The sequence below is a fragment of the Hippopotamus amphibius genome, chromosome 3, assembly GCF_030028045.1.
Source record: "Hippopotamus amphibius kiboko isolate mHipAmp2 chromosome 3, mHipAmp2.hap2, whole genome shotgun sequence".
Classification (NCBI taxonomy): domain Eukaryota; kingdom Metazoa; phylum Chordata; class Mammalia; order Artiodactyla; family Hippopotamidae; genus Hippopotamus; species Hippopotamus amphibius.
In genome coordinates, this window is record NC_080188.1 from 160269200 (window position 1) to 160341288 (window position 72089).

General features: G+C 37.5%; 1 long non-coding RNA gene across 1 annotated transcript; it reads left to right on the forward strand.

The window, feature by feature from the left end:
- The first annotated feature begins 2557 nt into the window (after positions 1–2557).
- On the forward strand, positions 2558–21443 carry LOC130849595 (uncharacterized). The gene is made up of 3 exons (XR_009052768.1): positions 2558–2683; positions 21196–21277; positions 21406–21443. It is a non-coding gene; the product is annotated as an uncharacterized LOC130849595 (long non-coding RNA).
- Positions 21444–72089: the final 50646 nt, after the last annotated feature.

Consider the following 72089-nt stretch of genomic DNA (forward strand, 5'->3'; position numbering starts at 1 on the left):
TAAATGAGTTAGAATAAGAGTAACCACTGGAATAAAGATTGAATGCATAACTTCCAAACCACTAGAGAAAAAAAATTGGGAAAAGAAATTTTATCAAACCAAAGATAGTAAAGAGAAGAAAACCACAGGAAGCATGATATATACAAAAAACAAATTAGAATCAAACCCAAACACATAAATAAGAATGAGTGAAATTTCACTATTAAAAGAGGAAATATCTCAAATACGGGGGACACGTATATGCTTTTAAATATTCATCTAAAACAAAGCAGAGCTAACAACTCCTTTACTAGGTATATATTCAGAGGCATTCTTGCGCAAGTGTACCAGAAAACACATACAACAGAGTTTACTGCCAGCATTGTCTATAATAGCAAAAAACTTGGGGGGGAACCCCAAACAAATGAGGCATGACATGGATGTGGAGCAATGGAAACTCTGCCACGTTGCTGGTGGAAGGGTAAGTTGATACCAGCACTGGAGAACAATTTGGCAATATCAAAGTTGAATTGTGCAAATCCTTCCACCTTGCAATTCCATTTCTAGACATATATCCGAAAATTCTTGCCATGTGCCTAATAAGATGTGTACAAGATTTAACTCACCCCATAACTGCAAAAATCAGGAATCATTAAATTACTAGCAAAAGGAGAATGGATAAATTGCTTTATAATCAGACAGTGGAATACTATTAAGCACTTAAGATGAAAAAACTAGAATTACATGAATCAGCACAGATAACTTTCACAAATATAATTTTGGTGGCAAAACAAAGTTACACAATGGCATCATTTATGTTAGGTTTAAAAAACATGAAACAATACTATACGTTACTTAAATAGTTATATATATATGTATGTATATATATGTATGTGTATATGTATATATATGTATGTATATATATGTGTATGTGTATATATATATATTTTTTTGAGGGTGAGTCAAAAATTATCAGCACTCTGGCTGTAGAATTTATAGAAGTTTTAATATAACTGGAGTGTGGATAATTTTTGACTCACCCTCGTAGCATGTGTTAAAGCTCTCATGGGAATGACAGATACCACATCCAGGGGAAGAGTTACCTTTGGGGAAGAAGAAAGGGAGAATGAGATTGCAGAAGGGTTCACAGGGGGCTCTAACTGAATAGGTAATACTAAAATCTGAAGCAAATATGGAAAAAATGCTAAAAAGCAGTAGTTAGGTGGCTGGCATGTAAGTGTTTATTATATTATTCCCTGTAACTTTATAAATGTTTGTAGTATTTCATATTACACATTTTAAAGAAAATAAGCTTTCAACTCAAGATTCTGCAGAAAAAAACAAACCAAAGAAATAAGAAGAACCTAATGAAAGCATACATCAATGAAAGAGAAAAAACTTCTAAGATAGAGGTTATCAACAAAGTAAAAAATAATTATTATTTATATAAATAAAAAAATAAGTCTGATATAAATAAAATATATATAAATAAGGATGAATTAAGAATATGAGATCAAAAAATGTTAATAATACCATGGAAAATTTCATACTAAATTTGAAAATGTAGATTAAATGGATACTTTTCTAGGAAAAAGAAATTTATCTCTTAAAAAGCACAACATCCAGATGGCTTTAAAGATGAGTTCTTCAAAACCTAACAGATAATTCATATGCTATGTATATTCCAGGTCATGTAAAAAGTTAACTTGCCTGATTCATTTTGAGACCTAACAGAAACTGATATCAAAACTAGACAACTAAAGAAAACCATAAGCCAGTCTCACTTATGAAAATAAACACGAAAATCCTAAATTACATACGCAGCAAATTGCATCCAGCAATGTAACAGAAGAACACATACTAGGATTGCAAGGATGGCTCAACATTAGAAAATCTGTTATTGTCGTTCTATTATTGTAGAGTAATGGATTTGGTAAGCCTCAATACCCATTTCTGATTTTAAGAAACAATAAAACAATTCGACAATCTAGGAAAAGAACCAAGGGGCTTTAACTTTTTAAAGAGGTATCTACCACAAACCTTCAGAAAACATTATGAACGAAACGTAGGATACAATCCAAATAATATCTGGAAAAAATTAAGCATCCTTGAGGCTACTATACAGCGCTATACTGGATTCCTGGAAAAAGCCAAAATTGTTATTTACACGTGAATGCTCACCGACAAAACCCAAGAGAATTATTAAGAATACAAAGGTTCGGCGAGGTGACCGGATGGATCAATATACCAAAAAACCAAATTATCCTAGGGTACGATAATAGTTTACCATTTGGCGACAACCTATGAACAGAATATCAAATGGAATCTCAAATAAGTTCCAGGAAAACGCTGCTATTTGGTGACAACCTGTCACAGAATCTGACCCTGGTATGAGGTTCGTGATGTGCGTGGAAAAGCTCTGCAATGAGTCAAACCGTGACTGGAGGCCACCCGGGTAACCACATCCCCCGCGGAAAGCCGCGCGGCCGGAAGAGCCACATCGGCTCCGCCCCGCTTTGTGTCGTGGGCGGGGCGTTTCCGGCCGGCTGACGCGTACGCGCCCGGAGACCCCGCGGGTCGTACCCAGCGCAAGAACGCGCGGTCGGGCGCCGGGCTCCGCGGCCTTGGCCACCGTGGTTCCTCAGCACCGTCGGGCCGGGGCTGCTGAGCCCACCCAGAAAGGTCGTTTCCCCCGCAGTTTCCAGTAAGTGACGGTCCCAGTCGGAGTTGCGGCTAGAAAGAGGCCGCGCCGGCATTTTCTTCCCCCGTCCCGTAATGCCCCTATTAATTCCCTCCCCGGCGTTCGGGTTACGCCACGTCTGTCCGTCGCCGCTCCCAGCGCTCGAAGTTTCCCCAGAAGATGTGCCCTTTCTCGTGAGCCCTTCGTTAATCTTAAACGGATGCCGACCTGTCACTTATGCTCTGGAGGATGTTTTTGGTCAGCCCCTCGTCTCGGCCCTTCCTTGTCCTGCCACAGTGACGGCCCCGCAGTTACACACCGCGGGAATGCTCCATCACTTCTTCCTCACCTGCCTCGGGGATATACCCTTACTTTCTGCTTGAGAATCTTCCCTCTTCCAGGGAAAATCGGTTACCAAGGACCAGCCCTCTCAGCGCAGCGCCCCTCCTCCCCACTAAAAAGCCCCTTCTCATTAAATAAGCGCCACAGTGAACGAAAGAATGCCTTAAGAGTAGGACACTGACCTAAGCGTTTGACACGCATTATTTTATTTAATCATCGCGACAGTCCTTAAGTAGATAACAAATGAGGAAACTGAGGCACAGAAAAGTTAATTTGCTCGAGGTAACAGTTTGCGTGGGATGGAGTTAAAATTTGAATCCATTGTGTAGCTCGCTCCAAAGCTGGCGCAATCACCCCTTCCTCTTTCCGAAATCCTGGGCACCCCCCCCCCCCCTTTTAATTGCTTCTCCTGAGGAATTTTTTCTGAATGCTGCCTAGAAGATCCCTATTTATGGAAATCTGACTTCTAGGAACTTTTTCATTGCTTTGTTTCATGCAGACCCTTGGGTGTTCATTTTATCAGATATCTAAGCTCTGAGCTTAGTAATATTTTGCATCCCCAGGGTGTGCTTCTGCCTCCTTAAAAATGTACCCAATCCAGTATGTACTCTGATCAGCCCTCTTCCCTGCCTCAGTATGACTGTCATTATCGTTATGACTGTTCTCAGCAAACACTTGAGCAGCTAATTTTTGTGAGACAATAAAGATAATTGCAGTTTCAAAGAGGTTTAGTTCCTGACCTCAAGGAGACATGTGACATTTATTCCTAAAAACACCAAGAAAATAGCAGATAAACACTCACTTGCACAGAAAACAGATTCTACAGAAATAACTTTGGACAAAAGAGTTTAAGTGCTAGACTTGTTTCCTCATCTGTAAAATATTAAAGTTAGGGGAGCTTATTAAAATTGTGTGACTCTAAATTCAGAGATATGATTGTTCACTGTGTACTGAAGTGGGAACTGTTGGAGCGGCTATATAGTGTGTTCTTGTTACATTATAGTAGAGATGGGAATTAGGTTGAAGATTTTTCTTAGCAGTCTGAACATCTGATAATGACTGTAGCCTTTGCTCTGGAAATAAAATTCACATTCATACATCGTTTTGTGCTCAGTTTTTAGGAGATTCGTGACCCACCTCTTCCCTCCAAAGCCTACATGTTAAAAACAAAGAAACAAACAAAAAAACAACCTTGACTTTGGGATATAAAATGAACTGAAGTTCAAAAGGCAAGGCTAAGCCAGCTGTGGAGGGCCTTTATCTTGTCAGCAGTGTGGAACCATTGGGGGTTTAAGAAGTCTGGCAGCAGTATGAAGGATGAATTAAAGTGGAGAAAGGCAGTGCGAATAGTTAGGTGGCAGGTAGAATAATTTAGGTAGTTCAGGAGATACTAAAGGACAATGCCAACCAGTAATGGGAATGGGGGGAAATTGCAAGAAACATTGGCAAAGACAAGTCAAGAGGACTTGGTATCTATGGAAGTGGATAAAGACAGAAAGGAGTCAATGATAACAAGGTTTGAGGTTTGTACAGCTGCAGATACATCCATTCTCTACTTTGTCTTCAGTTTTTCTTTTTTTATTATGCTAGGTCATTCCTATAATATACACACTCTAAGAGAAGATATCACTACTGATGATGGACACCAAAAAGCATAATAAGAGAATTCTACAAACAGCTCTATACTCATAAATTCAACAACTCAGATGAAATGGACCACTATCAAAACTACCAAAACTCACTCAAGAAGAAATATATAGGCTAAATAGCTGTATAACTATTAAAGAAACTGAATTGGTATTTAAAAACCTTAAAAAAAAAAAAAAAAAAAAAGGAAGCTCCGATCCATATAGTTTCACTGGTGAGTTTTACCAAACATTTAAGGACAAAGTAATAGCCATTTTACACAAGCTCTTCCAGAAGATAGAAGAGGAAGGAAAACTTCCCCACTCATTTTGTGAAGCCACCATTAGCTGATACCAAAACCAGATAAAAACAGCACAAAAAGAAAACCAAGTCAATATCCCTCATGAGCAAAGGTGAAAAATTCCTCAAAAAAAAAAAAAAAAAAATTAGCGAATTGAATTCAACTGCGTGTAGAAAGAAAAATACCTTTGACCGAGTGTCATTTATCCCAGGAGTTCAAGGCTTGTTTGACATTTGAAATCAGTGTAATCTACCATGTTAACAGACTAAACAAGAAAAACTCCTTGATCCTATGAATAGGTGCAAAACAAACCAAAAAACCACCTGACAAAATTCAACATCTATGATTTTAAAAATTCAGCACCATGAACCTGACAAATTCATCTCTATTCCTTAAGGAAAAAACCATTTTTTTTTTCAGTTCAACCAAAATGAGAAAAAATCATACTTTGAGCCCCAGAGTCTTATCCACGTAGAGGTCATTGGTTCTTCAATAGCTGTAGAAATGACCTCCATCTGTGACCCAGAGGACTAGCTGGTGTGACTTGCTTCATAAGAGGACTCAGTGACTGGAGCTTCTGACTAGCCGTGTTTTGCCCAGCCTGATTTGGACTTTCTGAGCAAGCAGTCTTGCTTGCTCACCATCAAAGAAACTACATTGCTGAAATGGTAGAGAGATGGTGAAGAGTGAGGATGGATAGTACCACTTGACATGGTCTTGGTAGTCTCTCCAAGAGATGGCACTCACTATTTTTCTATGCTTTTCCATCTTAAAAAGTTTTGCACTTTTATAGACAGCAAACAAATGGAATGTGTACATTAAGTTTCAGAAAGGATGTAGCTGTCTTCATATCAATGTTCAATACAAAACAAAACAAAACAACTCAGTGAACTAGGAATAACAGGGAATCTGGTAAAAGGCATCTATAAAACCTAGAGCTAACATCATACTAAATGGTGAAAGACTGAATGTCTCCTACCCCCCAAATTAGGAACCAGACAAGTATGCATGTTTTCACTATTCCTATTTCATATTTTACTAGAAGTCCTAGCAATTGCAGTAAGGAAGAAAAGTAAAAGGCATTTTGGTTGAAAAGGAAGGAATAAAATTATCCCTATTTTCAGGTGGCATAATTCTCTGGTAAATCTCAAGAAATCTATAAAACTCTTAGTGCTAATAAGTGAATTTAGGAGGTTGCAGGATAAAAGGTTAATATAAAAAAATAAATCATATTTCTGCACTAACAATGAACAATTGGAAACTGACCAGATCCCTTCCCTGCCAAGTGTAATACCTAGGTACTGTCTAAACCTAACAAAATATGTGCAGGATCTATATGCTGAAAGCTATAAAACACTGTTGAAAAAAATCAACATCCATACTGTGTTCATGGATTTAAAGGAATCAGTATGATTAAGATGCCAATTCTCCTTAAATTGACCTATGCATTTAATGCAATTGCAGTAAAAAAAAAACCAAAACAAAACAGAATTTTTGTAGTTATAGTTGATTCTAAAGTTATAAGGAAAGGTAAAAGAAACAATAGCAAAAAACAATTTTGCAAATGAATAGCAAAGCTGAAGAATTCAAACAATCTGATTTTAAGACTACTATAAAGCTACAGTAATCAAGACAGTGTGATATTGGTGAAAGTATAGACACATAGACCAATGGAACAGAATAGAATACAAAAATAGACCCACACAAATATGACCAATTGATTTTTTTCATAAATAATGAACATTTATTTCTGACAGTTCTGGGGGCTAGAGGTCTGAGAGCAGGGTGCCATCATGGATGGGTTATGGTGAGACCTTCTTCCTGGTTGCATGTGGCTGACAGCTGACTTCTCACTGTGTTCCTTGCTGGTGGAAGGGGCTAGGGAGATCTATAGGGTCTGTCTTTTTTCTTCTTCCAGTTTTATTGAGATATAATTGATATACAGCACTGTGTAAGTTGAAGGTGTATAGCATAATGACTTGGCTCATATCATGAAATGGTTATTACAATAAATTTAGTGAACATACATCATTTCACATAGATACAAAATTCTAAAAAATAGAAAAAAAATTTTTTTCTTGTGATGAGAACTCAGGATTTACTCTCGTTAACAACTTTCATATATAACATAGAGTGGTATTAATTATACGAGGGTGAGTCAAAAATTATCTGCACTCTGGTTATATTAAAACTTCTATAAATTCTATAGCCAGAGTGCGAAAAATTTTTGACTCACCCTCATATTATCATGTTGTACAATACATCCCTAGTACTTATTTATCTTATAATTGGAAGTTTTTACCCTCTGACCACTTTTATCAAATTCCCCCTCCCCCCACTCCCACCTCTGGTAACCACAAATCAGGTCTCTTTTTCTAAGAGTTTGTTTATCTGGTTTTGAAGAATAATTGACCTATACCACTATATTAGCCCCTGTTACACAACATAGTGATTTGGTATTTTATACATTTTAAAATGATCATCACGATAAGTGTAGTTATAATGTCACCATACAGAGATGTTACAGTTATTGACTATATTCCCTACACTTAACATCACAATCTATCTCTGTCTGTTCTACCTACCTATCTATGATTATTTTAAATTGCTGATCTCATTTAAATGAATTTTAACAACCCTACATTTTTACTCCCCCCGCCCATATGTACTGTTTTTGACATCATATTTTACATCTTTTTGTTTTGTGTATCCTTTAACTACTTATTGCAAATGATTTTACTACTTTTGTCTTTTAACCTTCCTACTAGCTTTATACATGGCTGATTTACTACCTTTACTAATGAGATTTTTCCTTTTGCAATTTTCATGTTTCCAGGCCTTTTCTTTTTCACTTAAGAGAAGTCCCTTTAACATATCTTATAAAGCTGGTTTGGTGGTGCTGAACTCTTAGCTTTTGCATGTCTGTAAAACTTTTGATCTCTCCATCAAATGTGAATGAAAGCCTTATTGACTAGAGTATTCTTGGTTGTAAGCTTTTCCTTTTCATCTCTTTAAATGTATTGTGCCACTCCTTTTTGGCCTGTAAATGTTAGTACTCTTGATGTTGTCCCAGAGGTTTCTTAAACTGTCCTCACTTTTTTTGTTTTTTCTTTCTGTTTTCTATTCAGCTTCAGTGATTTCCACTACTCTGTCTTCCACTGGCTAATCCATTCCTCTGTATCATCTAATCTACTGTTGATTCTCTCTTAGTGTATTTTTCATTTCAATTATTGTATTCTTTACCTCCATTTGGTTATTCTTTATATTTTCTAACTCTTTGTTAAAAGCATCTAGCTTCTCACCCTGCTCATCCAATTTTCTCCCAAGTTCTTTGAACATCTTTACAGTCATTACCTTGAACTCTCTATTGGGTAGATTGCCTATCTTCACTTAGTTCTTCTGAGGTTTTTTCTTGTTACTTCATTTTGAACATATTCCTTTGTCACCTCATTTTGTTTTTATTTCTTTGTGTCTGGTGGGTTCATTAAGTTTCCTGACTTTGGAGAATTGGCCTTTCATAGGAGACTTCCTATGTACCCCAGCAGCACACTTCCCTCTGGTTACCAGAGCTGTATGCTCTAGGGATGCCCCCTATTTGGGCTGCATGGGTCCTTCTGCTATGGTGGGCTGACTACTGTCAGTGGTATGGTAGGGTGGCTGGCCCCTGGTTGCCAGGCCCTGCCTTGTGTGGAGGCTGCAGGCCACTGGTTGGTGGGGCTGGGTTCTGGATTGGGTGTTTGCGGAGCTGGGAGTCCTGGATCTAGTGTTGGCCTGCTGCTGGAGGAAGCAGTTGCTGATAGGTCTGGCTGTGGGGTCTGGGGTGTCCCAGAGCTCATATTGGTTTGCTGGTGGGCAGAGCTGGAGCCCAGGGGGTGCCTGGGCTAATGCCAGTTCACTGGTTAGTAGAACCAGGTTCCCAGGTCTCTGGCTACACAGCCCTATGGGTCCCAGAGCTGGTGTCAGCTGCTGATGGAAGGGGCTGGATCCCAGAGCAGCTAGCTAAGGGGCCCAAGTTGTCCCAGAGCTGGTATTGGCCTGCTGATGGGTAGATCTATGGCCTACGGGGTCCTGGAACTGGTGCTGGCCTGCGGGTGGGTGGACTGGGTCCTGGTACCACAGGCTGCAGGGCTGTAAGGGCTCAGGGCTGGCATCTGCCAACTGATCCCACAGGATCTTAGGGCTGGTGCCCATGCACTCGTGGATAAGCCTGGGTCTCATCCTGGCCCACATGTGGGTCGAGCTGGGTTCTGGGGTCTCCGGCTACAGGGCCCTGGGCATTCCAGAGTTGGTATTTCAGCCTGTTGATGGGCAGGACCAGGACTCAGGGTTCCTGTGGTTAGTTCCTAGTCACTGTGTCTTCACCCAGCTAGTTGCTTGGCCTGAGGTGTCCCCCTACTGGTGCAGAAAGGCTGGTGGGTAGGGCCAGGTCCTGGTACTAATAGGCTAGAGGGAGGATTCCAAAATGATGCTTGCCAGTATCAGTGTCCACATGGTAGGATGAACTCTCAAAAATAGCTGCTGCCAGTGTCTGTGTCCCCAGGATGAACTCCAGCTGCTTCCTGCCTCTCTGGGAGGCTCTCCAAGATGAGCAGGTAGGTCTGACCCAGGCTCCTTTCAAATTACTATTTCTGCCCTGGGTATCGGAGTGTGTGAGATTTTGTGTGCGCCCTTTAAGAGTGGAACCTCGGACTTCCTAGGTGGCGCAGTGGTAAAGAATCTGCCTGCCAATGCAGAGGATGCGGGTTCGAGCCCTGCCCTGGGAAGATTGCACATGCCATGGAGCAACTAAGCACGTGCACCACAACTATTGAGCCTGTGCTCTAGAGCCCGTGAGCCACAACTACTGAGCCCATGTGCCGCAACTATTGAAGCCCATGTGCCTAGGGCCCATGCTTCACAACAAGAGAAGCCACTACAATGAGGAGCCTGCGCACCACAATGAAGAGTAGCCCTGCTTGCAGCAACTAGAGAAAGCCCGTCTGCAGCAGTGAAGACCCAACACAGCCAATAAATAAATTAAAAAAAAAAGAGTGGAACCTCTATTTCCCACAGTCTCTAGCTGTCTTGAAAGGAAGCCCTACTGGCCTTCAGAGCCAAACGTTCTGGGGACTCATCTTCCTGGTGCAGGTCGCCTGGGCCGGGGGGCCTGATGTGGGGCTTAGACCACTCACTCCTTGGGGAGAACCTCTGTCTTGTAATTATCTTCCCATTTGTAAGTCACCCACCCAGGGGTATGAGTCTTAACTATACTGCGTCTCTGGCCCTCCTGCCCATCTCTCTGTGGTTCCTTCTTTATATCTTTAGTTGTAGAAGACTTTTTCTCCTAGTCTTCTTGTTTTTCTCATCAATAGTTGATCTATAAATAGTTGTAATTTTGGTGTGCCTGTGACCAATTGATTTCTGAGAGAGGCGCAAATACAGTTCAGTGGAGAAAGGACAGCCATTTCAATACATGGTGCTGGAAAAACAGATATCCATATGTGAAAAGTGAACCTTGATCTACGTCTCTCACCATATATAAAATTAATGCGAAATGGACCATAGACCTAAGAGAGTAAAGTAAGAGTAAAAGTAAAACTCTTGAGAAAAACACTAGGAGAAAATCTTTGTGACCTTGGATTAGGCAGAGTTCTTACATACAACACCAAAAGCACTATCTCTAAAGGAAAAAAATTGATAACTTGGACTGTATAAAAATTAAAATCTGGAACTTATTTGCAAAGCAGAAAGAGGGACATGGACATAGAAAACAAACATATGGATACCAAGGGGGAAGGGGAGGTGGGATGAACTGTGAGATTGGGACTGACATATACACACTATTGATACTATGTATAAAATAGATAACTAATGACAGCCTACTGTATAGCACAGGGAACTCTACTCAGTGTTCCGTGGTGATCTAAATGAGAAGGAAATAAAAAAAAGAAGAGGGGATATATGTATACATTATAGCTGATTCATTCTGCTATACAGAAGAAACTAACACACCATGAGAAAGCAACTATACCCCAATAAAAATAAAAAGATTAAAATCTACAGCTATATGATGGACACTACGAAGTGAATGAAAGACAAGGCATATTGGGAGAAAATATTTGCAAACCACGTACTTAACAAAGGATTTTTATCCAGAATATATAAAGAAATTTATGTATTCCTAACATGAAAACAAACAACAATAAAAAATGTGGAAAAGTTGAACAAACACTTCACTAAAAAAGATATAATACAGATGGCAAAAAAGCACATGAAAAGATGTTCAATATCATCAATCGTTTGGGAAATGCAAATTAAAATGACAGGCAACATTACAGACCTATTAGAATTGATTAAAAAAATAATACCAAGTTCTGGCAAAAATGTGGAGAAATGGAAACATTCATACATTACTGTACAGCCACTCTGGAGAAGAGTTGTGCAGTTTCTTATAAAATTAAGTATACATTTACCATGTAACCCAGCAATTCCACTTCTAAATGTTTATCCTAGAGAAATAGACACTTATGTTTACACAAAAATCTGTATCTAAGGGAGAAGAAAGATGGCGGCAAAGTAGAAGGACGTGGAATGCATCCCTCTCCACAGATGCATCAGGAATACACCAAAAGACACGATAATTCCCACAGAGAACCAGCTGAACACCAGCAAATGACCTCGGACACCAGAAAGGACTGCAAAGATCCCAACATAACTGGGACAAGCAACCTCTGAAGTCTGGACTACTCCATCAGAAGTCAAGTAGGAGGGTCTGGGGAGGGAGCACTGAATCCAGGATGCTAGACTACTAGGGAGTCCGCAGACACAGGGAAGATTAATTGCAGAGGACTCTCACAGAGTCCTGTATCAGAGTCTAAGACTCGGCTTCGTCCGACTATCTGCAACTGCCAGTGCTGGACACCTCACACCAAACTACAAACAAGACAGGAACACAAACCCACTCATCAGCACAAACACTACCTAGAGCCATATTAACCTCACAGATACCCTAAAACACATCACCTGACACAGCCCTACTCATCAGAGAGAAGAGACACAGAGCCACACACTGGAAAGCAGACACCAGACCCCCTCACCAGGACGCCTACTCAAGACACTGGACAAACCCCACCATAGGGGGCAGAGGGCAGAAACAAGAGGAATTACCACTAGGCAGCATAGGGAATGAGACAGCAAATCCTATAAATTAGACAAAATGAGAAAACAAAGAAACACCATGCAGGCAAAGGAGCAGGAAAAACAAACAAACACACACAAACAGACAAGACCAAATAAATGAAAAGGAAATAGGAAAATTGCCTGAAAAAGAATTCAGAGTAATGATAGTAAAGATGAACCAAAATCTCAATAACAAAATACAGAAAATACAAGAAACATAAGGACTCAGAAGAACTAAAGAGCAAACAAAGAGTAATGGACAACAAAATAACCAAAATTAAAAATACTCTATATAGTATAAACAGCAGAATAACAGTCAGGAGAATGAATAAGTGAGTTGGAAGATAGAATGGGGGAAATAACTGCCACAGAGCAGGAAAGAGGAAAAAGAATAAAAAGAATGGAAGACAGTCTCAGAGACCTTGGTGACAACATTAAGCACACCAACATTTGAATCATAGGCATCCCAGAAGAAGAAGAAAGACAGAAAGGGTCTGAGAAAATATTTGAAGAGGTTACAGTGGAAAACTTCCCCAACACAGGAAAGGAAATAATCAAGTCCGAGAAGCTCAGAGAGTCCCATACAGAATAAACCCAAGGAGAAATACACTGAGGCATATATTAATCAAACTAACGAAAATTAAACACAAAGAAAAAATATTGAAAGCAGCAGGAGAAAAGCAACAAATAACATATAAGGGAAAACCCATAAGGATAACAGCTGACCTTTCTACAGAAACTCTGCAGGCCAGAAGGGAATGGCAGGATATACTGAAAGTCCTGAAAGAGAAAAACCTACAGCCAAGAGTACTCTACCCAGCAAGAATCTCATTCAGATTTGATGGAGAAATCAAAAGCTTTCCAGACAAGCAAAAGTTAAGAGAATTCAACACCACCATACCAGCCTTTCAACAATTGCTAAAGGAATTTTTCTAGATAGAAAACACAAGAGAAGGAAAAGACCTACACAAACAAATCCAAAGCAATTAAGAAAATGGTAATCTGAACATACATGTCAATAATCACCTTAAATGTAAGTGGATTAAATGCTGCAACCAAAAGACAGAGACTGGCTGAATGGATACAAAAACAAGACCCTTCTATATGCTGCCTACAAGAAGCCCACTTCAGACCAAGGGACACACATAGACTGAAAGTAAAGGGATAGAAAAAGATATTCCATGCAAATGGAAGTCAAAAGAAAGCTGGAGTAGCAATACTCATATCAGACAAATTAGACTTGAAAGTAAAGACTATTACAAGAGACAAGGAAGGACACTACATAATGATCAAGGGATCCATCCAAGAAGAACATATAACAATTGTAAATATCTCTGCACTCAACATAGGAGCATGTCAATACATAAGGCAAATGCTAACAGCCATAAAAAGGGAAATCAACAGTAACACAATAATAGTAGGAGACTTGAACACCCCACTTACATCAATGCACAGATCATCCAAACAGAAAATAAATAAGGACACACAAGCTTTAAATGACACATGAGACCATCTCAACTTAATTGATATTTATAGGACATTCCAGCCCAAAACTACAGAATACATTTTCTTCTCAAGTGCACACGGAACATTTTCCAGGATAGATCACATCTTGGGTCACAAATCAAACCTTGGTAAATTCAAGAAAATTGAAATCATATCAAGCATCTTCTCTGACCACAACACCATGACACTAGATATCAATTACAGGAAAAACACTATAAAAAATACAAACACATGGAGGCTAAACAATATGCTATTAAACAACCAAGAAATCACTAAAGAAATCAAAGAGGAAATCAAAAAATACCTAGAAACAAATGACAATGAAAACACAACCACCCAAAACCTATGGGATGCAGCAAAAGCAGTTCTAAGAGGGAAGTTTATAGCAATACAGTCCTACCTCAAGACAGAAGAAAAATATCGAATAAACAACCTAACCTTACACCTAAAACAAAGAAAGAAGAACAAAGAAACCCCAAAGTGAGCAGAAGGAAAGAAATCATAAAGATCAGATCAGAAATAAATGAAAAAGAAAGGAAGGAAACAATAGCAAAGATCCATGGAACTAAAAGCTGGTTCTTTGAGAAGATAAACAAAATTGCTAAACCATTAGCCAGACTCATCAGGAAAAAAAGGGAGAAGATGCAAATCAACAGAATTAGAAATGAAAAAGAAGTAACAACTGACACCACAGAAATACAAAAGATCATGAGAGACTACTATAAGCAATTATATGCCAATAAATTCAATAACCTTGAAGAAATGGATAAATTCTTTAAAAAGTACAATCTTCCAAGATGAACCAGGAAGAAATAGAAAATATGAACAGTCCAATCATAAGCACTGAAATTGAGACTGTGATTAAAAATCTCCCAACAAACAAAAGCCCAGGGCCAGATGGATTCACAGCCAAATTCTATGAAACATTTAGAGAAGAGCTAACACCTATCCTTCTCAAACTCTTCCAAAATATAGCAGAAGGAGGAACACTCCCAAACTCATTCTACAAGGCCACCATCACCCCAATACCAAAACCAGACAAAGATGTCACAAAAAAAGAAAATTACAGACCAATATCACTGATGAATATAGATGCAAAAATACTAGCTAACAGAATCCAACAGCACATTAAAAAGATCACACACCATGATCAAGTGGAGTTTATCCATGGGATGCAAGGATTCTTCAATATATGCAAATCAACCAATGTGATACATCATATCAACAAATTGAAGGATAAAAACCATATGATAATCTCAATAGATGCGAGAAAAGCTTTTGACAAAATTCAACATCCATTTATGATAAAAGCTCTCCAGAAAATGGGCATAGAAGGAAATTACCTCAACATAATAAAAGCCATACATGAGAAACCAAAAGCCAGCATCATTCTCAATGGGGAAAAACTGAAAGAATTCCCTCTAAGAACAGTAACAAGACAAGGGTGTCCACTCTCACCATTATTATTCAACATAGTTTTGAAAGTTTTAGCCACAGCAATCAGAGAAGAAATAAAAGGAATCCAAATTGGAAAAGAAGTAAAATTGTCACTCTTTGCAGATGACATGATATTATACATAGAAAACCCTAAAGACTCTACCAGAAAACTGCTAGCACTACACTAATCACTGAATTCAGTAAAGTAGAAGGATACAAAATTAATGCACAGAAATCAGTTGCATTCCTATACACTAACAACGAAAAAGTAGAAAGAGAAATTAAGGAAACTCTGCCATTTACCATTGCAACAAAAAGAATAAAATACCTAGGAATAAACCTGCCTAAGGAGGCAAAAGACCTGTATGCAGAAAACTATAAGACACTGATGAAAGAAATCAAAGACGATACAAACAGATGGAGAGACATACCATGTTCCTGGATTGGGAGCATCAACATTGTGAAAATGACTATCTTACCCAAAGCAATTTACAGATTTAACGCAATCCCTATCAAATTACCAATGGCATTTTCCACAGAACTAGAACAAGAAATCTTACGATTTGTATGGAAATGAAAAAGACCCCGAATAGCCAAAGCAATCTTGAGAAGGAAAGATGGAGTTGGCAGAATTAGGCTTCCTGACTTCAAACTATACTACAAGGCCATAGTGATCAAGACAATATGGTACTGGCACAAAAATAGAAAGGAAGATCAATGGAACAGAATAGAGAACTCAGAGATAAACCCAAGTACATATAAGCACCTTATCTTTGACAAAGGAGGCAAGAATATACAATGGAAAAAAGCCTCTTCAATAAGTGGTGCTGGGAAAATTGGACAGCAGCATGTAAAAGGATGAAATTAGAACACTCCTAACACCATACATAAAAATAAACTCAAAATGGATTAAAGACCTAAATGTAAGGGCATATATACTATAAACCTCCTAGAGGAAAACATAGGTGGAACACTCTATGACATCCATCAAAGCAAGATCCTTTTTGACCCACCTCCTAGAATAAAGGAAATAAAATCAAGAATAAACAAATGAGACCTCATGAAACTTAAAAGCTTTTGCACAGCAAAAGAAACCATAAACAAGACTAGAAAGCAACCCTCAGAATGGGAGAAAATACTTGCCAATGAAGCAATGGACAAAGGATTAATCTCCAAAATATACAAGCAGCTCATGCAGCTTAATATCAAAAAAGCAAATAACCCAATCCACAAATGGGCGGAAGACCTAAATAGACATTTCTCCAAAGAAGACATACAGATGGCCAACAGACACATGAAAAGATGCTCAACATCACTCATCATCAGAGAAATGCAAGTCAAAGCCACAATGAGGTATCACCTCACACTAGTCAGAATGGCCATCATTGAAAAATCTGGAAACAATAAACGTTGGAGAGGGTGTGGAGGAAAGGGAACTCTCCTGCACTGTTGGTGGGACTGTAAGTTGGTACAGCCACTATGGAAAACAATTTGGAGGTTCCTTGAAAAACTACAAATAGAACTACCATATGATCAAGTAATCCCACTCCTGGGCATATACCCAAAGAAAACCATAATCGGAAAAGAAACATGTACCATAATGTTTATTGCAGCACTCTTTACAATAGCCAGGACATGGAAGTAACCTAAATGCCCATCAACAAATGAATGGATACAGAAGATGTGGCATATATATACAATGGAATATTACTCAGCCATAAAGAGGAATGAAATGGAGCTGTATATAATGAGGTGGATAGACATAGAGTCTGTCATACAGAGTGAAGTAAGCCAGAAAGAGAAAAACAAATACTGTGTGCTAACTTATATATATGGAATCTAAAAAAAAAAAAAAAAAATACTGATGAACCCAGTGACAGGGCAGGAATAAGGATGCAGATGCAGAGAATGGACTGGAGGACACGGTGTTGGGGGGACAGGCGGCAAAGGGGAAGCTGGGACGAATTGAGAGAGTAGCATAGAATAGATACACTACCAACTGTAAAATAGATAGCTAGTGGGAAGTTGCTGTATAACAAAGGGAGATCAACTTGATGATGGGTGATGCCTTAGAGGGTCAGGAGAAGGAGAGCGAGAGGGAGTCGTGGGAGGGAGGGGATATGGGGATATATGTATAAATATAGCTGATTCACTTTGGTGTACCTCAAAAGCTGGTACAAGAGTGTAAAGCAATTATCTTCCAACAAAGAGCTTAAAAAAAATCTGTACCCAAGTATTCATAGTATCATTATTTGTGATTGTCCAAACTGTTTCAAATCAAAGCTGGCTCAACATTTGAAAATCAGTGTAATCTGCCATATTAACAAATTTAACAAGAGAAACTACACGAACTAAATGTCCTTCAGTGGGCAAATGGAAGCACATTATGGTCCATTCATATGGTGGAATATTGTTCAGAAACAAAAAGGAACAAATGATTTGGATATGCAATAACTTGGATGAATCGCGAGTGTGGTATCTTAAGCAAAGGAAGCTAATCTCAAATGGTTACATATTATATGATTATATTAATATGAAAGGGAAATCTGGGAAGGGCAAAACTAAAGGGACAGAGAACACATCATGATTGCCAGGGGTTAAGGGTAAGAAGAGGGTCTGACTGCAAAGATATTTTGGGATATTCAAATTGCTCTGTATAATGGTTGTTAAAGAATCTATGCACGTACTAAAACTCATACACACATACACCCAAATTTTTTCTGTCTGTAAATTTAAAAGAAAATTTTGTTAAAAAACCCCACAAACCCTAGTTAGTTTAGAATCCCTTTTTAAAATCCTACACTTGACCTCAATAATTCCTCCAACCACTATACCATTTTTCTGCTTTCATGGTAAAGTATCATTGTTTATTGTCTCTATTTCCTTCCTTACCATTCACTCCTTACACACACACACACACACAAGGGTGAGTCAAAAATTATCCCCACAATGGCTGTAGAATTTATAGAGGTTTTAAGATAATCTAGTGCGGATAATTTTTGACTCACCCTCATATATATGTGTGTGTGTGTGTGTATTGTTTTTAATTTTGAAACATTCAGCAGTATAATGCTTGCACATGATTAAAAGACCAAGGAGTGTGGACGGGTTTGTAGTTTAAAACAAAAAAACCAGTCTCCATCCCACTTGCTTTCTTCTCATTCTAGATCCAGCTCCCCAGAAACAAATGCTTTAAATTTTTCTATGTTTAGTTTCTTTGGTGATTACAATTAGATCTCTAAATAATATGCTTATATTGTTCTTTCTCAGTTAATCAAATTGAGATGTTAACCTCTGACTTTCTGCTATGATAGATGAGGACTTATATCACCCTTCACTTCTGCTAGCTGCCTTCTCCCTGGATTTGATAGTTTTAAAATAGTTTTTATTTACTGTATTGTTTACCCTTATAATCTTAAGCAATATACTTAATCACATATTTCTTATTCCAGCAAGTTTTATCAGTATCTCTTGACTTTGTAGGATATTAGCACTCCTACCTTTCCCTCTACCTTTTCTCTCCCTTCACCTTGCATGTTCTGTCAGCTGTAACTTTATATTTATAGCATTATAAATGGATAAATTACTTTATATTGTATAACTATGATTAAAACATCCATATTTTCCTATACAAGTTGAATTTATAAGTTGAAACCAATTTTAAAAAAATTTATATTACTTTAACTTTGTAAATATTGTTCACTGAAAGTCTTAGTAATGTGCTTGGATTATATTTCTCTTAAGGTCCAAGAATCCGTTTCTAGAAAAATGTTGCTAGCATTAACTAATTCTTGACAATGTTTTTATTAGAACCCATTAACATTTTGTTCTAAATTGGGCCAATTGCTTTTCAGTCCTTTGAATTTAGTTTTTTCCTAAGATTTTACTTTTTCCTTTGAATTTCTGGGGCTTTCCATACTTTTGTTTTCCTCACCTTCTCCTTTCTTTGTTTTCACTCTTGTTTTGCTGAAGCACATACTCAAGTAACTTCTCAGAAAGTATACATGTGAGATAAACCTTCCAAATATTTGCATGATCTGATTTTACCTGCCTATTTCTTGATAACTTAACTGAATATAGAATTCTATGTTTAAAGTAATTTTCCCCAGAACTGTAAAGATCTTTTTTCAATATGTCTTAGCATTCAGCATTGGTGAAAAGGTTGATGCTAGCTTGAATCTTTCCTTGTGACCACTTTCCCTGTGTTTGGGAACATCTCTTGAAAATTTTACATGATGTGTCTAAGTATAGAATGTTTTTGGTTAGTTTTTTAAACATACAGTTATTTATTTATTATTTTGGCTGCACTGTGTCTTAGTTGGAGCAATCAGGATCTTCATTGTGGCATGCAGGATCTTTTAATTGCAGCATGCAGACTTATTAGTTGTGGCATGCAAATGCTTAGTTGTGGCATGTATGTGGGATCTAGTTCCCCCACCAGGGATCGAACCCGGGCCCCCTGCATTGGGAGTGCTGAATCTTGCCCACTGGACTAACAGGGAAGTCGCTGAGTTTTTTCCTTTGATCTTCTTTAACAGTGGGTCTTTCAATTTGAAGGGTTCTTTTTCTGTTTAGCTCTGAGAAATTTTTAAATTTTTCATTTCCTCTCCTCCATTTTCTCTTCTTTCTGAAATTATTATTGTTTATATATTTGGCCTCTTGGATTTTATTCTCTGTGATTCTTATCTTTTTTCTAACTTTTCTAAACTGATTTTATCTTTAATGCCCTCTTTTAAGTTTTTAACTTCTGAATAATATTTTTGACTAAGAAGAATGTTCTTATTTTCAGAGTGCTTCTTTCTCAGCATCCTGTTTTTGTCTTATGAGTGCAATATCTCCTAAACTTCTCTGAAAGAACAGATCATAATTTTTAAAAGCCCTCTTTTTTATCTTGATTGTTTCTCTGTTTATCTTGGATTTTATTATGCTGTATATTTTCTTCAAATATCTGGTGCTCTTTGGTTGTGCATTCACATTGAAGAATGAGGGAATAAGAAGGATGACAAAACTTTTTATATATGGATGAAGACTGTTAACTTCAGGCTTTACTTTTAAAACTTTGCCACTTACTAGCTATGTGATCTTGGGCAAGTATTTGAACACTCTCTCCTATGAAAAAAAATGGAATGATATATTCTTTATTTTTTTTGTTGTAAGTATTAAAATGTAATACACGTAAAGTGCTTAGAACAATGCCTAGGATATATCAAACTCTTATATAATGTTTAATATTATTAAGGAAGGTAGGGTGACAGGAAGCTGGCTATTTTGTTAGGAACACAACCAAAAACGAGATTCAAGAAAGCATTACTCTGAGGCATCAAAACTTGTATTTGCTGCTCTGGAGCTCCCCATGCTTCATTCATTTTCTTTAAACAGTCCTTTGAATTTTTGCTGGAGAGTAATCACTGGGTTGTATCATGGTACAAACAGATCTTCAATAACCCTCCTGTTTTCAGCACTGCTTCTTATTCCCATCCTCCGTAGTCTCTCTCACAGTGCCTGTTCCAGGTTCTGCTTGGCAGACCACTCCTACTGTAATGTCTTTCTCAAGGATCACAAACTACACCACTCTTAGTTTCTCATGTTGACACACTTGCATCTGCTTTCTGGTTTTCAGATGTTTATTGAATCATGTTTGCTTTTGGATACCCTTTTATTTTTCCTGTTACAAATTTATTAATTTTTATTAACTATCACTTTAATATGACTTCAGGACACTATCTCTAAATATAGTCACATTGGGGGTTAGAGCTTCAATAAATGAATTTTGGAGAGTACAATTCAGTTTATAGCCTTTATCAGTGAAAAAACCAGCTTGACACAATGTGATCCCAGAGTACCACCACATTAATACTAAATTCTTGTTCTTTCAGACTGTAAAGCGAAGTTCAACTAAAACAGGGTGCTTATTTTGAAAGAATCTTCATGAGATTTTTACCAAGGTTATGGAAATACATATTTGATTTTTGTTGTGTTGACAGATCCTCAAATTAGGTGTATAAGAGGTTACTGTTTAATAAAAATATAAAACCATGTGGTGGATAACTACTATCTTACCTTCTTTCGGTCAGAATATGAAACATTGTTTCTATTTCTTTTGTCCAAAAACCATCACTTTGCTTTTTAAATTCTCTAGTAATTTGTCAACATTTTTGTTTTACAGACATGGCAGGTAGGTTTTATAGACATGGATAAGAAGTCCACACACACAAGTTCTGAAGATGCTGGGACCAGCAGAAATGGAGGTGGGAATTTTACTTGCTTTAAGATCTTTTGTGTAATTTCAAGTACATTTTATAAGTTATTTTGTTTCTCTCTCATTTGTTGCTAATATTTGAGAGGATAACTGTGTTACATTTTATATCATTCTAAGGTAAACACAAACAAAAGAAAAAAAAGCAAAAGCAAAACCACCACCAATCCCAACATAGATCATCATCTCATTCTTCAGATGACTGTGTGTTTCCTTCTTCTACATCATCTTCAGGAAGTCAGACTGACTCAAGTGTTGAAGGTATGTTTTTCACCCTGTTAACAGGCTTTTCATTTATAAGTTAGATGATCTAGAAGAAAAGTCATTAAAACTCCTTCATAACTTCTGTGTATTCAACAAATGTTCATTGAAAATACCCACTATGTGCTAGGCATAATGGTAAACACGGCATGGTCCCTTCAGCCAAGGAACTTTTAGGATATTGGACAATAAGGACAAACAAAGAGTCCATTACAATGCAGATGAGTGCTATGACTTGGGATGCACATGTGAAAGGGACAAGGAAAGGCTTTGGAGAGGAAATGATATCTGAGACTTGGAGGATGAGTAGGCATTTTCTATACAAAGCAAGGGAAGTGGAATTCAGGAAGATTTATTACATGCAAGCTAAAGGAACTGCATGTGCTAACCATTGTTGACGCTGGTTTCCAATGCTTCCTCAAGTAATATTCTCACACATCTATTTCTTGATTTATCGTGGACTAATCAGAGTTCTTGGCTGTAAGCAAAGAAAACTGGCTCTGACTGATTTAATGGAAAAGGAATTTATTGAAAGGATACTGAGTAACTCATAGAGTTGCCAAGAAGCCTAGAGAACTAAGCTCTTAATGTGAATAGGAACAAAGTGAAACTTGGCAACTAGAACTGTAGGCAAAGTCAAACCACTGGTAAGGGCACACTGCCACTCCTGAACCTGGATGCGTCAACTGGCATTGCCCTGGTCACTAAATGCCGCCACTGCAGAATGGATTCTTCACCATCTCTGCTTCTTGGTGTCACTAGCTCCTAGGCAGTACTGACTGAGCCTAGATCACATGTCCATGTGCTAGCTGCATAGGAAACTGGGAAAGCAAGTATTGATGGTGAGAGGCATGTAGAGAAATATTCACCAGACATAGGAGGGAGAATCAGATACTGGCCAATCAAAACACAGCAAATGTTCTCCACATTCAACTCTAGACAATAGCTATTGACTAGCTCACAAATTACTCTTTTGTCTCACCCACTTTATCTTCTCAGTGTTTGTTAGTTGTATTATACTTAGTTTTTCTATTAGTTAATTTGCTATCAATAAATGTCATACCTGTAATTCTACTTTTTGTTTCATCAACATTAGTTCATTATTTTACTCTCTTTTATATAGGTAACCCTAACCCTTCCTCCATCTTTTCTCACCATTGTCTTTTTTTTTTTTTTGTAACATTTTCAGTAGTTAACATTTTTGGTCTGATCTATAACCAAAACAAACTCTTCTATTTTTTTCTCCATAGGTTCACTTTAAAGTTTCAAAACCAATAATCAGCATTTAAATTATTATCACCATGTAAATATTGTTAGTGCAGTGCCAAGTCATGTGCCAGGGTTACATTTGCCTTTCATGAATCTAATATCATGATTACTGGAACTCTCAAAGGAGAATGTTTCTAGAATGTAGGTACATCATCAAGTACATTTATATTCCACCAGTTGCCTCAAACCGTGCCATGTCTTAGTATCACTTCATATTTGAACCATGACTTTCTTGTACAGTTTTTATTTTTCTTAGACTTTCTAATTCTACAATTTTTTTTATTGACAGAAAGATAGTGTGACTTCACCATAGTAAAAAGATTTTCCATCCTTTCAATCATACTATTCCATGGAGTTCATTTTTTTTCCCGTGGAGATGTTCTTGCCTGCCTACTGTAAATTGGACTACTTTGTACCCTAAAGCCCTGACAGATAGCTGTCATCCTAGCATTTCCTCCCACTGGTCTTCTGAGTTGGATTCATTGGTCATTAGATCCGTGTCTTCCTATCTCTTGGTTTTCTATATAACTGTTAGAGTACGCTGTCAAATAACTTTTCCAAAATATATGTCTAGAAGGTAAACTTCTGAGTCTTTGCATATCTCAAAATGTCATTATTCTGCCCTCACACTAGTTTGAAAACAATTACACTTAACTCTGGATTCCAGAGGCAGTAACTTCATTCTCTTTTAACAGTATGTTTTGATATCTATCTCCAAATCTTTTAAAATAACCTTTAAAAAACCAGTTCATTTTTTCAGTTTTAGGTTCTATGGAAGATAATAATTTAGCTACTTTTTTTTACCCCTCCCCCCGTATTCACTTCCTTTCTCTCGTCCTTTTAAATAGGATTTCATTATCATAACTGATAATTTCACTATTCAAGAATTTCATTATTATGACTTTTTAAATGCTCTTTACAACTGAGCCATATAATGGTTTCCTTTCTAGCACAATTTTTTGTTTTCTTTTCAATTAATAATTATCTTTTAAAAATGTTTGTTTCATTTTCCATGTTTGTGACGTGTAATAGTAGTCTAAATTGCCTTTCAAAATGTTCAAACACATCAGGTACACTGTTAATTTCATTTTGGGGATTCTCTCCCAGATCCTTTTAACATGATCCATCTGGAATTACTGCTCTCTAGGCCTGTTAAACAGCTGTGAAGTTAGAATCTTTCATCTTCATTCTGGAGATTTCCTTTACCTCTCTCTTCAGTTTGATCACCTGTTTTCTGGATTTGGTTTTCTCTTCTTTTGTTTTCTCTTTTATTTTATTGGAACACATCTTAGTAACTTCTAGGGAAAAAGAAGGACATTTAACTCCTATTCTGTCTGTAGTTGTGGGTTTATGCCAGTAAATTAATTTCCTTTGTTGACTTCTGCATCCATTGAGATGCAAACAGTGCTTTCACCATAAACAACTAGATAAAATGAAGAAAATTATCTGTTTAAAGGAATGGAGAGTTGCTAAGGCAATGAGAACTAGAGGGATTAAGATTCTAAAGGGAAAGGACTGTGGAGAGGTAAAATGATACAAAAATTAGAGTTTGGGACTCACCAGGGGCAGAAGAATACACCAGGCCCTCTGTTGAAAACCCAGGAGGGCAGGGATGAATCAGAGGTAAATTGAGCCTTAACAGGACTGAACTATCATCTCAACACAGCCCCTGACTGGGTTAGATGATCACCTGTCATTCGTTTGCCTAGTGGAAGAAGGATGAATCATCCTGGGAGGAAGATAACATCATCTAGAGCCTCTAGAACTTTGTAACACAAAATAACTTTAAACAAAAAATGACTAGATATTCTGATATGACTGAAGAACAAGATTAGGCTACAGGTAATCCAGATATTTGAGTTAGATGACAATGAATTTTACATAATTATGATTAATATGTTCAAGTAAGTAGAGATTTGTAGACTATAAAAATAATCAAATGAAAATTTGGAAATAAGTGCATTATCTAAAATTAACAATTTAGATAGATTTGCCAGCATATTAAACAAAACAAAAGACAGAAATAACAAATTGGAAATCAAACCAAGAGAAAGAAAAAAGAATAGAAGATACAGAAGAGAGCATCAGAAACATATGAGATAGTGAAGAGGTCTAATGTAGAATTGGAATCTAAGAAAAGGAGAAGAATAAGGAAAAAAGAAATATTTACAGAGAATTATGGCCAAATGTTTTCTAAAATAGATGAAAAACCTCGATTACAAATTCAAGAAACTTTGAAACCCCAAAGCTGGATAAAAAAAAAAAAATCACATAGAGAGCTTTCACTTCCAATCAGGAATATGGTTGTCTCTTACGGCATGGAGTAGTTAATATGGCAGCAGGCTAATAGTCTCCTTTTGCATTTTCTAATTGAAATAATTCATTTTTTATATTTCCCAATAAAGTATTTCATAGTTGCATTCATGTAGTTCCTGTTGATAAGCATAATACCTTATGCTTTCTAGATTAAATAGAAGTTGAATTCTAGTGAACTCACAGGAGTATTTTCCCTCAGGTAGGCTCCTAAGTGCCACATATTTCTAATACTGGGATACAATTAAAATTAAATAATTAGTTTTAAATTAAATAATTAATAATTCATTTGGATCTTGCAAGATTTTTCCAACCAGCATAATAAAGTTAATTAAACTATCAATCTTGAGTTTGGATCAGGATGGTAAGAGGATGTGGAGCTCACCTCCCCCCACAAACACATCAAAAATACATCTAAATGTGGAAAAATTTTCCCTGAAAACTAACTGGAAACTGGCAGAAGGACTCCTGTATAACCAAGGTTTTTAAAAAAGATACACATGTAATTGGGTAGAAAGAGGAGAAATGTGATTGGGTCAAGATCTGTGCCCCTGGGAGGGAACTCAGAGGCAAAGAGAGATTACACAAAAAGATCCCTGCCCTGGGGAGTGAGTAGTTCAAACCACAGATTTGGTGCCCCAGTCCTGGGATCCTACATGAGGGAGACAAGCCTCCTTGGCTGGTTGGAGGACTACTGGGACTAACCGGAGGGTGGTGGGGAGCTTGGACTCTGCTCATGAGGGGCGCAGGTGTGCTGGCTTGCCTGTGAGATAGGGTGGAGAGAGATCTGCTCTAGAGTCTACAGAGTTTCCCACAACTACCTTGCCACATGTCTCAGCCCAACTCAAGCAGACACTTTGGCCCCGCTGACTCCATGTCACAGTGCAGCACTGGACCTGGGGCAGCCATGACCAGGAAAAAGACTTGACAATGGGACACAGAGGTGACTCAGTCCCAGGGCTGGGCCTGGTTGGGATAGTGGAGGCCATTGTTGGTACTAACTCAAGCAACACCTCAGAAGCAGCCCATATCTCTGACAGTGGTGGCTCTACCACAGCCTACCCCCATACACGCTGAGAGTCTATGTGGCCCCTGCCTGCCCAAAACAGCGGGGGCAGTGGAGGCTGGTGGCAGTGATTGGCTGTAAGAGAAAAAGAGGATTTGCACCTGAGGCTACGTCTGAGCAGAGCCACAGGTGCACGCACAGGCAGAGCACTGGACCTCTGTCTGTGGCCATCCCAAGCCAAGAGCCCACATAAGTCCCACTTGCTTCAGCACTAACCCCCATGGGGCAAGCGTCCTGGTCCAAGGAGAGGGAAAACACACACACTTAAAGGGAACAAAGCTAGCTTGGGCCCAGCCCTTAGGGCTTCTGTTCCAGCAACTTGGCATCAGAGCCTACCCCTAATAGGGCAGTGACAGCCGCTAAGCAGAGGTGAAGTCCTGCTTCACACCTGACACCAGATTTAGCCTCTCAGTCTTCAGCCTCACCACCTACCAAGATGGTAACCTGGTACACCCAGCACACCCAGGAAAGACATAACTTGCATCCACATCAAATCCAGCTTTCCCACCAAAGGCATTGGGTACAGGCAGTCTGTATAGGAATGCTCTCACATAAGAACACTCACTCAAGACCACAATAGGTAACTGTTTTGACTAAATTCACAGAGGTAGAGAAAGTTAAAAAGGCAGAGGGACTACTCTCAATTTAAAGAGTAAGAGAAAACCCCTGGGGGAAAAATAATGAAATAGAAATAAACAATTTACCAGATAAAGAAGTCAAAATATTGGTGATAAATGTTAACTGACCTAGGGAAAAGAACTGATATACACAGTGAACACTTTAACAAGGAAGTAGAAAATATAAAAAAGACACAATCAGGAATGAAGAATTCAATAGCTGAAGTTAAAAATACACTAGAAGGAATGAATTGCAGGCTAAGTGGTACAGAAGGACACATAAGAGATATGTGTGGAATATAGAATAATGGAAATCATCCAATCAGAATAGCAGAAAGAAAAATAATTTTAAAAAATGAAAACAATTTAAGAGATCTCTGGGATAACATTAACCATACCAGCATTTGTATTTTAGGGGTCCCAGAAGGAAAAGAGAGAGAGAGGGGATCAAAATGTATTTGAGGAAATTATGCCTGGAAAATTCTCAAACCTGAGGAAGGAGACAGATATTCAAAGGGTCCCAAACAAGATGGAACCCAAGCAGACCAACACCAATACATATCATAATTTAAATGGCAAAAAGAGAGAATTCTTAAGGCACCAAGAAAAAAACCCAAAGAGTCGTACACAAGGAAATCTCCATAAGGCTGTCAGCTGATTTCTCTGAAAAAACTTTGCAGGCCAGAAGGGAGTGGCATGATATATTCAAAGTGCTGAAAGTAAAAAATCTGCAACCTGGGATAATTTACCGAGCAAGATTATCATTTAGGATAGAAGGAGAGATAAAGAACTTTTCAGACAGACAAATTCATTAATACTAAACCTATCCTAAAAAAAAAAAAAATACTAAACCTATCCTAAAAGAAATGTAAAGAGTCCTCTCTAAGTGGCAAAGAAGCATTTATAGGAAAAGGTAAAATCCCACTATGAAAGGTAAATATATAGTAAGGACTGAGGATCAACCACTTAAATACACCAGTATGAAGATTAAAAGCAAAGAATTGTAAAAGCAACTATAACTACAGTTAAATGTGGGGGAGGGGTATAAAAAATGTAGGTCTTTTAGAATGTGTTTGAACTTAAATGACTACCAGTTTAAAACAAGACATATAGTTATAGGTCAAAATAGAGGGAAGTTTATAGAGATGCAGGCCTTCCTCAAGAAACAAGAAAAATCGCAAATAAACAACCTAACCTACCACCTAAAGGAATTAGAAAGATAATAGAAATGCTGAAAGTCAGCAAAAGGAAGGAAATAATAAAGATCAGAGAGGAAATAAATAAAATAGAGATAAAAAATAGAAAAAAGCAATGAAACCAAGAGCTATTGTTTTGAAAAATAAACAAAATTGATAAACTTTTAGCTAGGTTCAGGAAGAAGAAAAGAGAGGACCCAAATAAACAAAATAATAAATGAAAGAGGAGAAATAACAACCAATACTACAGAGATACAAAAATCAGGAGTGAATACTTTGAACAGTTATATGCCCACAAATTAGACAACCTAGAAAAAAGTGGACAAATTTCTAGAAACATACAACCTCCCAAGACTGAATTAAGAAGAAACAGACAATTTGAACTGACTGATCACTGGTTGTGAAATTGGATTTGTAATAAGAAAAACTGCCAGCAAACAAAAGTCCCAGATGGCTTCACAGGGGAATTCTACCAAACATATAATGAAGAGCTAATACCTATCCTCCTCAAAATACAAAAAACTGTGGAAGATAGAACACTCCCAAATTCATTCTAGGAGGTCACCATCACTCACCAAAACCAGACAAAGACACTACAAGAAAAAAAAGAAAGAAAGAAAATAAAATTAAAGGTCAATATCTCTGATGAACATAGATGCAAAAGTCCTCAACAAAATATTAGCAAATCAACCCCTCTAAGATCAGGAACGAGACAAGGATGCCCACTATCACCATTTATATTCAACATAGTTTCAGAAGTCCTAGCCATAGTAAACAGAGATGAAAAAGAAAAGGAATCCAGATTGGAAAGGAAGAAGTAAAACTATCATTGTTTGCAGATCACATGATACTATACATAGATAATCCTAAAGACACTACCAGAAAACTACTAGAGCTGATCAATAAATTTGATAAAGTTGCAGGATACGAAATTAATATACAGAAATCTGTTGCATTTCTATACACTAACAATGAACTATCAGAAATAGAAATTAAAGAAACAACCCCATTTACCATAGCATCAAAAAGAGCACAATAGCCAGAAATAAACCTACCTAAGAAGCCAAAAAAACTGTACTCCAAAAACTGTAAGATACTGGGACTTCCCTGGTGGTCCAGTGGTTAAGACTCCACACTCCCAATGCAGGGGCCTAGGTTCAATCCCTGATCAGGGAACTAGATCCCGCATGCCACAAAAAAAGATCCTGCATGCCGCAACTAAGACCTGGTGCAGCCAAAAAAAAAAAAAAAAAAAAAATGAAACACAACAAAACAAAAGTCCTTGAGTTGGTTTAAAAAAAAAAAAAGAAAAGAAAAGAAAACAAAAAAACTATAGGATACTGATGAAAGAAATCGAAGACGACACAAACAGATGGAAAGATATACCATGTTCTTGGATTGGAAGAATCAATATTATTAAAATGACCATACTACCCAAGGCAATCTACAGATTCAGTGCAATCCCTATTGAAATACCAGTGGCATTTTTTACAGAGCTACAACAAATAATTTTAAATTTTATATGGAAACACAAAATACACCAAATAGCCAAGACAATCTTAAGAAAGAGGAACAGAGTTGGAGGATCAGGCTGCCTGACTTCAGACTATACTACAAAGCTACAATAACCAAAACAGTATGGTACTGGCACAAAAACAGACACATAGCTCAATGGAACAGGATATAAAGCCCAGGAAAAAAAAACCCACACACTTATGGTCAATTAATCTATGATAAAGGAGGCAAGAATATACAATAGAGAAAGGACAGTCTCTTCAATAAGTGGTGCTGGGAAAACTGGACAGCTACATGTAAAAGAATGAAATTAGAACATTCTCTAACACCATATACAAAAATAAACTCGGGAATTCCCTGGCAGTCCAGTGGTTAGGACTCTGTGCTTTCACTGACAAGGACACCAGTTCGTTACCTGATTGGGGGATTAGGATCCAGCAAGCTGCATGGTGTGGCCAAAAATTAAACAAAAACAAAAATAAACTCAAAATGGATTAAAGACCTAAATGTAAGATGAGATACTATAAATCTCCTAGAGGAAAACATAGGCAGAACACTCTGACATAAATCACAGCAATATTTTTTTTGGATCCGTCTCATATAGTAATAGAAACAAAAGCAAAAAACAACTTAAACTTAAAAGCTTTTGCAGGGCAAAGGAGATCACTGACAAAATGAAAAGACAATCTATGGAGTGCAAGAAAATATTTGCAAATGATGCAACTGACAAGGGCTTAATTTTCAAAATATACAAACAGCTTATATAGCTCAACATCAAAAAAAAAAAAAAAAAAAACACACACACAAAGAACCCAATCAGAAAATGGCAGCCCCTCTTTCTGGGCTGGCAGCACAGGTTGGATTGGCATGCAGGGAAAATAATCATTAAAAATAAATACAGAGAGAAAAAGATGGCGGCGAAGTAGAGGGACAAGGAATGCATCCCTCTCCACAGACGCATTGGGAATGCACCGAAGGATGCAATAATTCCCACAGAGAACCAGCTGAACACCAGCAGACGACCTTGGACACCAGAAAGGACCGCAAGGAGCCCGACATAACCGGTAGGGAGGCATCTACGACAACCGGCTCAAAGAGGGTGAAGCGGCGGAGTTGTGGCAGACGGGAGGGAGTGAGAAACATACGGAGGGTATGCACCGCAGCTCAGCATTCCCTGACTGAGACGCTGATCCACAGCTGAACGGAGGGTCCGGAAGCGGGAGCGTGGGAACTGGAGAGCTGGTTCAGGGTGAGAAAAATTGTTGCCAGTAAGGTGACGGACTGAGAGGACAAGAGGGAAGAGGTCCGCAGCGAGGAGTGCCTGCCCCTGGGAGCTGCCTGGCCATGATGGCGGCTGGAGGCTGCAGGCTCACGGGCAGCAGGGAGGAGCCGCGCGCATAGCCTCTTTCTCTCTCTTTCGGGGCCTCTGCAACAGGCAGTGGAGAGACGCCCTGTGGGCCACTTAAGGCGCTTAGGGATAACAAGTGCCCTCAGGCACTCGGGCTGGGCTGGATTAAAACCCCTTGGAACAACGGCAGCAGGGAGGCTGCCAAGAAAAAAAAAAAAAAAAACAACCTGAGAGAGGCCCAACTCTGAGACTTTCTGTTTACACCTGAGCCACCTGCGTCCCTCTGCAACAGGCACCTCCAAGCCCGACTGAAACAGCAGTGCGCCACTGCTCACTCACTCCCAGGGAAAGGAGCCACTATTTGTACCTTCTCCCTCCCCATATACTGATGCTTACAGACGAACAATAAAGGAAGCTCTGCTGGCCACAGAATAATGCAAAAAAACCCAAGGCAAGTAGAAGGACACTTACAGCTGAGACTCTAAGGAAACAGAAATATTAGTATCAATCCTATTGAACTGGTCCATTCTGGGATCAGTTCTGGATTTTTTTTTCCTTTATTAATTACCATCTTAGTCCTAAAGGAGCTACAAGTTTTATAACATAATTTTTTAATGCTATTTTTTATTCTATTTTTATTTTTTTGCCTTTTTGTATACTTCTATTTCTAGCTAAGTTTTTGGTAGTATGGACAATATATCTCTCATACTTTCCTTTCATCCCTATCTTTTATACATTTCTATTCCTTTCTTTTTATTTGCATATTTCCAATCACACTACGCTCTTCTGTTCCCCTTTCTTCCATCCACTTTTAGTTTATTTTATCTTAACATATTTATAAGCAACACTATCGATCTGCTCAGATTCCTTGCTCTGTTCTCCAGATGACGCACCACCTTGGTATTTAATATTAGGTTTTTGTCTTTATCTTAGTTCTTAGTACAATTGTCTAATTTCATTCTGAGAATCTCCATTCTGTCTGGTGGTACTCTAGCTCTTTTCTATATTTGATCCTACCTTACAAAATCTCCCTGGATTAGTGTTTGTATGTGTAAGGTGTTATTTGTTTGTTTGTTTGCTTTTGCTTTTGTCTCTGATTTGTTCTGTTTCAGTTGTCAATTTCTGCTGGGTTTCTCTTTGAATATCTGATAGCACACTGGGGTTCTGTCAGGTCTTTCCAGAGCCTTATGTCCTAATGTATTCAGTAATTGTGTGTCTTATACATGTATATGTTTCCTAGACTTAGTATTTGTGTAACCCAACACTTGGACGTTAGTCTGAGGCTTGGACAGTCTTCTATAAACACCTCTGTCGCCAGGACAGGCAACCCCAAAAGTTTGGACAACCATGAGGAAACAAAGAAACACCATGCAGGCAAAGGAGCAGGAAAAAAACCCACAAGACCAAATAAATGAAGAGGAAATAGGAAAAATGCCTGAAAAAGAATTTAGAGTAATGATAGTAAAAATGATACAAAATCTTGATAACAAAATAGAGGAAGTATAAGAAACAGTTCATAAGAACTCAGAAAAACAAACAGCAATGGATAACAAAATAACTGAAATTAAAAATACTCTAGATGCTATAACCAGCAGAATGACAGAGGCAGAAGAACAAATAAGTGAGTTGGAAGATAGAATGGGGGAAATAACTGTCACAGAGCAGGAAAAAATTAAAGAATAAAAAGAATAGAAGACAGTCTCAGAGACCTCAGTGATAACATTAAATGTACCAACATTCGAATTATAGGCATCCCAGAAGAGGAAGAAAAAAAGAAAGGGTCTGAGAAAATATTTGAAGAGGTTATAGTGGAAAACTTCCCCAACATGGGAAAGGAAATAATTAACCAAGTCCAAGAAGCACAGAGAGTCCCATACAGAGTAAACCCAAGGAGAAATACACCAAGACACATATTAATCAAACTAATGACAATTAAACACAAAGAAAAAATATTAAAAGCAGCAAGAGAAAAGCAACAAATAACATATAAGGGAAAACCCATAAGGATAACAGCTGACCTTTCTACAGAAACTCTGCAGGCCAGAAGGGAATGGCAGGATATACTGAAAGTCCTGAAAGAGAGAAACCTACAGCCAAGAATACTCTACCCAGCAAGACTCTCATTCAGATTTGATGGAGAAATCAAAAGCTTTCCAGACAAGCAAAAGTTAAGAGAATTCAGTATCACCAAACCAGCCTTACAACAAGTGCTAAAGGAACTTCTCTAAGTAGGACACACAAGAAAAGGAAAACACCTACAAATACAAACCCAAAACAATTAAGAAAATGGTAATTGGAACACACATGTCAATAATCACCTTAAATGTAAATGGATTAAATGCTCCAACCAAAAGACAGACTGGCTGAATGGAAACCAAAACAAGACCCTTCTATATGCTGCCTACAAGAAACCCACTTCAGACCAAGGGATACATATAGCCTGAAAGTAAAGGGATGGAAAAAGATATTCCATGCAAATGGAAGTCAAAAGAAAGCTGGAGTAGGAATACTCATATCAGACAATTTAGACTTTAAAGTAAAGACTATTAAAAGAGACAAGGAAGGACACTACATAATGATCAAGGGATCCATCCAAGAAGAACATATCACAATGGTAAATATCTATGCCCCCAACATAGGAGCACCTCAATACATAAGGCAAAGGCTAACAGCCATAAAAGGGGACATCGACAGTAACACAATAATAGTGGGAGACTTGAACGCCCCACTTACATCAATGCACAGATCATCCAAACAGAAAATAAATAAAGACACACAAGCTTTAAATGACACATGAGACCATCTCATCTTAATTGATATTTATAGGACATTCCATCCAGAAACGACAGACTACACTTTCTTCTCAAGTGCACACGGAACATTTTCCACATCTTGGGTCACAAATCAAACCTTGGCAAATTCAAGAAAATTGAAATCATATCAAGCATCTTCTCAGACCACAACGCCATGAGACTAGATATCAATTACAGGAAAAAAACTGCAAAAAATACAAACACATGGAGGCTAAACAATTCACTATTAAACAGCCAAGAAATCACTAAAGAAATCAAAGAGGAAATCAAAAAATATCTAGAAACAAATGACAATGAGAACACAACAACCCAAAACCTATGGGATGCAGCAAAAGCAGTTCTAAGAGGGAAGTTTATAGCAATACAGTCCTACCTTAAGAAACAAGAAAATTATTGAATAAACAACCTAACCTTACACCTCAAACAACTAGAGAAAGAAGAACAAAGAAACCCCAAAGTGAGCAGAAGGAGAGAAATCATAAAGATCAGAGCAGAAATAAATGAAAAAGAAAGGAAGGAAGCAATAGCAAAAATTAATAAAGCTAAAAGCTGGTTCTTTGAGAAGATTAACAAAATTGATAAACCATTAGCCAGACTCATCAGAAAAAAAGGGAGAAGATGCAAATCAACAGAATTAGAAATGAAAAAGGAGAAGTAACAATGGACACCTCAGAAATACAAAAGATCATGAGAGACTACTACAAGCAAGTATATGCCAATAGATTGGATAACCTGGAAGAAATGGATAAATTCTTAGAAAAATACAATCTTCCAAGACTGAACCAGGAAGAAATAGAAACTATGAACAGACCAATCACAAGTACGGAAATTGAGGCAGTGATTAAAAATCTCCCAAAACACAAAAGCCCAGGACCAGAAGGATTCATGGGAGAATTCTATCAAACATTTAGAGAAGAGTTAACACCTATCCTTCTCAAACTCTTCCAAAATATAGCAGAAGGCGGAACACTCCCAAACTCATTCTACAAGGCCACCATCACCCCGATACCAAAACCAGGCAAAGATGTCACAAAAAAAGAAAATTACAGACCAATATCACTGATGAATATAGATGCAAAAATCCTCAACAAAATACTAGCTAACAGACTGCAACAGCACATTAAAAAAATCATACACCATGATCAAGTGGGGTTTATCCCTGGGATGCAAGGATTCTTCAATATATGCAAATCAATCAACGTGATACATCATATCAACAAATTGAATGATAAAAACCATATGATCATCTCAATAGCTGCAGAAAAAGCTTTTGACAAAGTTCAACATCCATTTATGATAAAAGCTCTCCAGAAAATGGGCATAGAAGGAAATTACCTCAACATAATAAAAGCCACATATGGGAAACCAAAAGCCAACATCATTCTCAATGGGGAAAAACTGAACGAATTCCGCCTAAGAACAGGAACAAGAGAAGGGTGTCCACTCTCACCATTATTATTCAACATAGTTTTGGAAGTTTTAGCCACAGCAATCAGAGAAGAAAAAGAAATAAAAGGAATCCACATTGGAAAAGAAGAAGTAAAATTGTCACTCTTTCCAGATGACATGATATTATATATAGAAAACCCTAAAGACTACCAGAAAACTGCTAGCACTCATTGATGAGTTTAGTAAAGTAGCAGGATACAAAATTAATGCACAGAAATCTCTTGCATTCCTATGCACTAACAACGGAAGAGCAGAAAGAGAAATTAAGGAAACTCTCCCATTCACCATTGCAACAAAAAGAATAAAATACCTAGGAAAAAACCTGCCTGAGGAGGCAAAAGATCTGTATGCAGAAAACTTTAAGACATTGATGAAAGAAATCAAAGACGACACCAACAGATGGAGGGACATACCATGTTCCTGGATTGGAAGAATCAACATCGTGAAAATGTCTGTACTACCCAAAGCAATTTACAGATTCAATGCAATCCCAGTCGAATTACCAATGGCATTTTTCACAGAACTAGAACAAGAAATCTTATGATTTGTATGGAAACGCAAAAGACCCCGAATAGCCAAAGCAATCTTGAGAAGGAAAAATGGAGTTGGTGGAATCAGGCTTCCTGACTTCAAACTATACTACAAGGCCATAGTGATCAAGACAGTATGGTACTGGCACAAAAATAGAAAGGAAGATCAATGGAATAGAATAGAGAACTCAGAAGTAAGCCCAAACACATACAGGCACCTTATCTTTGACAAAGGAGGCACGAATATACAATGGAAAAAAGACAGCCTCTTCAATAAGTGGTGCTGGGAAAATTGGACAGCTACATGTAAAAGAATGAAATTAGAACACTTCCTAACACCATACACAAAAATAAACTCAAAATGGATTAAAGACCTACATGTAAGGCCAGACAGTATAAAACTCCTCGAGGAAAACATAGGCAGAACACTCTATGACATCCATCAAAGCAAGATCCTTTTTGACCCACCTCCTAGAATCATGGAAATAAAATCAAGAATAAACAAATGGGACCTCGTGAAACTTAAAAGCTTTTGCACAGTGAAAGAAACCATAAAAAAGACTAGAAAGCAACCCTCAGAATGGGAAAAAATAATTGCCTATGAAACAACGGACAAAGGATTAACCTCCAAAATATAGAAGCAGCTCATGCAGCTTCATACCAAAAAAGCAAATAACCCAATCCACAAATGGGCAGAAGACCTAAATAGACATTTCTCCAAAGAAGACATACAGATGGCCAACACACACATGAAAAGATGCTCAACATCACTAATCATCAGAGAAATGCAAGTCAAAGCCACAATGAGGTATCACCTCACACCGATCAGAATGGCCATCATCACAAAATCTGGGAACAACAAATGTTGGAGAGGGTGTGGAGAAAAGGGACCTCTCCTGCACTGTTGGTGGGAATTTAAGTTGGTACAGCCACTATGGAAAACAATTTGGAGGTTCCTTCAAAAACTACAAATAGAACTACCATATGATCAAGTAATCCCACTCCTGGGCATATACCCAAAGAAAACCATAATCGGAAAAGAAACATGTACCATAATGTTTATTGCAGCACTATTTACAATAGCCAGGACATGGAAGCAACCTAAATGCCCATCAACAAATGAATGGATCCAGAAGATGTGGCATATATATGCAATGGAATATTACTCAGCTATAAAAAGGGATGAGATGGAGCTATATGTAATGAGGTGGATAGACCTAAAGTCTGTCATACAGAGTGAAGTAAGTCAGAAAGAGAAAGACAAATATTGTATGCTAACTCACATATACAGAATCTAAAAATGGTACTGATGAACTCAGTGACAAGAACAAGGATGCAGATGCAGAGAATGGACTGGAGAACTCGAGGTTTGGGAGGGGGCTGGGGTTGAAGAGGTAGCTGAGACTAAGCGAGAGAGTAGCACAGACATATATATACTGCCAACTGTAAGGTAGATAGCCAGTGGGAAGTTGTTGTATAACAAAGGGAGTTCAACTCGAGGATGGAAGATGCCTTAGAGGACTGGGACGGGGAGGGTGGGGGGGACTCGAGGGATGGTGGGGGGGGGGAGTTGAGGGAGGGAGGGAATATGGGGATATGTGTATAAAAACAGATGATTGAACTTGGTGTACCCCCCCCAAAATAATAAATAAATAAATAAATAAAAGAAAGGGCAGAAGACCTAAACAGATATTTCTCCAGAGAAAATATACTGTTGGCCAACTGCCACATGAAAAGATGCTCAACATCGCTAGTTATTAGAGAAATGCAAATCAAAACTACAAAGAGGTATCACCTCATACTGGTCAGAATGGCCATCATCAAAAAATCTACGTATAGTAAACACTGGAGAGGGTGTGGAGAAAAAGGAACCCTCCTATACTGCTAGTGGGAATGTAAATTCATACAGCTGCTATAGAAAACTCTGTGGAGTTTTCTTAAAAAACTAAAAACAGAGTTACTACATGATCCAGCAGTCCCACTCCTGGGCATATATTTGGAAAAGATGAAAACACTAATTCAAAAAGATGCATGCACCCAATGTTCATAACAGCACTATTTACAATAGCCAAGACATGGAAGCAACCTAAATGTTCATTGACAGATGAATGGATAAAGAAGATATGGTATAGGCTTCCCTGGTAGCACACTGGTTAAGAATCCACCTGCCAATGTAGGGGACACAGGTTTGGTCTCTGGTCTGGGAAGATCCCACATGCTGCAGGTCAATGAATCCCGTGTGCCACAACTACTAAGCCTGCACTCTAGAGCCTGCGAGTCACAACTAATGAGCCCACACTCAGCAACTACGAAAGCTTGCACGCCTAGAGCCCGTGCTCTGCAATGAGAGAAGCCACCACAATGAGAAGCCTGAGCACCACAATGAAGAGTAGCCCTCACTCTCTGCAACCACAGAAAACCCTCACGTAGCAACAAAGACCCAATGCAGCCAATAAATAAATAAATAAATAAATAATAAAATTTTAAAAGATATGATATACATATATATATATAAAGTGGAATATTGCTCAGTCATAAACAAGAATGAAATAATGCAATTTGCAGCATGGGTGGACCTAGAGATTATCACACCAAGTAAAGTAACTCAGAGAAAGACAAATATCATATGATTTCACTTATATATGGAATCAAAAAAATGATACAAATGAACTTATTTACAAAATAGACATAGAGTCATAGACATAGAAAACAAACTTATGGTTACCAAAGGGGAAAGGGGGGTGAGGGATAAATAGAATTTGGGATTAACAGATAAACACTACTATATATAAAATAAACAACAAGGACCTACTGTATAGCACAGGGAACTATATTCAACATCTTGTAATAACCTGTAATGGAAAATATCTGAAAAGAAAATATACATATAACTGAATCACTTTGCTGTACACTTGAAATATTTTCAACAACTATACTTCAATAAAAAATTAGCAAATTGAATTCAACAATATACAAAAAGGATTGTACACTATGATTAAGTTGGATATATTCCAGGTTTGTAAGGATGCCTCAACATCAACAAAAGGAAGGGTAAAAATCACATGATCATCTTAATAGATGCAGAAAAAGCATTTGGCAAAATTCCATATCCATTCATGATAAAAACTCTTAGCAAAGTGAGTATAAAGGAACATATCTCAACATAATAAAGGCCAGTTATGACAATTCCAGAGCTAACATCATACTCAACTGTGAAAAATTGCCTTCCTACTAAATTCAGGAGTAAGACAAGAATGCCCACTCTCACCATTTCTATTCAACACAGTATTGAAAGTTCTAGCCACAGCAGTCAGACAAGAAAAAGAAGTAAAAGTCATCAAAATTGAAAGGGAAGAAGTAGAACTGTCATTATTTGCAGATTGCATGATAGTTTATATAGAAAACCCTAAAGTCTCCACCCCCAAATTATTAGAACTAATAAATCAGCAATGTTGAAGGATACAAGATTAATATACAGAAATCTGTTGTTTTTCTATGCACTAATAATGCACTATCAGAAAGAGAAAGTTTTTAAAAATCCCATTTAAAATTGCATTGAAAGAATAAAATACCTAGGAATAAACTCAATGAAAGAGGTGAAAGACTCTAAAAACTAGAAAACATTGATGAAGGAAATTGAAGATGATACAAAGAAATGGAAAGTTATCCCATGCTCTTGGATTAGAAGAATTAATATTGTGAAAATGGCCATACCACCCAAAGCAATCTGCAGATTTAATGCAATCTCTATCAAAATACTCATTACGTTTTTCACAGAACTAGAACAAATAATCCCAAAATTCATATGGAACCACAAAAGACCTCAAATTGCCAAAGTAATTTTGAGAAAAAAGGTTGCACCTGCCCAGACCTCAGACTATACTATAAAGTTACAGTAATCAAAATAGCCTTGTTCTGACACAAAAACAGACATATAGATTAATGGAACAGAATAGAGAACCCAGAAATAAACCCACACACCTGTGGTCAATTAATCTATGGCAAAGGAGGCAAGAATATACAATGGAGAAAAGACAGTCTCTTCAATTGGTGCTGGGAAACTGGACAGCTACATTTAAAACAATGAGATTAGAATATTTCCTCATACCATATAAAAAAACAAACTCAAAATGGACTGAAGACCTGAATTTAAGGTCTGAAACCATAAAATTCCTAGAAGAGAACATAGGCAGAACAGTCTCTGACATAAATCGTAGCAATATTTTTTTGGATCTTTCTTCTAAAGCAAAGGAAATAAAAGCAAAAATTAACATATGGGACATAATTAAACTTAAAAGCATTTGCACAGCAAAGGAACCATTGATAAAATGTTAAAACAACCCACAGAATGGGATGAAATATTTGCAAATGATATGACTGGCAAAGGGTTAATATCCACAGTATACACACAGCTCATACAACTCATTATCCAAAAACAAACAAAACAAACAAACAAAAATATCAAAAATGGACAGAAGACCTGAATAGACACTTCTCCAAAGAGGACACACAGATGGCCAACAGGCACATGAAAAGATGCTCAATATTGCTAATTGTTAGAGAAATGCAAATTGAAGAAAAATAAGATATCACCTCACACATGTCAGGAAAGCTATCATCAAAGTCTATAAATAACAAATGCCAACCTTCCACTGGTGCAGCCACTATGGAAAACACTATGGAAGTTCCTCAAAAAAAACTAAAAGTAGAACTACCATATCATCCAGCAGTTCCACTCCTGGGTATATATCTAGCAAAAACAAAAACACTAATTCAAAAAGATACATGCACTTCAATGTTCATAGCAGCACTATTTACAAGAGCCAAGATATGTAAGCAACCCAAGTGGCCATCAACAGACGAATGGACAAAGAAGATGTGATATATATATAGAGAGATAGATAGATGATAGATAGATAGGTAGGTAGACAGACAGACAGACAGACAATGGAATATTACTCAGCCATAAAAATGACATTTTGCCATTTGCAGCAATGTGGATGGACCAAGAAAATATTGTGCTTAGTGAAATGTCAGACAGAGAAAAAAATACTGTGTATCATCACTTATCAGTGGTATCAAAAAAATAATACAAACAAATGTATACAGCAAAATAGAAACAGATTCATAGATATAGAAAACAAACTAGTGGTTACCAATGGGGAAGGGGAAGGGGGGAGGGGCACATTAGGGGTATGGGGTTAAGAGATACAAACTACTATGTATTAATCAGATAAGAAACAAGGCTGTATTGTATAACACAGGGAATTATAGCCATTATTTTGTAATAAGTTTAATGGTTATAATCTGTAAAAATACTGAATCACTATGCTGTACACCTGAAACTAATAATGTTATAAATCAACTATACTTCATTAAAATTATATCAATCTTATTCTAATTCCTCAAATTCTTTAATCAATAAAAATGACTTTCAATGATAGATCTAAAACTTCCAATTCTTTTGTAAACTTTTAGCTGCTATGAAGGGAAGAATTAAGAGAAAGAGAAGAGAGAAAAGGAGTAAATGGAGAAAAGACTGAAAGGTAGGTGATTGTAAATAATTTAACATACGAATAAAATTTGGCTATTTGAACAATCTGCCCTTTCTTCCTAATTAAGGAAAACAAAATCTGTACAGGGAACTTTGAAGAGATATAAGGGAAGGAGTGGTTAACATGGTAGTTAATATGGAGTTAACCTAATAGTGTTGTTTTTCTTCTTTTCAAATACTGCAATCACTCCTTATCTGAAGTTTCACTTTCTGAGGTTTCAGTTACCTGCAGTACACTGTGGTCCAAAAATATTAAATGGAAAATTCCATAAACAAACAACATACGTTTTAAATTGTGCGTCCATTCTGCATAGCGTAATGAAATCTCATGCCATCCTACTCTATCCTCCCCTGGATGTGAATCATCTTTTTGTCCAGCTAATCCACGCTGTATTTGCTACCCACCTATTAGTCGCTTAGTAGCCATCTCAGATATCAGATCATCGACTGTTGCAGTATTACAGTGCTTATGCTCAAATAACCTTACTTTACTCAATAATGGCCCCAAAGCCAAAGAGTAGTGTGCTGGTATTTCGGATATTCTCTTACTGTGCATGATTTATAAGTTATACTTTATCATAGGTATGTGTATAGGAAAAGACACAGTATATACAGGGTACGGTACTATCCCCGGCATCCACTGGGGGACTTTGAACTATCCCCCGAGGATAAGGGGGCAATACTCTACTCAGAAAACTATGCAGGTAGGTAAAATATTACGTTTGCAATTCTTTTGATTTTTTGATGTTCACATAGTTACAAAAATAGCATATATACTTTGAAAAATGCAAATAATACAAAGAAAGGTAAAAGGTGAATGGCCGCACTCTTTTCTCTTCATTCTGCTTTCCTGGGGTTATTCTTCTTAAACATTTGTTACATATCCTTAAGTTCTTTCTCTAGCAATTGCAGAGAATGAAATAAATGAAATTGATATGTATATATGAATGTTTGTATAAGACTATAGTCTTATGTTACAGAAATAGATCACTGACTTGCTTCTCTAAATTTAGTGTATTTAATATAACATGCATACAAAAGAATATTTGTAATATACATAAAAGTTAGACATATAATAATAAAAATAACACTATGAACCTATTATTTAACTTAAGAACTAGAACATTACCAATATTGTATCTACGTAGCAGTATTATTCAAACTTCTTCCATTTACCTGACTCCCTATCACAAGTAACGCTATCCTAAATATTGTCACCTCTTCCCATATTTTCTGATTTTTTATTACAAATGTATGTATTTCTAAACATCATTATGTTTAGTTTACTTAGTTTTGAGCTTTATAAAAATAGTATCATATCATATATCATTTTCTGTCTACATTTTTCACAAAATATTTTGTTTCTATTATTTATTTATCTTTTCAAATAGCTGTAGTTCATTAATTTCCACTGCTGTATAATATTTCATTGTTTGAATTTATTTATCCATTGTCCCATGAGTGGACATTTAGGATGTATCTGATTTTTTTTTATTACAAACAATACTACTATGAATATGTTATACATTTTTCCTGGTGCTCATGTGTAAATTTCTTTAGATTACATATCTAAGAATGACATTGCTAAATTGTAAGGTACGCACAATGTGGTACCCACTGTGTTGTACGTGTTAAACACACTGTGTGTTCAAACTGTTAAGATTCTAGGTTGCTCGTTATTATACTTTAACATAACTTATCCTTGTCTAACACATTTAATTTGGTTATTCAAATCATTTATTGTCTTACTGATATTTTATCTGCTTTTCTACTAATTGCAAACGGTGTTTTAGATCTTTCATTATGATTGTGGATTTGTCTATTTCTTATACTTTTTTCCAAGGTTTGCTTCTTATATTTTGAAGCTGTGTTATTAGGTATATTTAATTTTTGAATTATTAACTCTTCTGGTGAATTTTACCTTTTATTATTATGGATTTACTTTCTTTATCTCTAGTAATATTTATTACCTTAAAGTCAATTTTATCTGATAATAATATAGCTACATCAGCTTTTGGGGGGTGGTTAGGGGTTCATGTTTGTTTAGTATGTTTTTTTCCATTCTTTTCCTTTCAACTTTTCTGTGTTTTTAATTTTAGATGTCTCTTGTAAACAGCATGTAGTTGGGTTTTATTTTCTTATCCAGTCTGACACTCTTCATTTAAAAAAAATCTGGATATTAACAGTTAATGTAATTACTGATATATTTCTGTTACACCTACCATTATACTATGTACTTTCTATTTCTCCCACTTTGTATTTTCTTTTTTGCTTTCTTTTTAATATATTTTGTATTTTATTGTTTCCTTTAATTTGGGTTTCTTTTAATATTGGTTATCCTATAGATGATAACATACATCCTTGATTTATCAAAAACTCATGTTAGTTGGCACTTTTACCTTCCACTTGGATAAGGGAAGGATCTTAGAACACTTTGACTCCTTTACTCTCCTCCTGACTTTTACACCATTGTATCATGTATTTTAATTCGGTATAACTTTTGAATTCCAGAAAACTGTACCCCTCCTAAGTCAAAAGCTAATTCATTAGTATAAATATTTTTATTTTAAAAATGAAAGAAATGAACTTTCAAGTCAAAAATTAGAAGAAGAACAACTAAAATACAACAGAAAGGAAAACAGGAGGAAAAAATAGTAAAGATAAAACCTTTAGTGACTTTTAAGAAACAGGAAAGAAACAGACTGTAGGTTAATCCAAGAGTTGGATTTTTGAAAAATCCCAATAAAATGGTCAAACCTTGACAAACCTACTAAAAGAAAATGAAGAAAATACAAGCAAAAGTAAAAAGGGGATGATAGATAAACAGATACATAGCTCTAAACACTTAAAGAGAATAATATGAACAACATCATGCTAAGGTATGAGTATGAATCTGTCCACAACACAGTTACACAGAAAATCTAAGTTTATTTTTCTCTAATTCATCTCATTTTCTTCTTGAAGACCTAGCTTATTGGAGAGGATGGAAACCTGAGCTCAGCCAGTTTGGAGGTTCTTCCTTTGAGTCTAGTTTCAGGGATGGAGGCAGGTAGAGGGGTGAGTAGGTAGTAGGTGGTCTTTGTGTTTCCAAGGCATGGGTGAAGGAAAGGTACTCACCTAGTCCTCAATGTTATCTGCTCACACAGGTATCTTCTGAGATGTCCATCATTCTGTCTGGTCCTCAGTCATTGATCCACACCATTTGCGACTGAGATGTCTTCATTCCTGTTTGCCTAGTCCTTTCAGGTATGGTGGCTCTCCTTCTGTTACATCCATGTCACATGTAGAAGCATGGGCATATTTCTGCTCCTCACTGCCATGTAGGGGTACTAAATGCAAGGCTATGTAAAGCCTGGTCAGCACACTCTCCCCAACGAGTCATTGCTTCTCTGATATCATGTGACTACCCCAAGGCTCAGAGTTCCCCTTCTCTTTTCCCTCATCTTAGGTTACTCATATTTGTGTGGATTTTTACTACTTCCCTGGCACTCTAGAATCAGGATACAGGACCTATCTTTTGAGGATTTATCAGTGTCTATATTCTTATTGCTTCCCTACAATATCATCTTCTTTCTAGTCTTGTAGCTCAGGATGGTGTTCTGGGGAGGTGAGATTGAGTCCAGTTTTTTTCCAGTTATATTTCTCCCAAATATTTTGTCTATATATGGAAACTTCTCTAGTTCCCTAATGGCTTACATTTTTAGAAATCAAGTTCAGGAAGACTTCTTTTTTTCTCTTTATCCCTTCCCTAAAACAACAATCTCACAACTGCCTAGCTGCTTAAAAGGAGTATGGGAAGAGGGATAAGGAAAAGATGAACCAACAGGAGAAAAAACAATATTTCAAAAATATCCTGTCACATAAAAACTTGCTGAGATGACAGATTTGTGGAATAATATTTGCTAATATCAAGCACTTACTATGTACCATTGTTTTAAGAACTCTACATCTGTCAGTTAATCTAACCATCACAAAAATAAATAGGTATCATTACTATTCTGATTTCACAGATAAGGAAACTGAGATACAGAGAAGTCAAGTAATTTAGCTAAGTTTTGTTCAGTAGTGTCAGAGCTTGTATTCAAACCCAAGAAGTCTGGCTCTAGTCTACTTTCTAAACTATGTCTTTGATTCTCAAACGACTCCCCAAGGAACATTTGGAAATGCATAGGGAGTATGGATTTAGTAAAGACTAAGGAAAGTTACTGGCATTTAGTGAATAAAGACCCAAAATATTAAATATCCTATAGTGTGAGGGATGGTCCTGAACAATAAAGAATTCACCCATCCAAAATGTAAATAGAACTCCCATTGAGAAACACTGCACTGTACTGTACTACCTCTAAATTGCCAAGGTTGACTCAAAAAGTTAAAAAAAAAAAAAACTTATATAGATGACTCTTCATGAAAGAAGTTATAAATGTTATTAAAAAATTGATAGGCAGATTTTCTACTTAGTTTTTTTTTAAGGTTTTCGGGGAATAAGTGAGTCTCATAATATGTATAATAATCTCTTCTAGAATATGAAAGGATATAGAATGCCTCAATTGATTTTATGAATCTTATCAAATGCAAATTAGATTTTTAGAAATGTTACTAGAGACAAAGGGGGACATTTCATTATCATAAAAAGGTTAATATATCAGGAAGATATGACAACTATAAATGTATTCACAGTGAAGTGAGTTGAATAGTATCCTCCCCAAAATTCAGGCCCACCCAGAACCTCAGAATGTGACCTTACTTGGAAACAGAGTCTTTGCAGATGTAATTAGTTAAGATCATACTGGAATAGGGTTGGGGGAGAGACCTAAATCTAATGACTGGTGGTGTAATAAGAAGAGGAGAAGGCATACATATGAGGGTGAGTCAAAATTTATCTGCATTCAGAGTGCAGATAATTTTTGACTCACCCTTGTAAATGAATAGGGAAGAAGACCATGTGACTGCCAAGGCAGTAATAGGAGTTATGCTGTGCCACAAGCCAAGGAACATGTGGGGCACAAGAGGCCTGAAGAGGCAAGGAAGGATTCATCCCTAGAGGCTTCAGAGGGAGCATTGTCTCTGCCAAGTCTGATTTTGGACTTCTAGCTTCCAGAATTGTGAGAGAATAAATTTCTGTTGTTTTAAGCCACTTAGTTTTTGATAATTTTTATGACAGCCCAGGAAACTACTATACCTAATAACAGAGCCCCAAGATACATGAAACAACAACTTACAGAATTGAAAGGAGAAATAAACAGTTCAAATTGTTGGAGATAGCAATATCCTACTTTTAACAATTGATGGAAAAAATAAACAGAAAATCAGTAAGGATATAGAAGACTTGGACAATACTATCAACCAGCTTTTCATAAAGGCATATCTGTAGAACACTATACCCACAGCAGCAGAATACAAGCTCATAAATTATTCTCCATAAATGTAAAAGGATTGAAGCCACTCAGGGAACTTCCCTGGTGGTCCAGTGGCTAAGATTCTGCGCTCCCAATGCAGGGGGCCTGGGTTCAATCCCTGGTCAGGGAGCTCTACCCCACATGCTGCAACTAAGAGTTGCATGACACAACTAAAGATTCTGCATGCCGCAACTAAAAATCTCACATGCTGCAACTAAGACCCGGTGCAGCCAAATAAATAAATAAATATTAAAAAAAAAAAAAAGAGAGAAGGAAGAAACCTCTCAAAGTATGTCTCTCTGATCACAATAGAATTAAGTTAGAAATCAACATAGAAAGAAATTTAGGTGATCTCCAATATTTGGAAGTTTTAAAACACACTATAAAATAACCTAAGGGTCAAAGATGAAGGCACAAAGGAAATTAGAAATTATTTTGAGCTTAAAAGAATATCAAAATTTATGGACTGCAGCTAAAGCAATGCTAAGAGGGAAACTTGTAGCTTTAAATGCCTATATTAGAAAAGCAAAAGGTGTCAAATCAACAATCTAAGCTTTTACCTAAGGAAACTAAAATAAAAAGAACAAATAACCCAAGGCAAGTAGAGAGAAGAAGATGATAAAGATCAAAGCCAAACATTAGCGAAATAAAAAACAGAAAAACAGTGTAGAAAATCAGTGAAACCAAAGGTCAGTTCTTTGAAACAACAAAGTGGTTTTTGATCAACAAAATTCATATACCTTTAGCTATTCTGATCAAGAAAGAAAGGAGAGAAAAAACACAAAATAAGGAATGAAAGATAGGACATGGTTACTGACCATATAGAAATTAAAAGTATTACAGAGAATATTATGAATGACTTTGTGCCAACAAATTAGTTTAAATGGAGAATTTTTTTATCAAGTTGCAAATTACAAAACTAACTCAAGAAAAAATAGAAAATCTGATTAGAACAATAGGAAATAGAGAAAATGAACTGGTAATTAAAATCTCACAAGGAGAGGTGCAGGCCCAAATGGCTTCACTGTGAATACTATCTAATATTTAATGAAGAAAGATTACCAGTCCTACAAAAATGTTTTCAGAAAATAAAAGAGAAACAGTTTCCAATACACTTATGAGACCATTATCACCCAGATGTCAAAATCAACCAAACACATCACAAGAGAATTGCAGAGCAATTATTCATCATGAATGTGTACACAAATTTGATAATGAAATACTAGGAAACTGAATCCAGCAATGTTTGAAAAGGATTATATACCGTGTTCCAAGAATGCAAGTTTAGTACCCTCAAATCAGTTAATGCAAAATACCATATTAATCAAATAAACAACAAAAACCAGATTATCATGCCAGTAGACACACAAAAAGAATTTTATGAAATCCAATACCCATTAATGATAAACACTCTCAACACACTAGGGACAGAAGGGAACTGCCTCAATCTGATAAAAGGTATCTGCATGCTTAATCATATTTTTTGAGGAAAGACAATGTTTCCCCCACCCCCCCGCCCCCCTGCAAAGATCCTTTCTCCCCTAAGGTTGGGAAAAAAGCAAAGATTTCTCACATTTCAACATGTGCTTGTGGTTCTAGCTAGGGCAGTAAAGCAAGAAATTTAAGTCATACAGATTGGAAAGAAAGAACTTTATTTGTGTACATGTTCCTGAATATAGACAATCCTAAGTAATCTAAAGAAATAAACTACTAGGATAAACAAGTTTAGCAAGATTAATATAAAAAAATCAATTGTATTTCCATTATGTTAGCAATGAATTGTACAATAATAAAATTTAAAAAATAATTCCATTCCCAATAGTACCAGAGAGAATAAAATGTATAGGAATAAGTTCAACAAAAGAAGTGCAAGACATGCATTTCTGAAAGAAATGAAAGAAGATCTAAATAAATTGAGATATTCCATGTTCATAGATTAGAAGACTCAATATTATTAAAATGGCCATTCTTCCCATTTTGATCAATAGATTCAATGCAATCCCTACTAAAGTCCTAGCAAGATTTTTTGTATAAATCGACAAGCTGACCCTAAAATTTGTATGGAATTTCAAAGGACCTAGAATAGTTAAAATGACCTTGAAAAAGAACAAAGATCGAGGACTATTTGATTTTAAAACTTATAAAGCAACAGTAATCAAGATCAATGAAACAGAATTGAGAGTCTAAGAATAAACCCTTACATTTATGGTCAGTTGAGTTTTGACAAGTTTGTCAAGGTAATTCAATGGGAGAAATGATAGTGTTCTCAGCAGATGGTTCTGGGACAAGATCCAAGTGCAAACAAAACAAAACTTAAATCCTTACCTCATGTCATATGCCAAATTTAACTGAAAAGGGATCATAAGTTTAAACATAAGACCTAAAGCTATAAAACTTCTAAAAGATGACAAGGAAAAAAAGTTTTGTAACTTTGAATTGGATATTTGTTGGCTATGATAAGAAAAACATGATAATAAAAGAAAAATTGATAAACTGGACTTCATCAAAATTAAAAACAACTGCTCTTTAAAAGACACCATTATGGGAATGAAAAGACAAGCCACGGATTGGGAGAAAATATTTGTAAATCATATATCTGATAGAGGACATATCTGAATATTTAAAGAACTCTCACAATTTTATAAGAAAACAAATAATCCAATTTTTTTAATGAACAAAATATTTGAATAGACATTTAACCAAAGAAAACATACAGTGGCTAGTATGTACATAAAAGATGCTCCACAACATTAGCTTTTAGGGAAATGCAAATGAAAACAATGAGATATCACTACACAGCCACTAGAATGACTATCATAAAAAGATTGATGGTACCAAGTGTTGGTTGGTGAGGTTAGGGAGAAACTAGAACCCTCATATTTTGCTAGTGGGAATGTGAAATTGCACAGCCACTTTAGAAAATAGTTTGGAAGTTTCTTAAAAAATTAAACATAAACTTACCATTGGGCCCAGAAATTCTATTCCTATATATCCATCCAAGAAGAACATAAATATATGTATACACAAAGACTTAAACGTAAATGTTCATAGAAGTGTTATTTGTAATAGGCAAAGTTTGGAAACAATCCAATTTTCCATCAACTGGTGAATGGATAAACACAACATGATGTATCCATACAATGGAATTCTAGTCAACAATTAAAAATAGATTACTGACATATGCTACACATAGATGGACATAAAAAACATTACATTAAGAAGCCAGACACCAAAGACTACAAATTCCACTTATATGGAATTTTCAGAAAAGGCAAATCTATAAAGATAGTGATTGCCTGGGACAGGAGAGTCATAGTGGGGACTCACTGAAAGTGGGCACAAGGGAATTTTGTATGCTGATGGAAATGGTCTCAAACTGGGGACTTATGTGACACCAGCAAGTGGACCAATATATGCATTATAGAGATCTCAGAAGGAGAAGAGGCAGAGAAAGGGGCAGAAAGCTTATTCAAAGAAATAATGGCTGAAAATTTCCCTAAATTTATGGAGAGAAACAGACATCCAGATCCAAGAAACCCAAAGTACCAAGTAAGATGACTCCAAAGAGACCCACACTGAGACCCATTATAATTAAATTGTCAAGAGTTGAAGACAGGAGAGAATCTTAAAAGCAGCAAGAAGAAAACAACTTGTTACATACAAGGGTACCCCCATAAAACCATAAGCAGATTTTTCAGCAGAAAACTTGCAGGACAGAAGGGAGTGGGATGGTATATTCAAAATGCTGAAAGAAAAAAAAACTGCCAACCAAGAATTTATCTGGCAGAGTTGTGCCTCAACTGAAGGAGAGATTAAGAGTCTTCCAGACAAACAAGAACTAAAGAAGTTCATGACCACAAGGTTATGGTGATGGCCTTACGAGAAAAGTTAATCAGGCTGAAATATAAGGATACTAATTAGTAACATGAAAACATATGAAAACTCACTGGTAAAGGTAAATATATAGTCAATTCAGAATACTTTAATATTGTAATTATGGTAGGTAAATCACTATAACTCTAAATAAAAGTTAAAAGACAAACATTAAAAATGACTATAACTAAAAAAATGACAACTACAATAATTTATTAATGGATACACATTATAGAAAGATGTAAATTGTGACATCAAAAACATAAAATGTGGGAGGGGGAGTGTAAAAATGTAGAGCTTTTATATGCACTCAAAGTTAAGTTGTTATTAGCTTAAAATAGACTACTTTGCTATAAGATGTTTTATATAAGCCTCATGGTAACCACGAAGCAAAAACATATAGTACATACACAAAAGATAAAGAGAAAGGCATTAAAGCATACGGCTACATAAAATCATCAAATCTCAAAGGAGAGGATCAAGAGAGGCAGAAAAAGTATACAGACTTTCAGTTATAATATGAATAAGGTCTGAGGATCTAATGTATTACATGGTAGCTATAGTTGATGATACTGTATTCTATAACTGAAGTTTGCTAAGAGGGTAGAATTTAAACGTTCTCAAAAAAAAAGGGGGTAAGTATGAGAGGTGACAGGTGTGGGAGTTAATTTGGTGGTGGGAATCTTTTTGTAATGTACACATTTATCAAATCATGTTGTATACTTTAAATATTTTACAATTTTGTCAATTATACACCTATGATGCCAAAAAATACTCATCTAGCACACAGCTGGATGGACAAATCAATGAAATAGCACAGGAAGGAAAAAATACATATAGATTTGGTATGTGATAAAGAAGTCACCTCAAATCCCTAGGGAAAAGTTGGCTTATTCAAGAAATAGTGTTGATACAACTAGCTATCTGGGGAAAAAATGAAAGCTTGATCCATACTTCAACCTTATGTTAGGATAGATTCCAGGTGGATCAAAGGTTTAAGTGCAAAGAAATGAGACCATAAAAGAATTATAAGAAACCATTGGGAGATCTTAAAAATTTTAATAATAGATGAAGGAGAAGGCCTTTCTTATGTCACACAACCCAAAAACCATGAAATAGACATTGATAAATTATGTCAAATACTTACGTAGGTTGAGCCCAAAGACCTAGCAGTCCTACTCCTAGATATATACTCTGGAGAAACTCATGCACCTTTATGCCAATATACCTGTACCAGGATGTTCATGGCAGTGTTGGTCATAATAGTCGAAAAATGGAAAGAACCCAATGTCAATCAATCAACAATAAAATAGATAAATAAATTACAGTATAGGTGCATAGTAAAGAATTTAATCTTGCTCAAAGCAAGGTCTAACCTTTGCCCTTGACTTCTGGGAGGCATCTGTAAGACCTTGGGATACCATGCCTGATAATGTCTTTGTTTGCATGGGGGCCTTGGATCATGTGATTTAGAATGAGTCTGGCCACAACAGATAGTCTAACATAAGGATCAAGTGATTTAGAATGAGTCTGGCCACAACAGATAGTCTAACAACATGATTTAGGGTGGGGGCTTTGGGTCACTCAGTATCAGCTGGTCTTCCAAAGAGGCTAGAGATTGAAATCAGCCATGTAGGTAGTCAGTCATGTCCACGTGACAGACCCCTAATAAAAAACTCTGGATACCAAGGATTGGGTGAACTTCCCTGGCTGGCAATACTCCATGCATATTGTCACACATCATTGCTGGGAACCCCCCAGATTTGCAATCAGTGTCAGGTGTGAAAATGGTCCTGGGGACCCGGAATGTCCTTACAATGGAATATATTGCAGTCATAAAAATATTAAGGAATCCTTTGCTTACTGATTAGGAATGGCCTTTAAGTAATATACACACAGAGTGATATATACTATGAAATAGTGGTGGTGGAAGGAAGAACAAATACACTTGTTATATGCATACACTTTGTATGCATATAAATGCGTACAAATATTTTTATAAAGAAACACAAGAAACATAAGATTTATTGTTGCATTTGGGAAAAATTAGGTGGCTAGGTGACAGAAGAGGAAAGAGGACTTCTTACCTTTAAAGTTTTGAACCATGTGAATACACTCACTACTCAAAAATAAATTTAAATAAAGTCTATATGTATCTGATTGCTGTTGAAGCAATCATTGATAGGTTTTAGGGTTTTGTTTTATTTTTGTTTTTGTTTTTAGGACAAAAGATGAAACATCAAGGAAAAAAAGAAGGAAAAAATGAGGAAATGACACATGCTATCATCTTTCCAAGGTATCATGTATTTCACGTTTAGGAAGTTTATTTTATGGTACTTTTGGTAGTAGGTTTGCGTTTTCACTGATTTGTCAGGATCACAATTACAGTGTCCAATATGTTAAGGAAAAAAATTATGTGTATAATTTTCCTGTTGGTTACATACAATGTAAATATAGTTTAAAATTTAGATTTATATTGCAATCTTTTAAATATCTCTATCAGATTACTAGAGCAGACCCACATACTTCAAAACATCAAAAAATGCCAATTGGATTCTTTTTACCTCTATACCCTGAGAAAGATGATATTCAGTAAACAGTTGCCTACTTTCAAATTTTATTTTTAAAAATACATATTAACAGGGACTTCCCTGGTGGTCCAGTGGTTAAGATTTTGCCTTCCAATGCATGGGGTGCTGGTTCCATCCCTAATCAGGGAGCTAAGATCCCACATGCCTTGTGGCCAAAAAAACAAAACATGAAACAGAAGCAATATTGTAACAAATTCAATAAAGACTTTAAAAATGGTCCACATCAAAAAAATCTTAAAAAAATACATGTTAACATAGTTTCATATAATGTTATTAGAGTCGCTTTGTATAATTATAATATAGAATTGCAGGCCTTAAGAAAAACAATCTGTTGAAAAGAAAACATGTCCTATGACTCTAAAAATATCAAAATGACAAAGCTGGTTTTCATCTCATCTTCTATCTTGCATAGTATAGTTAGGGCACTATCTGCTCTTCCAGATCAGGTACTTACAAATAAATTTAGAAATTATTTTAACTTGCTAAACATGATGTCCAAACTTAAATATTTCATATCTGTATTTGCTTCTATATTTCTTTTTATATTTGTCCACACTTTTCTGTGGGCTTCAAGAAGCCAGAGACTTCTAGAAAGGAAATACTGCCATAAGGGTACAAATCCTGTGAGTACCCAGAGCAATGATTAATCTATTTTAGATTAGTAGACCCTGCAGGCCTCCCTAAAGGAGATAATGGTATGTGAATGGAACCTTGAGGGATGAGTAAGTTTTATTAGGCAGAAGAAGAGGACAAAGAGTATCCCAGGCTGAAAAAGCATTAACAACAGCATATGGGAATGAAAGTTCACTTCAGATAAGGATATTTGCAGTTGAATTTGGAGCATAAGGCAAGAGATGACATGTAGTAAGAAATTGGTCCAGAGAAGTCCTCTGGAGCTAATTTGGATTTTATTCTGTAGGCAGTAGGAACATTTGAACATTTTATGACAGAAAAATGACATTCTCTGACCTTTGTTCTAGGAAGATATATCAATATCAGAATGATTTGGAAGGAAGAAGCCTATAGGAAGCTCTTGCAGCCAAGTGAGGGGGAGAAACATTACTACAGCAATTTTTTTTTTATTTCTACTTTATCATTTGTTTTGACATAAAACATCCTTCTAAAAAATACTATAGCAAATTATAGATCAGGCTAAAGACAATGATTATGGGATTGAAATGGAGAGAACAGATAGAAGAGATACTGGAAAGGTAGAATCTGCATGACCTGGTAACTGGGTATGAAAGTCTAGCGGGTATAGTTTTGTAGAAATTCATTGTTTTAGTAGGAAAGATCATTTTAAAGAAGCATCCTACATGTTTTTTTTAATACTATATGCAAAGCAGTACAAATCTTAGATATTAAAAGTTTTATGAGGTAGATGATTCCTTTAAAATAAATATGGTTAAGATTGGTGGATTTCAGGCAGACTCGGCATGATACGTTTACATATTCAGCGGAGACTCTGCTAAGCCTTGGGTAGGCAATAGTGTGATAACATCAGTCCACCTTGTGTGATTAGTGTCTTTATATGCCACGTGGTCAACTAGCTAAATTATAGAAGAGGAAGAATCTGGCTAATACATAATTAAACTTTATCAAGTTAGATAATTAAAGTTTGACAGACAAAGTGTTTAAATATATAGGGTCTATTTCCTAGGAAAAAGGGAATAGGTTGTTTCTGATAACATTTACAAAGTTAAATATCTCAAAATAAACATTGCATATAAAAAGGTATTTTAACAGTTCTTCTACACCCCATAAAACATTTCACTTATGTTTAGTACACACTTCAAGTGAAAATTTGTAAATTATTATTACATTGTAAATACATTTGTTTTGCAATAAATTAAAGGTACATGGAGTCGTTTTTTTTCTGAAAAAATTTCTCAGAGGCCACAATCCAATGCCTAATGTGAGCATTCTGTCATAAATGTTTTCATTAGGTTGGAGCATTCCATTATATAATTGACAGGCTGAAATTTGCTCCCCAGTTGACCAACTATCACAAGGATTTGGATAATTACAAATGACTTTTCTTCCTTTAAAATCTCCAGCACATAACAATCTCACAGAATGTCATGGGTGAATCAGTGGATATCATCTCAAAAAATAAAAAAATAAAGCTTTTAACCTCTCAGTGCTTATGATTGATAAAACACAAACATGGCTCTCGTCCAGTCTTCTTCATCTCAGTACATTTACAACCCAAGCATGATCTGGAGATCATTCTTGATGCCTCTTTCTCTCTCATGACTCCTCTACCCTTACTACCACACACACATTCAGTTAGTGACCATTACTATAGGCTTTTGCTCTTTTGAAAAGACCATCTTTTTTTTTCTTTTTTAGGACTTTTGAGCTATAATTGACTTACAATAAACTGCATATATTTAAAGTGTACAATTTGATTTTTTTTCTTACTAGTAATATACATATGGCAATCCCAATCTCCCAATTCATCCCACCCCATTGCCCCCCCTTTCCCCCCCTGGTGTCCATATGTTTATTCTCTACATCTGTGTCTCTGTTTCTGCCTTGCAAACTGGTTGATATATACCATTTTTTCTAGATTCCGCATATATTGTGTTCATATACGATATTTGGTTTTCTCTTTCTGACTTACTTCACTCTGTATGACAGTCTCTAGGTCCATCCATGTCTCTACAAATGTCCCAATTTCGTTCCTTTTTGTGGCTGAGTAATATTCCATTGTATATATGTACCACATCTTCTTTATCCATTCGTCTGTCAGTGAACATTTCGGTTGCTTCCATGACCTGGCTGTTGTAAATTGTACTGCAATGAACATTGGGGTGCATGTGTCTTTTTGAATTATGGTGTTCTCTGGGTATATGCCCAGTAGTGGGATTACTGGGTTGTATGATAAGTCTAGTTTTGCAAGGAACCTCCATACTGCTCTCCATAGTGGCTATACCAATTTACATTCCCACCAACAGTGCAAAAGCGTTCCCTTTTCTCCACACCCTCACCAGCATTTACTGTTTGTAGATTTTCTGATGATCCCCATTCTAACTGGTGTGAGGTGATACCTCGTTGTAGTTTTGATTTGCATTTCTCTAATAATTAGTGATGTTGAGCAGCTTTTCATGTGCCTCTTGGCCATCTGTATGTCTTCTTTGGAGAAATGCCTATTTAGGTCTTCTGCCCATTTTTTTGATTGGGTTTTTTGTTTGTTTGTTTGTTTTTGATATTGAGCTGAATGAACTGTTTGTATATTTTGGAGATTAATCCTTTGTCTGTTGATTCGTTTGCAAATATTTTCTCCCATTTTGAGCGTTGTCTTTTCATCTTGTTTTATAGTTTCCTTTGCTGTACAAAAGCTTTTAAGTTTCATTAGGTCCCACTTGTTTATTTTTGTTTCCATTTCCATCACTCTAGGAGGTGGGTCAAAAAAGATCTTGCTGTGATTTATGTCAAAGAGTGTTCTTCATATGTTTTCCTCTAAAAGTTTTATAGTGTAAAAGACCTTCTTTCTTCCTAGCCTAAATACTAAAAAGTGAATCTTCAAATCCCAGCCTCCCTTGCAGCTAAGAATTGCCATTTGGGGGAATTCCCTGGTGGTCCAGTGGTTAGAACTCTGCACTTTCACTGACAAAGATGCCCATTCAACTCCTGGTCTGGGAACTAAGATTCTACAAGCCTCATGGCACACCCAAAGGAAAAAAAAAATTGCCATTTGGCACAATTTTGGGCAGTGAAATAAAGGCAAAAATGCCTAGAATTCTTACAATGTTAAAAGCATAATTCTCGGGACTTCCTAGGTGGTGCAGTGATTAAGAATCCACCTGCCAATGCAGAGGACACGGGTTCGATCCCTGCCTTAGGAAGATACCACATGCTCCACAACAAGAGAAACCACTACTGCAATGAGGAGCCCATGCACCACAAGGAAGAGTAGCCCTTGCTCGCTGCAACTAGAGAAAGCCCGTGTGCAGCAACGAAGACCCAACACACCCAATACATACATACATAAATAAATAAATAACATAATTCTCATAAAATAGATTGGGGGCATATGCCAAAGTTTTATTTACTCTTTAATGAGGGAACCGGTAGGTTGAGCAGCTAGTTCAAAAGATAATATTAAAAACTTGGATTTTTTTCATAGTGAGTGGAAATGGAGTGCAAAAAAGGAATGCTGAGATAACATTGCTAAATTCGATATAGAACTGGTTAAATTCCTACAGAGCAATAAACCGTGAACTTTAAGGTTATTCTTTCTACTGGAGAGAAAAGAAAATCATGGCACTTCATCCATTTTCTTAAATTAGCTTCTAGTTGTATAGAGTTATTGGATTGGCCAAAAATTTCATTTGAGTTTTTCCATAACATCTTACTTTTTGGCCAACCCAATATATATTATGTAGATGTGTGAGCTCTAATCCATGGTAAATACTGTGTCAGAGTTACAGTTTCTGAAGAGTTAGATGACTGATAGGCAGTCTTTTTAACCAAGATTCTAGTATGACATTAAAAGGTCATGTAGTCACCACTTTATTAACCTTATTTTCAAGTTTGAATATTCTCCTTGATAATTGTATTAATAGACAGTCTGAACTTGACTCAGAGTTGAATCTTCTGCCTGTCCCCAGGTTTAGTCTGGGAGCCTGCAGGGGCAGGGCTTGTCCCCTTTCCCCATTGCACTGCACCCAGCTAACAGGGTACCAGTGCAAAGCATCCTCTCACCCTCTGCCCAGCTGATGTTGGGGGCTGGCAATCCAGACAGCATAGTTAACATCAAGATGGCATCAGATACTTGTGATGCTTGTATGCTAAATTTCACACTGTAATGTCTGGTTCCTGAAAAAAAACCAAACTATAATGTAGTAAGAGTAAATAGAATTAAAATTCTATATGAAAAAGAATGTATATATATACATCTACCTATAGATATAGATATAAATCAACTATACTTCAATAAAGTAAATTTTTAAAAGTTAAATTTCTAAAAGAGTAAAAGGATAAAAGGACAATAGGTATTATCATTTAATATGTCCAGAGTATTGCATTCCATTATAAACTATCATACCTCACTAAAATATGTAGTCAGTTGTGCAGACAACTCTGTCAATTATATCTCAATAAAAACAATTAAAAAATTTTAAAATAGACAATATATGGTTAAATTAATAAAAGAATTCAAAAATATATAAATCTAAAATTTCACCTGGTAGTTGGCATTGGATTTTATTTTTGTGGAATTAAGAACTCATTAATAAGCTTTGCCCCTCATAAAATTTATGCATAACTGATATTAAGTACTTGATTGATTTGAAAAAATTTAAGGTGGAAAGTTGCTGAATAGTCTCACATTCAAAATAAGTATCCAAAATTGGCAAATTCAGGAGATTTACACTCAGTCATTTTCATTGCCATTTATTTCATTCTTCATAAATCCTTATTTGTGTTTTTTTACCCAGAGTAACCTAACTTACCATTTGAAATTTAGATGTTCATACTTGTACTTTATTTTTCTCGCATTTTTTAGGCCACAGGAAATGGAGTTCCTGAAATAAAACCACTGTGTGTAAAACATTCATTTAATCTGATGATAAAATTTGATGATTAATAGTATTATTAAAATATTAATTTTAATTTGTGAGTCTGAAGTAAAGCTCCAGTATTAATCTAACTTATTTTTCAAGGATTAATGTGCTCTCATCTTAACACAATGTTGTCCAAAGTTTCTGTTTTCTACTCTTAAGTATGGAGAAGAGTAAAAGTATATATAATATGGCAAGTAATAATGTATTCAGTTTTAATTTTTTTGCAGAGGGGCTGAAACCAGGTTGAACTTTTTGATTTCTGAAACTCAGCGTTTTGGTGTATGGTGGCCAAATGAGGATGCAGAGCCCAGCACTGTGAAACCTACAGAAACATTGAAGAGCTCGGGGGAATGAGATGTCTTTCCACCACTTCTAGACTCCTGAAACCAATCTTCACATCCTCTGTAAACCCCACACAATAAAGAGTTGGGAAATCACATTTTGTTTATGAAGGTCCACATGCAACAATTGAGAGTCCGAAGTATAAGCCAGTTGTGGCAATTTTAGGGTGTTTATCCTGTATTCAAATATTTGATAGGGAAGGAGGAGATTGAATCTGCTCTCTTGAATATTATGCTTAAATAATTGTATCTAAAAGACCTATATCAAAGTCCTACACAAAACAAAGACTTAAGATGGCATGAAAAGGTAAAGGCTTATTCATGCACTTTTTTTTTTTCTTATTGGCTGTGCTGGGTCTTTGTTGTTACGTGCGGGCTCTCTGTAGTTGTGGAGAGCAGAGGTTACTCTTCATTGTGTTGTGCAGGCTTCTCATAACAGTGGCTTCTCTTGTTGTTAGAGCATGGGCTCTAAGCGTGCAGGCTTCACTGGTTGCAGAGTATGGACTCATTAGTTGTGGCTCGCGGGCTCTAGAGCACAGGCTCAGTAGTTGTGGCGCACAGGCTTAGTTGCTCCGTGGCATGTGGGATCTTCCCGGACCAGGGCTTGAACCCCGTCCCCTGCATTGGCAGGCGGATTCTTAACTGCTGCACCACCAGGGAAATCCCCATGCACTTCTTATTTATTTTTTCTCCCCAAGTTTTATGTTTCTATTTTTTTAGAAATGTCCCTTTCCACAAGCATCAGTTTTCACAATCTCAGTATTTGTTTTGGAGCATGGTATAATGTTCTTTTACTCTTGTTACTCTAGGTACACTGGTTATAAGTTTCTAACCAAAAGTTTTCATCTCGAAAGGTGACCACATTGTTTCATAAAATAAGAAAAGGAGAAAGCAGTTCCCCTGGTCAGCATTTCATGCTGCCTCTTAAGGTTTTGCACACTGTTGAGCTTTTTTGCTCATTTGGGTTTATGGGTGAATGTGTATCCAATCTAACCACGTCCTTTATAGTTGCCTTTAAAAGAAGCTCCTGTTAGAAATGAATGAGGCAAGACAGGGCTAGGTTTACTTTTTGAATTGGAAGTTGAGGTACTGTTATGTTGTCATTTAGGCAAAACAGCTTAAAAATAATCTTCAATACCATTCTGTGCTGAAGTTAGAATTGAAAATGTTATTCTATTATGTAATGTAGTGTTGTGTTGTTACTGAATGCAATTCCTTAAAGGTTGTTCTCGCAGTGATATTAACTCAAAGCAGTTATAGTAGGATTGTACTTAAATCAAATATCTTTAACTTTGATTACAGAGGATTTAGCATGTGACTATACATCATTTCCCCTTATATTATCTTGGGTTCCTAGTATTTATTAGGAAGTTATCAAGAAAATTATTTCCTTATATTTGAAGTGGTGATGTTTCTGAAATGTACCAGCAGAGGACATAGGTTTTTGGCATTTTCTCCTTCTGTTTTTGATTTACTGAAGAAACAAAAGCATTTTAGTTTACAAATGGACTGTTTTTTCTAGGCAAACTAGGATTCATAATTATAGGATAACCACAGTCTCTTCAAAAGGGCAAAAAATGTAGACATTAGACATTAAAGTTATTTCAAAACTTTTTAAATTTGTAGATTAATTAAAATAGTGAACATGCTCTCTGGAGGAGAAAATAACAGAGTATGTGACTAGATGGGGATCTGAAATGAAGCATCACTTCTCTGTGTGCAAGCCTGTGTTTACCCCTATGAATAGTGTTATAATGAGTCAAACTATCTTTAAAACCTCACTTTTGAGAACTATAATCCCCTCCAGGACAAAAGTCAAATTTACTGAAAAAAATCATATAAAAAATTTAAGTAAGAGGAAGTTTTAATGGAGTGAATATAAAAGAGACTTTCAGATATGCCCCAGTAGAAAAACTGTGGACTGCAATCAGGCGACCTGAGTCCTCATGCTGGTTTGTCCCTTCTAAGCTGTTTTCCACTCCATCTCCTCGTCAGCAGAGACTGATGTACAGGAAGCTGATGAAGCTTAAGATTCAGGGCCGTGCCAAGGCCCAGGGAGGGTCCCTAGCACTGTGCTTACTTGCTCTTTTGCTTTTGTTAACATGAAGGTGCTGGGCCAGAGGTCTTACTACAATACAAAAGTGTCCTAGGGTGCCTGGGCACTGGAAGTTAAGTATTAGAGGAGAAACAGATTTGAAATGTATGAAGCCAGAGAGTAGTCTACCGAAAATGTCAGATAACCAGATATGTAAAATTGTTAGCAGAAGATTTCATTTTCATCAATATCTATGAAAGTAAAGGCTCTCTCCATAAGCTTGATATACTTGATAATGCAGTAGATCCAAGTACAAATGAACCATGGTTGTCTGTTTGTGGGAATCGTACAAAATAGGATTTGTCAGAATCCGTTTTTATGTAAGGCATAAACTTATAGCAGCTACTGCAGCCAGTGTACCTGTGTGTGAAGGCACATTTGTTTATCTTGCACCCTATCATTTTAAAAAACAAACTTTGATCAACCATGATAGAGGAAACACTGAATTATCTTTCAATTCCCTATGTACAAAAGAAGATATAACAAAATCATCACACTATGAAGTGACAAAGAAATTACAGCCCCACCCCCCCAAAAAAGTAGAAAAAATAATATAGAGGTATGTCAAGCAGTTAATAAAAATAGAATGTTATTTTTCTGGATTTTGTGATATTTGTGCTATTTTTCAAGTTATAAAGTTTGTAATCTGTGATTTTTGTTGCATTCTTTTTCTTAGCAGGCCCTTCAAATTGTATAAACCTTATGCCCCACAGAACCTGGCTCCCCCCTGCTCATCATACAGTAGAGGGTTTCATTACAGCTGGGGATTCAGATGAAGTGGGACGTCATGGGAGTGATTACATTCCTGAAATCATCACTCACACAGATAGTCCTATCGTGTTTGGGTGAAATAGTTACAAAAGCAACAAACCTTTCTCTCAATTGTTTTGACTTTCTGCTGTGATAACTCCAGCGGGTTGTCATGCTAACAGTCTTTCTTCTGTGCTTCACTGAAGACCTCCTTCAAAGAAGGGGACAATGAAAAAATCCCTGTCCTTCCACTCGTCATTTTACTCCTTTAAGCTTCAGTCGTTTTTCTTTTCTTTTTTTTTAACCCCTCTTAAGTTTACTTTCTTCATCTGAAAAGTAATATTAGAAACTTCCACCTGAGGTCTAAAATAGCTGAGTAGAATTTCTAATGTTCCTGGGTCCAAATACCTGGTTTTAGTTAAAGTGGAAATAAAACTCAAGTTGATAATATTTCCTTGTTAGCATAGGTACAAGTTTTATGGTGACACTGATTAAAATACAAAATTGAACTACTGTATTTCCCAACTAATGGGGCACAATATTCTTATATAAACAAATCAAGCCCTGGGCAGTTCTGTCGTCCTGGGTTTTCTCACTTTTCTTTTTTAGCAGTCGCTAACCAGGAAAGTAGAAACCACCATAGAGAGGGGAGAAGAATATCTCTTCCACTCTCTGGTTCTGAGATCTGGGTGTTCTGTTCTGTTCCTGGATCATAATGACTCCTACAACAGTCCAGCCCTGCTGGGATTTAAGGGGACCACAGCTTTTAGGGCCCTATTTCTTGATCAGTGCTTGACAACACATTAGACTCACCTGGGGAATTTTAAAAAGTCCTCCGCAACAGGCCACACCTGAAACCAATTAATTAAGCTAGGCTCTCCTGCAGCAGGACCCAGGTACCAGTATATTTTAGAGCTCTTGGATGATTTCAACGTGCAAAGTTGAGAACCACTTGCTCTAGGTCAGTGCTTCTTAAACTTTAGATATTACCCACCTAGGGATCTTGTTAAATGCAGGTTTCAGGATGTAGCTCAAGATTCTGCATTTCTCGCAAGCTCTCAGATGATGTCTTTGATGGTGGTCTGACTACTGCACTTTAGTAGCAAGAATCGAGACTACAGCAGTGATTCACAAGCCATCAAACCACTAGGGAAGCTGGAATAAACAGATACAGCAGGGCCCCACTCCAACGCATTAAAACCAACTTACGCTGTTGGGTATAATTTTTGTTTTTTATGGACCCATTGAGATGAACAAATCACCACCAACAAATTCCAAGTAATCCAGACAGCCTGGGGGTGGACGATACGTGTGGCCTGTCTGCCTCCTAGGTTGTTTCAAGCCTGTTTACCCTGTGTGGCCATGACATCTAAGAAAGAGCACATACTCCCTTAGCTGAGGGTGATCTGTAACCTGACCCACACGGGACACAGACATCTCCTTCTGGACTTGGGAGACCTAAACTGTGTAATTTTGGCTGGTACTCTTGACCTTTCCATGCTTCAGTTTCCTTCTCTTTCTACGCCCCCCTCCCCCCATACCCTTGTGTCTCATGGAGGTATTGTGAAGGTAAATGACACAGGACAAGGAGATGGCGTAGAGGTGGAGGGCAGAAAGAGGAGAATCACATGACAAATTGTGTGGTGAGCTCTGTGCTAGTGCCAAGAATGCGAGCACCACAGGGCTAGGAAGTCCAGACACTGCTTTCTAAGGGAGGCAAAGCAGGACCAGTTGGCCCAGGGCAAAGCAAAGGAGTCCCTTTGTCTTTGCGCTCTGATGCCTCCCCTCATACTCAGTGCCCCTCATGCTCAGGCACTTCTCTCCCTTGATTTGCCAAGGAGCAAAGAGACCTCTTTCATAGTCCTTGCAGGCTCCCCTTCACATGATTCACTTTATGGAGGTGGATGTCTCCCAGTCTGCCCCAGCCATTTGCATGTGGCATATGTACATTAGTGGTACAAGAGTGAACTATGAAATGGAGCAGGTCTTTTATGTGGCTGCAATCAGATGTCAGCTGGGGCTGTAGTCATCTGAAGGCACAACTGGGCCGGACCACCAGGATGGCTCCCTCACATAATTGGCAGTTGAGGCTGACTGTCAGCTGGAGCTCATCTGGGGCTGTCAACCACCATGTGGCCTCTCCATGAGACTTGAGCTTTTCACAGCATGATGGCTGAGTTCTGAGGGACAGAGAGTATTCCAAGAGCAAGCATTCCAGGCAGAAGCTACAAGGCTTGTGATGACCTACCTTTGGAAGTTCCAGGATGTCACTTTTGCTTTATTCTATGGATCAAGTCACTATAGTCGGCCTACTTCAAGGGGACGGGAATTAGATTCTATTTCCTGATGGGGTGTGAGAAGACCACACTGTAAAACAGCATGCAGGATGGGTGATGTGGTGGTGACTATCTTTGGAAAATGGATAGAACTCTATAGGACCCTACCTAAAAATGTCAGCTCCCTGCCCTGCTGCTTCCCATGCCCCTGTCCTGCTTTATTTTTAAAATCTCTAAGAGTACATAGCAAATAGTAGGCACTCAGTATAACAACTAATTCCAAAATATGTTGAATGAATCATCAATCAAATAACATCTCAGGTGGTGTAATCGGCACAGAGATTGTGCACCTAGTACAGTGCTTTGCCCTTTTAGAGCCTCAATAAGTGTGTGATGGATTAACAAACTTAAAAATGCATAGAAAATGAAAACATCCTACTGTCTAATAAAAACCAATCGCTATCAAGAGCTTAGAAAATAACAGCATTCAATTTTCCTACAGTCTGACATTTCAGACATTATATAGCCCTAAACCACTGTTTGTTTGAAGAATTTGGTCTTTCATACTTCAGCTGAGAGCCAGTGACTTCGATCTGTCATATAGTGGCAGAGACACTGGGAAAAATGGGCTGCACCCAGCCAAGGCCACAAAGCAGAGTGTTTGCGGACCAAGGTCTACGGCATGAAAGAAAGCTACGTGGTCAGGTTGGGGTGCCCCCTCAGCTCAATCCTCTTAGCCCTGAGGGACTTGGGGTAGGTATCAGGAGGTAAAGTATCTCTTTGCCTCTCCCATTTCCTCACCCTCTTCTCATTGGACTTTGGTTATGGCCTTTGGAAGCTAGGTCTTCCCATTGGATTCTGCTTTTGTAGTTTAAGTAGAAAAACGTTTCCCATCCTGTGTTCAAAAACATTATCTCTAGTCTTAATTTATGGTTTAATTTTTAATATTTAGATCCATAATAATTTGGACTTATTTTTATGTATACTGGATGAGAATTTTAAAAAATTTTCCCAAATGTTTACCCAAATGTCCTGACACCATTTATTTAATAATCTTTCCTTTCCAATTGATTTATAATACCATCTTTATCTTATACTTTTTGTGGTTTTGAAGCAAGGAAACAATAAATCTATGTTTTAGAAAGAGTACTGATCCCAAGAGATAGGAACAGAATACTTGCTGCTAGAGCCACATTAGATGTTAATCTGAGAAACACAATGTGTTGTGGGTTTGGAGCATTTCCTCTGCAGGGTGGGCCCTGGTGCTGGGGTGGAGGAGAAGGGGAGGTTCAAGCAGAAAAACTGAGCCCAAAATGTGGTCTGTGAACTTCCAGGGTCTGAGGCACTTTCTGGGGTCCGAGAGGTCAAACATACTCTCATAAAAATACTAAGAGGTTATTTTACTTTTTCATTGTGTTAACATTTGTGCTAATAGTACAAAAGCAGTGGTGGGTTTTTCACTTATCAGTGGTTTTCTGCTGATACTTAGCATGGATCAAGGCAGAGGCACCAAACTGTGCTAATAATACTCATTGTGTTCTCCACTGTCATGCACTCACAACAAAAGAGAAAGAAAGGAAGAGAAAAGAAGAAAGGAAGAAAGGAAGGAAGGAAGGAAGGAAGAAAGGAAGGAAGGAAGGAAGGAAGGAAGGAAGAAAGAAAGAAAGAAAGAAAGAAAGAAAGAAAGAAAGAAAGAAAGAGAGAGAGAGAGAGAAAGAAAGAAAGGAAGGAAGGAAGGAAGGAAGAAAGAAGGAAAGAAAGGAAGGAAGGAAGGGGAAGAAAGAAAGGAGGAAGAAAGAAAGGCCAGTTTCAAGAAGAATACTCTAAATGAGGCAGTAAAAAGCAGCATTAATTTTATTAAATCTCGACCTTTTGAGATCTGGAGTATTCATCTTTTTAATATTCTGTGTGACAGAGTGGGAAGTGTGCCTAATGCACCTCTGCGTGCTGAAGTGCAATGGTTTCTCAGGGAAAAGCACTGTGTGATTGTTTGAGTTTCAAGCTGACATAGCTGCTTTTTTCACGGAACACCACTTTTACTTCAAGGAAGGACTGACAAATAGGGTTATCCAGACTTGAGTATTTGGTAGACATTTTCTCTAAAATGAATGACGTGAGCTCGTCACTTCGAGGAAATGGTCTGACTGACGATGTTTGTTGCCAATGGCAAAATTTGAGTGCTCAAAAAAAAATCAGAAGTTTAGAAAAACTGTATCCACTACTCATTTTCTTTCTTTCTCTTACATCATGAGTTTGACAGTTTCCCCAAACTTAATGACTTTTCTGATAAGATTAACAGTGATATTAATGAATATGAATTTTAAAATATTGTATAATTGAGTTAACTTTTTGAAAAGCTGCGTAATTTAGTAGACCAGCATTTTTCAGATAACCGGTACATGATGTTAGAAAGTCATGCATGGGTAAAAAAGCCCTTTAAAGTGCAAGACAGACTAATGGATTTTAGCATAGCAGAGTGTGCAAATTGATATGATAATTTCAGATTCTATATTACAACTAACTGAATTGTGGGCAGTTTATATTTTTAACTGTGGTAAAATATGCGTAACATAAAATTTATCATTTTAACCAGTATTAAGTGTGTAGTTGAGTGGCATTAAGTACATTTACATTATTATGCAATTATCACCACTCTCCATCTCCAGAACTTTTTCATCATCTCATACTGAAACTCTACCCATGAAACAATAAATCCCCATTCCCCTCTCCCACCAGGATCTGAAGAAGCTATTAAAATATGTTTACCTTTTCTAAGTAAGTCTGTGTGAGGCTAGATTTTCTTCATATACTTCAATTAAGACAACGTATCACAACAGATTGAATGCAGAAGCTGATATAAGGAGTGATCTGTATTATTTTCCCATTACTGTGTAGCAGATATCCACAACCACAGCAACTTAAAACAATACCCACTTATACCAGTTTCCAGGAGTCAGGAGTCTGGGTTCAGGTGAGCTTTGCTCAGGGTCTCGAAAGGCTAAAATCAAGATGTTACCCCAGGGGTGCAATCTTATCTGAGGCCCAGGGGTCCTCGTCCAAGTTCATTGGTTGTTGGCAGAATTCAGTTGGCAGAATTCATAGCACCAAAGTCCCTGGCTCATTGTTGACCATGGATTGCTCTCAGCAACCAGAGGCCACCCACAAGTCCTTGCCACATGACAACATTGGCCCTTGCCTCTCACAGCATTGCAGCTCACTTCTTCAAAGCCAGCAGGAAAATCTTAGTCCAGGGACTTCCCTGGTGGTCCAGTGGTTAAGACTCTGCACTCCCAATGCAGGGGGCATGGGTTCGATCCCTGGTCAGGGAACTAGATCCCACATGCCGCAGCTGAAGATTCTGTATGCCACAACTAAAGATCCTGCATGCTGCAAATAAGACCTGGCACAGCCAAATAAATAAATAAATAAATATTAAAAAAAAAAACAACCCAAACAAACAAAAAAATCTTACTGCAGTCTGCTATGATGGAGTCTTGTATAACACGATGTAATCACAGGAGTGACTATATCCTCACTTTTGCCAGATTCTTTTAGCAAGAAGCAAGTAACAATAAATGGAGTATAACCTTTAAAAATTGTGAATCACTAGGTTGTACACCTGAAACTTATGTAATATTGTACATCAACAATACCTCTATAAAAAAAAAAAAGTGAGTAACGGTTTCTCGCTCATTCACATGACTCATTGGGTCACCTTACGGTGTGTCCACCACTCCAGACATTAAAGATATGTCCAAAAATGTAAAACAATGCCAATCTTCTTCCTATTTAAAAAATGTGTAAAGACGTTATTTGCACTAATATGGAATGGGTTTCTAGTTGTTATTTTAAATGAATTAGTAAAGTATGATATTTTTCAATTTAGTGTCTAATACAGTAAAAATTGAAGGATATAATCCACATAAACAACAGTTCTTTAGGCTCTTTAATAGATTGTAAGAGTATAAAGTGTCCTGGGAGAGCTGTTAATATAATCAATCCTAATGGCAAACAGATTATGAACACCAAAGAGCTGGAATTTTCCAAATGCTTTTGCTGACCCAGAGAAATACATTTTATGTTGTGGCCCAGTGTACACATACACACGCATACACACATATACACAGATGCATAACCCGGGCAAGTGTTTCATGAAGTAATACTTACTCTTATGTGTAGTGCACACTATTTTCTACTCAATTGTTTTTCTTCTAAAAGTTCCTGGTCACAATTCAACACACTGATTCCATAAACCACTCAATAGATCAGGACCTGAAGTCTGAAAATCCTGGCTGATCCTTAGAGCCACTTGAAAAGCATTTAAAAATATAGATTTCCAGGGCTAATAACTATTCACATGAACAGGAAAGGTCAAGGAAAGAGTGAATCTATGTTTCTCCTCCCTTGAAGCACTGCTGTGAGAAAAAGGCCGGGCTGCTGTCTTTCTGATGATGAACTGGTCATGACCATCGATGGACTGAGTCATGAGAGGTACACATTCTAGGTTATTCAGCATCAGACAATAAGTTATCCTAAGCAGAAATGTCTCCAGGCAAAGAGAAGACATTACTGAAATGTCCAGGGCTGTGCTTCTGGCAGCTCTGAGTTTGCTAAGTTGTTCCTGGTGGATAGGATTGTGCTGGAAAAGAATCAGTTTTCCAGGAATCCAGAGAAATAGGTTCAAGTCACTGCCACAGAGACAGGGAGGCTTCTGCAGCCAATGAGACAGGGCTTCAGGTTCTGGTATGACCTTGGAAAAGTCACGAATGATCCAAACCTCTGCCTCCTGACCCGTAAAGTGGGGATAAAAGTGCCTGTCTGGCTGTGTCGTTTGTCAGGGTCAATGAGCTTCTGGTGCCTGGAACACAGTGGAAGTGTCCCAAGACAGTAGGTGGTTTTCTTGCTGTTCTTGGCGGTGGTTTGCCATTTGAAGTTGGCCAAGTCACTGAGGTCCCGGGCACGCTGGAAACAGTGCTGGTGCCTCATCTACCTCCCAGGGTTAGTGTGGAGGTCAAATGAGAAAATGGATGGAAGGAAGGAAATGTGATGTGCTGTTGAGGGGAGGTGCCCAGAACAGAGCCTGGGGGACAGAGCCAATGCCATGGGGATAGGGCCCTGGGGACCCAGAGGGCAGGTGAGCAGGTGCAGCGCAAGAGCACACACATGCCACATGCCCCAGCAGGGAGCCTCTGGACATGTGCAGGGGAACGCAGGGAACGACCCCCTTCTGCTTGCAGGTGCTTCATGTGCCTTAATCTCAGCTCATCCCCACCACAACAGCATCATGGAAATATTACTTCTCAAATGAGAAAATTGAGACTCAACAAGATCACACTGGCCAAGGTCACACTGCTTGTAGATGACACAGTAGGTGCCCCACTTGTGCAGCTCAGAGAGGACGGGATGCTGCAGCAGCCGCTGCCCAGGCCTCCCATCCTGCAGGGCAAACTTGCCGAGGGGGAGGGTCCCTGGCTGCTAGGGGCTGGGGAGGACCAGTGCACGGCTCACCTGTGGGGACCCAGCAGCCTGTTGGATGGGCCCTCTAGCTGAGCCTCCCATGACCACCAGGGGGCATTCATGGGACCGTCAGATGCTGTTGTGGTGGGGATGAACTGAGATTAAGGCACATGAAGCACCTGCAAGCAGAAGGGGGTTATTCCCTGCGTTCCCACGACTCTGGCTTGTGCCTGAAGACTGCCCAGTGGATCAGAGTGTGACACCAGTGACAGCAGCTCCACCTCCCATTCACCTTTGCCAGCTGCCTCACGGTCATGACACTAGCCAAACGAAGGGAAGAAAGGGTCAGTAGCACCCCTCCCCAGCCACCCCATCCCACCTACCGGATTCCAACTCTTCCCCTCTCTCTCTCTGTCTCGCATACACACACACACACACACACACACACACACACACACAGGCTCATGAATAATTTCTACAACAGACACCAGATAATTGTCATTCTACACAGTTGCATTCTTTCAGATTTATAAAAAAAAGAGCCAATTCCATAGCCTTCTCCATCTTTCTAGCTGCTATAAAATGGTATTTGCAGCACTCTTTACGAGATACATCTCATCTCATCTCCAAGCATCTCCTGATGCTGCTAAGCAAAGATGATAGACATCTATATGATAAGCAACCTTGCAACCATCTATCTCTAACATAAGATAGCATAAGGTCACGGTAATTGCTCCAAAGTGCATCCATCTCCTATTGAGATGAAACTATTCAGGCATGTGGTAGATTCAGATAGATTCAAGATGTGACAACAGAGAATTTCCTGAGTGCTCCAGGAAGAGTACCCTAAAACAGTGGTTCTCAGCCTTGGCTACACAACGGAATCACCTGGAGAGCTTTAGAAAAACTGATGCCTGGATCCCATCCCGAGTTTCTGATTTACTTGCTCTGGACTGCATCTGACTGCCAGAATATTTAAAAACTTCCCCAAGGATCTAATGTGCAGCCAAACTTGAGAACCACAGATCTAAAAGCTTAGGGAAACTGGGCTCAAGAACAATGATTAAAGGGCCGGGTCTGGTTATTCCAGGGGAGGGAAGGTGACAGCTGCTCTTTGGTGTCTCCCATCGACTTTCTGGTATCTGTGCTAATTGAAGAGAAGACTGTCATGAGCAACTGTCAGATCTCACATTTGAAAGTTCTCTTATAGTTTGCAAAGCATTTGATCTTATTTTAACCTCTCTACAACCCTGGGAGGTAGGCAGAATACCCATACTTAGATGAGAAATAGGATCCTCAGAGAGCCGAGTGATTTGCAAAGACATAAGTGGGAGAATCATTTTGGGAGACCCATTATCCAGAATTTCTGGCAGCCCAAAAGTCCAAACAATTTTATTTGCACTATTAAACTCCTTTGTCCTCTCTGAGGCAGAGCAAAATCTGTTCATGGATAAAAGATAGGAAACCTTTTAAGAGAAGATGAAGTGCAGAGAGAAAAATCAACCAAAACGAAAAGTTCCTCAGAAAGCAGATAACAGGGAGCTGTCTTCATACTAGGGACAAAGAGTGGTTATTGTTTTATTTTTTCCTGTGTACATAGGGCAGAAGGTTGATATGGCAACAGAAGGTTAGACAATCAAAGGAACTTTCTAGTTTTCTCATGCATGTGCCCTTCAGCTGGAGCCTTATATGTGGCCTTTGAAGCAACAATAAAGTGGGAGGGGGGACTCTGAACTACCTCAGTATGGGATTGAAGGTAATACTAAGCTCTGTGAAAGAACTAAGGTGATGTTACAAGAGTCAGTAACAAGGAAAACTATTTTAATCTCATAAGCTATTCAAATTTTCAAAGAATAAGTCTTTGAGAGCACTGAAATTTTAGGTTGCTCTCATTCAGGGCTAGAGTAAATTTCGGAAGCTGTTTTTCTACAAGAACATCTTATGTGTTTTCCCATCCACTTTCTTTTAGCAAAAGCATCCCCCCTCTTTACTTCATGTGGTCCTAGTGGAGCCGCAGTCTGGTGCCCCAGGCCCTCAGGTGGGCTCATGATCCACCAGCAATGATAACTGGTCCAAGGGTGACGTGCATCCCAAACAAGTGCTATCACAGTGTGTGTCGGTCACAGATCAGTAACCCCAGCATCTGCAAAGTAAATCCCCCAATCTCAGTGGTTTAATAAGTTGATGTGTACTGGTAATTCACATAAATCCAAGGTGGCCTTCCACGTGGTCATTCAGGGACCCAGGCTCCTTTCATCTTTTATGTCTTTTGGCAAGAAATATGTTCCCCCAAAGTTTGTGTATACTTTAGTTCTTTGTAAATTAGACCCAATTTTCAGTACTTACTCCTCAAGGAACTGCATGGGGAATCATTTTGTCAGGCCAAGAACCATTGCTTTCAAAAGCACAGATTCTCCAAAATTGAGTTTGCCTGAAGCGAGGCACACACATAGTGTTACCTAACACCCTGTTCTCAGTTCCACAATCAATGCCTGCTCCAAAGATCAGTCTCCAAGGGCCCCAG